General features: G+C 46.7%; 1 protein-coding gene and 1 non-coding gene across 5 annotated transcripts; both read left to right on the top strand.

Annotated features, from left to right (window-relative positions):
- Positions 1–19,613: 19,613 nt before the first annotated feature.
- Positions 19,614–19,737, top strand: LOC119446979 (U5 spliceosomal RNA). Its single transcript, XR_005190883.1, has one exon. It is a non-coding gene; the product is annotated as a U5 spliceosomal RNA (small nuclear RNA).
- An 11,898-nt stretch (positions 19,738–31,635) lies between these two features.
- On the top strand, positions 31,636–68,423 carry LOC119445463 (septin-2). Of its 4 annotated transcripts, XM_037709743.2 has the most exons (14): positions 31,636–31,981; positions 32,140–32,224; positions 32,367–32,453; positions 33,492–33,533; positions 35,261–35,384; positions 39,577–39,711; positions 40,280–40,397; positions 42,157–42,258; positions 50,116–50,212; positions 50,351–50,402; positions 51,378–51,398; positions 55,397–55,501; positions 60,052–60,133; positions 65,787–68,423. In XM_037709743.2, exons 1-14 carry the CDS (start codon positions 31,940–31,942, stop codon positions 65,916–65,918), a joined length of 1,224 nt encoding a protein of 407 aa, XP_037565671.1. In that variant the 5' UTR covers positions 31,636–31,939; the 3' UTR covers positions 65,919–68,423. The 4 variants fall into 4 exon arrangements, with proteins under 4 accessions (XP_037565671.1, XP_037565673.1, XP_037565672.1 ...); XM_037709745.2 differs by lacking the exon at positions 33,492–33,533 and having other exon boundaries at positions 31,638–31,981; XM_037709744.2 differs by lacking the exon at positions 51,378–51,398 and having other exon boundaries at positions 31,638–31,981.
- Positions 68,424–72,089: the final 3,666 nt, after the last annotated feature.

The raw sequence follows: 72,089 nt of genomic DNA, 5'->3' as shown, positions 1-72,089 counted from the left end.
AACTTGCGGGTGCAAAGAGACGATAGCACATCTTCTGTGTGATTGTCGTCGTTTTAGTGCACAAAGGAAAGTCCTTAGAACCACGCTCGACAAGATAGACAGCCGTCCCCTTACGGAAGCTAGAATTCTTGGTCCGTGGTCCCAGCCGACGTCGGAACGAACTGCTTTAAAAGCAGTTCGCTTTTAAAAACGCTTTTAAAAACGCTTTTTAAAAGAAACAGGACTTCATGAAAAACTATAGAATTGTGTGGACTGATGCGTTTTTTTTTTGTTTTTTTTCTGTTTTTTTTTTCTTCTTTTTAATCTTCTCTTGTTTTCTAATCTTTTCTGCCCTTACACCATTCCCCCGTGCAGAGTAGCCAACCGGACACTTAACCTGGTTAACCTCTCTGCCTTTCGGCTCTTATTTTCCTTCCTTCCTCCTTTCTTGACAATAGATCAATGTCAGTTGAAACGATTCTCACATGTCGTCGACTGAACAGCTGACATCGCAGCTGACATCGTCGACATCGCAGCTGAAGGCGACGAAGGGACTACTTAGGTTTTTGAAAGAAACGGGCTTGGGCAAGCGGCTGTGATCACGTACCACGCAAGAGTGACGGACCATGACTGACGATGTGTGTGCTGTGCTATGTGTTCTCTCTATCTCCTCCACATCTTTCATTCTCCCCCATCCCGCTCCCATGTGTTGGGTAGCAAACCGTTTGTGCTATACTGGTTAACCTCCCTGCCTTTCCTTCTGTACTCTTTCCTTCTTTCTCCGCAATGCCACTTCTGCGCAGAACTCGGGTCGTTCAGGCACATAGTAGGGGGTTGCAGACAAGCACCATTACACCCTCCGAACGTTTATCAAACCAACGAACTTTGGGATAGAGCCTTGGCCAGCTCCCACCTCGAGGATCAGCAACGGCTGATGGCGAGGGCCCAGGACGCGGCCCGAGCTCAAGGCATTCTGGAATGAGCACACGTCTCCAAAGCTTCATTTACCTAATAAAGATATTTATTCTCTCTCTCTCTCTCTCTCTCTCTCTCTCTCTCACGTGAGTCTGGACTCACTGCTTCTTACTGGTGAATTTTAGACAAACCGATACTGCAGGGAGATTTCAGGTAAATCAAGGGGCAGAAGTGTACTATTTGACCTGTATAAAGGTCATGTAATTGTCATTAGGCAGCAAGTTAGGCAAAGAGACAATCTTTCCAATGCTATTAACTGCATACATAGAATAAGTATTCAAGCTATTGGCTTAGGATTGAGTGATGATTTAGGAGTGACTGGATAAAGTGGTAAATATCTCAACAGCGTTCGGTTTCCAGATGACGCCGCCCTGTTCAGCAGCACTAGGGATGCATTGCAACAAATGACTGAAGACTTTAACCGAGAAAGTGTAAGAGTAGGGTTGAAGATTAATATGCAGAATACAAAGGTAATGTTCAATAGCCTGGCAAGAGAACTAGACTTCATGATCTCCAGTCAGCCTGGGCCGGCACGGTCAATGGGCCGGCACGGCCTTAATTATGGTCGGGGTCCCCGGCACGCCAGTTCGTCGTTGGGCACAACATGGAACGAATTTTTTTCACACGGGAAAGCAGTCGCCGCGGACCCTGGACGCTCGCTTGATCGCCTGCACATGTTTGCGGGGGCGAAAGCCATAATTGTTTCCCAGATGTCCCCAAACGCGACGAATCGCCGTCGGAAAGGCGGCTTGGTTGCCTTCACACGTTTTCAGGGCGGAAGGTTTCCTCGTGTCCCTGAAACCGCCTCGAAACGCAACCAGTCATTCTTGATGGTCCTCCCGGGTTGGTGGGCACAATGCCGGTCACCCGACGCATTCGTTCGCTACAGCGTTGGCGCCTGTCTGCTGCTGAAGCGGCGAGCATCGTGGTGGTTCGGTGCGCTACCTGACTGACATAACGCAGACTCGACTGCCTCACGCACTTGAATTCCTTCACTAATCTCGGCGTGCGTTTACCACGCCTACTATGTGCACATGTTCCGAAACCCCCGTAGCAGACGCAGCCAAAGCGAGCCGAGTAAATCTACCGCTTGTCTATCACGTGAGGGCCTATTTCCCATCATCCCATTCCTCTAAATTTTTTATGAGAAGGCTTCAAGGTTATCACGTGGCGCTCCCTCCTAGTCTTTTCCTTCCTCCTTGCGTATAATAGCTCCGCTGTAAAAAGTGGCCGCGGTGAGGATTCCATTTTATGCCCCACCGACACTGCTACCGCGCAGTAGCCGAGCGCGCGAACCACTGCGCCGGTGTTGCTTGGCGCCATCGATGCAACAGACGACAATGATGAATACGTTCGAGCCCGTGCACGTGGTTTGGCTCTGGCGGGCGATTCACTAGATGGCAGAGCGAGCAGCGAGCTGCAGAAGTTGCAGCTGCTCGCACTGCCTTTCGCGTTGTCGGGGACCCGCAGACGCCGTCGCCAGAGCCCATGGACGACTACGAATAAGATGCAACGCGCTTCAGGTACCCGTCGGACGAAGACTACGACATCCCTTCAGAGTATGAGGTGGAGATCGTCTGTACGAACCCGATTAAGAAAAGTAGTGTCAACACCATGGTGCCGCTTGGAAGAGTACTGTCGATCGTTGCTCGGCAAAGTGGTGTCATCGAGAAAGAACACTACACGCAATGTGCGTGAAGTGCACTACTTTAATGAGAACTCCGGAAATAAAACTTAGGTGATAGATCTCAATATGGCCGGTTTGTTGTCTTGCGTCGCGACCTCATAAGCAGTAACATTACACTAGGATACTAACGCAGGGGCGCTATAAGGTAAAATGATTCCAAACTGTTTTGATTCCAATTTCTGCAATCAGCCTCTACGATTGGTCAAAACATTTTCGGGCCACTCCAAACTTCGTCTGTCTGTCACGCGACGTCACGAAAACCGCGATAGCTCCCCATCTGATATAACGTGTACACACTGATTATGCATAATTAAACCACACAAAAGAAAAATAATCATTCCTGATTCGACGCCTTTTCACCATTAGCCCTCTGCTATTGGTCCAATGTTTTCTGGCTACGCCCACTTCGCCTGTCTGTCACGCAACCTCACAAAACCGTGAAAACTCACCACGTCAAAGTGAAGTGTACGCGAAAACAATGCATTAATATGCCGAACAAAACTGAAAATTTTTCTGATTAGCCACAGACCGCCCCGTTCCCAAAGGAATAGAAGATGGCTGCCCGCCGATCACTCTGGCCCTCGCTACTCACACCTGCCGGTGAGCATGTATTTATTTGCGCATGATAAACCTTTTTGCGTGGCAGTAAAATGTTATCGAGCCCTTTCGGCATGCATACGACATCGCTCTGCCAACTCTTCCTTGCTGAGGATCCGTTTTAGCGGCATTCTTATTCTTTCGTTGCACGCCGCCGCGATTTTCAACCAGCCACCGCAACCTAAGTAAGGCGGAGCGGACCAGACGGAGGAGCCGGCACCACCCTCTTCATGCAGTTATCTATTTTCACTGTGCTGGCTTGGCCCCATCGAAATCCTCTCCACTAGAGCGTGCTCCTCGCCTCTCGTCAGCCAATTAGATAAAAAAAACCGCTGAGTGTAGACAATCTTATTGGTTTTGAAAGCGAACAAAGGTGACCTCCTATAAACGAGGAGAGTGTTTGATTGGGTTGTTCAGACAACGCTGCGGGTCACCGCCCGATGCTTGCTTCGGTGGTTACGTAAATTTGACGTCAGGAGTTTGGAATCAAAACACTTTGGAATAATTTTACGTTATAGCGCCCCAGCAGCACTAAACTCAGCAACATTTCGCCGCATGCTACACTAAACTCAGCGACATAACTTAGCGACACTCAGCGACACACTCAGCGACAAGTAATGCTCCCGCATTTACGCATCATAATAATTGCTTGGGTGCCCCCATAGCTTTATTTTTCTATATATATATATATATATATATATATATATATATACCTGATCCAGACGCTCGCCTCTTCCGCCACTAATGGCGGCACAAGAATCGGCTATAGCTTGTTTCTGACATGAAATACCTTCTAGAATGAAGTGACCTCTAAAGTGTGCATGTTACAGAGCGATGAGAGTGAATCGTTGGCGTGATTTCGACTCGCAAGCGGTCAGCGCAGCCGTCGCAGCAATCGTCAATGCGAAGCGGCTCACCTCACTGGCGTGCATGCTTTCTCATCGTTACCAACGGCGTCGGGAAAAGTAATTGTATTTTCACTTAAGAGCGACATAAATGTGCAGACATTGATTGTGTTGGCGAATATAGGCGCCTTGTTACGAGCTGCGGAGGGATCGCAAGAGCCGTGGGTCACGGATCCGACGGCCAGCGAGCAAGGCGTATACCGTCTCCTAGCGATCGCCAGCTCGCCTGGCTTTCTCGTTCGCTACCGTCGGCGTCGACAAAATTAAATGTATTGCCATTTAAGCGCGGCATATTTGTGTACACGTTGTGATAACCAACATAGGCGCTTTATTACGAGCTAGGAAGGCGCCGCGGGAGAAATTTCGCGTCTCGCTTGCACGCCTTTTGTCCGCACAAGTGGTAGTGTAAAAGTGTCGAGGTCCTTGTCGTGTTGCATGTGGCGGTATATGCTGCGCAACTGTTGCGTGCCTCTGTGAGCTAGACTAACGCAAGAAAAGATCCATGAATTCGGCAATCATGGCTGAAAAACATTTCGTGACGGGGAACAAGTGGCAAAGGAAGCATTTGGGAGCCGAGTGACAGGTTTTTAATTGGTGCGTTCGCTTCACTTCACCGACGGCCACACCGAGGAACAGTGTAAGGCGCTTCTAAGCAAATATATTTGTTACAGCCACTACTGGCGAACTGGGCCGGGGACCTGAATGCAACTGTGGAGCGGTTAAAACTCGCCTGCAAGCTTTGTCACGGAAAGTAGTAAGGTTTTAAAGCTGTTGAACGAGGCCCTTTTTCGTGCCTTCACATCGTGTATGAAAATAATGAAAATAAAGATTCACACAACCTCAAATTCAACTACGGCCGAGACCGTGCAGCCCGCACCATTTTTTTTTTTATCTAGCCGCCGTGCAACCTCCCTCGATCTTGTTTTTTTTTTTCACCATTGCAATTGCTGTATTCACGCTGAACAACTTTCTTTTTTCAATGCATCGTCTTGACATACATATGCTACACGCCGGCAATGTGACTGAATGTACGATCCGTTATAAACTGCTACCAACCCAATTTTTCTAGAAAGGTCAAACTAAAGAAATCTCGCATAAAATAGTTATCTAAATCTATATCGATTGTTATGCAAGAAATGCCATTTACTTTTTTTCTTTTTTGTACCAGCAAACAAGCACATCAAGCGAGGCAAGTAAATCAGCACACTCAACAAAAGCGCCCGCTGTATCAGCAGTACTACCGCTCGATAATATCTAGCCAGTTCTCTTGAACTATGATCATATATGGCTCTAAATCAGCGGCAAAGGTCAACACCAGTTCTAGGTGGTGTTGCAAAGGTAAAGGTGCGCCTCTCGGGCCTATATGTGAGCCTATTAGCGGCCCAGTACCGACTTCTGGGTGTAAAGATATTCTTTCGGCAGCATTTAGATTTTATTTTATATTTTAGAAACAGAAAGCACAACTCTAGTGTCAGTAAAATGTAAACGCTAAGTGCGGCCGCTGCGCGAAGCATGTGGACGCAGCCAAAGGAACGCTCCCACCCGCGCGCTCCTGTACCGGAGCAGTGGCGCCGCTGCGGTGGCGCGGAGAACTAGGCGTATCACACCGGTTTCGGGCGACGTGGCAGGTCGCACCTCGTGCGTTTGATCGAGCGGCCGTGGTGGGTGCAATGATAAATGGCGAGCAGTGATGGCTGCTATAACTTCATGCGCGCTGCCTTCCTTGCCGGGCTGTCTTTCCGCGCCCCTAGTATTGCAGAGTTAAGAGACAGAGGTCATTGCACATCACTGACAGAGGCCATCTGTAGTGGACATAAATATATGCAGATAATGATGATGAATCTAATTTTCGGAGTTACGGTGAATCGCGCGGCTGTACGAACCGTTCACCTCCGCTGCCGGCGTTCTTCATAATGCTTGCGTTGTGAAAGCGAGTGCTCGAGGTCATCCAGTGAGGTATTTACAGGTTTACATGGTCCCTGCATTACACTATGCTTCCTATTTTAATTTTAGGTGAATGCATATTTACTACAATTTAGATGGTCACTATAACTAACGTATAGACTCGTATAAAGGCCGCACTTTTCTGTCGCGATTTTGACGGGCCTTTCATGGGACCGGGCCATTTGACCTCATTTTTCCTACTACGAGTATGAAATCCGCCGTAAACATCCGCGATCTCGACATCCAGTAGTGACGCGCGAAAGTACGCTTAGCGCGACAAGTCGCTGTTGAGCCCGATCAGAATCAACGCACGGAACGCGATTGCTTCTCGGTTGGATGTCTTTTTTTTTAATACTGGCTGTCAAGTTGGGGTGCGGCCCTTACACGGGTGCGATCTTTACATGGATGTACACAGTAAGAATCTTCCTTCGTGTAATTGTCACCTACTTTACTACCACTATACTGCTTCACCTTCCCGGCCAAACTGCATACTTCCTTTTTTTTTTAGTACTTTGAGTCACAGTATAAGCTGTGCTGTGGCATGACTTCTAGACTTCTATTTATTCTGATTTTGAGTAAATCCGGCTTCGCATCATTTCGGCTACTGAGTGAATTCTATATACAAGGTGTTTCAGCGAACACTTTCAAAAATGTTTAAAGGTTGCCTGTGGCAGATAGCACAATTCTAGTTCATGAGCTCGTCTACTCAAAGAGGCGGACATTACTTTCACAAAAAATTGAATTGCATAATCGACAAATTAACAAAATTAACCAATTAAGTTTTTAGCTAATTACTTTATGACCCATGTTGCAAATTACTAATTCTAGCCGTGGAGTTCAGATCCAGTTGGAACTAATTCTCAGGCTGACACCAGTGTCGATATAAATTCTCTAACTTTGCGGAGAAATGCATTGGCGTACCTTAGCAAAACGTCGTGTTAAGCATCGAAGCACAAAAGTATGAATAAATATATAAATTATGGGGTTTCACGTGCCAAAACCACGATCGGATTATGAGGCACGCCGTAGTGGAGGACTCTGGAATAATTTAGACCACCTGGGGATCTTTGAAGGGCAACTCCGGCGATTTTTTTACCATGTCAAGCTAATCAAATATTTAGGTTCCCGAGATCCTCCTGTGACGCACCTGATAGGAGAATTGTTCCGCAAATTCGGAAATAATTTTAAATAAGCAAAAAATGTCACAGTTTCACCCTAAGGGCGAAGCTATGAATGCGATAGCAACACAGCAATGTCATACGAAGTAAGGTGAGCGGCTTTGGTAGCAATATGAATTGTAGTAAACATGAGCTGATTAAGTAAGCAGGTGTGCTGCGGCGTAAGTAGACCGACATGAAGAGAGACTCGATGACCACGAGAAGACGCGTGTGAAACGGTGGTGTTGATGAGAAGCGCTTCCCGTGGGCAGCGCGTGCGAAGGGACACACCTGTAGCGCTGCACCGCCGATCCGGGCAGCATTGCATGTGTAGGGTGCGTTGAGCGTGGTGTGAGCGCGCACAAACATGAATAGATCACACTGAATGACTGCAGACGACTGTCAAAACGCTGGCAGCAAGCGCATACGCCGCAGCGGGCGAAGGTACGTGCGGTTTATCGCTTCAACGGAAACTGAGCGGCGAATGCACAGCGCATAGAAAGGTCAGAGCCCTGTGGAGATAAGAGACGGTGCGGGCGAGCGACGAGCGCGGTTGTTGGCAGAGTAAAAGTGCGCCCCCCCCCCCCCGCTCCCTCCTGCGCTCGCTTCCCGCCGCTTCATTGCTTGCGCGTGGGAGATTGAGTGCGTTCGCTCTCCGTGATAGCGTGCGTCCCCGCACGCTTCCGCTCGGGCATACGGCGCGCGGCGAAGATTTTTTCTATACATAGTTTGCACGTGACGTCATATCCGCCACCTGCCCCGACCGTCCGCCATCGCTAGACACCTCGATACTAGCCGCTGGCCCGCTGCGTTTGTGTTCGGCGTTCGTTTCTACGTGTTAGCGCCGCGCCGCGTGTTTGCTATCGTGAAAGATTTGCGATGGCAAAAGTCAGGAGCCCTGGCTTTTGCCCTTTCTACATGAACGAGCTTGTAGGGCCGACGCGGGCTCGCTACAAAGAAAAGGTCGGAATGTGCGACGGCGTGGACCCATACTAGCTGCACGTTGGCGTGGATACCACACCCGGCCACGACGTACGTGGATATTATTAATCATCTTGTCCCGTCCACGAGCTACGTCACGCTGAACGAAATAAAGGCTTACAAATCGCTGAAGGCGCACAATTCACGAGCGGTTGGGTGAGGAAGGTTGCAGCGAAGCGCCAGTCGTCGGGTTTACCATCGTCCTCGGCGAGGTGAGTCAATGAAAGCATATGTTCCTTGGCATGCGGCAGCGAAAAGTATCTCGGTATTTTTATTGCGATAGCAATTATATGGACACTTAAACTGGATTTCTGCCGTCGGCGTCGCCGTCGCCGTCGCCGTGAGGTTCCGTATAGACAACATCATCGCCGCGCGCCGTATGCCCGAGCGGTAGCGTGCGGGGGACGCGCGCTATCACGGAGAGCGAGCGCATGGCGGAAAGCAAACGCGACCGGCGCGCGTGGGGGCATGGGAGGGAGGGGAGGGAGGGAGGCGGGGTGACGCTGCGCTCCGCCACCAAAGGCATATCTTGCAACCGGGTGCAAGGGGAACTTCCCACTCAATATCCCACGCGCAAGCAAGGAAGCGCGACGGCAGCGCCGGAGGGAGCGGGGGGGGGGGGGGGGGGGGCGCACTTTTGCTCTGCCAACAACCGCGCTCGTCGCTCGCCGGCCGCACTGTCTCTTATCTCCACACGGCTCTGACCTTTTCTATGCGCTGTGCATTCGCCGCTCAGTTTCCGTTGAAGCGATAGACCGCGCGTACCTTCGCCCGCTGCGACGTATATGCGCTTGCTGCCAGCGTTTTGACAGTCGTTGTCTGCGGTCATTCAGTGTGATCCATTTATGTTTGCTTGTGCGCGCTCACACCACGCTTGTTCATTCAGTTAGTAATAGTCGGGCCACATTTTCCAACGCACGCTACACATGCAATGCTGCCCGGATCGGCAGTGCAGCGCTACAGGTGTGTCCCTTCGCACGCGCTGCCCACGGGAAGCGCTTCTCATCAACACCACCGTTTCACCCGCGCCTTCTCGTGGTCATCGAGTCTCTCTTCATGTCGGTCTACTTACGCCGCAGCACACCTGCTTACTTAATCAGCTCATGTTTACTACAATTCATATTGCTACCAAAGCCGCGCACCTTACTTCGTGTCACATTGCTGTGTTGCTATCGCATTCATTGCTTCGCCCTTAGGGCGAAACTGTGACATTTTTTGCTGCTTCATTCAGGGAAAGCTTTCTTGCCACAATGGTTCACCTATATGCACTTCTTCCCCAAGCTTCAAAACATGTGTTCGCTTCTTTCTGCGAGTTTTGGTTTAGAGTTAGGTGCATGTCCGTGCATGTGAATTTTGTTGCGTTAAATAGAAGTAGCCCACTATATTGAAAGCATGCAGACATTCAAATATTGCTTGGCATATCGCTAAGCGAAGCACACATACCAAGAAATGACGATGCGAAGCAGTTTGTAGGCCGTTAAAAAAACAAAATTGGGGTTTTCCGTGTTGAAACCACGATCTAATTGTGAAACACGCGGCAGTGGAGGGTTCCGGGATAATTTTGACCACCCAGAGTTCTTTAACGTGCACTACAACACAAGTACACGGGCATTTTTCAGAGCGGTAAAGGCGACTATGCGTGTGGGAGCGGGCGGTCACCAAGCAGTACGGGGCTTTCGCTGCCGCCCTTTTACGATCATGCATGATGCGCAGTGTTTCGGCGTGTTATATACTCGCCCGAAACAAAGTGACGACACGCACGTTGTTCAGGTCCTTCCGATTTATCCGGGAAAGCCACAGGCAGCGACGTTTCTCCGACAGCATTCTTGTGCGTTCGCACTGCCATGTGTTACGCCCGGTTCTGCGTAGCTCGGCTTCGCGGCAGTGGTACTTCTTGTGCGGCAACCGAAAATCGCGCAGATTGGCATGATCATGACGCGAGAAGGAACTTCGGATCAACAACGCGTCAGCGCGCGCAGCCTGCCCCAGCACGCTTCCGCAGGCCCGCAGGTGCATAAAGATGGCGGACAGGCTCGCGGACCGGTGCGGAAGTGACACACGTGCAAACTATGTATACGGAACCTCACGGCGACGCCGACGGCAGAAATCCGGTTGAAGTGTCCATATAATTGCTATCGCAATAAAAAGCGCAAAAACAAAACCGAAACCTGAGCAAGCAGCCGAGCGAACCTCTGCGTGGGACGTCACGAGTACTCACGAGTGTACCCCCGGCGGGGAAGGCGCGCAACGCATGCCGGTCTCGCCCGCGGGGCGAACGAATCCGGCGAAGAGCAGACGCTCAGCTTATTCGTGACCGCGCCGGACCTTTGGGTGACATTGTAAGCTGCACCACCTGTTCGGATCTGCCAAACAGTGACAGTTATGATTCAGACGAATTCAATAGCCACGAATCGCCGTCCGCCACCACTAGAGCCAGCGCCCATGCGCAACATATCGCGCTGCAACATGAAGACCAAGGGTAGCCCTAACCACTGATATACGTGCTGCTTGCTATTTTAGGTGTTTTACCCTTCTCAGGGAACCGCTTCGCATGCTCACTGTAAGATGTGGAGCACGCCTTTCCGCATTTGTATCCCGCAAGAACGCCGCTGACAGTCCAAAGCACCGACCGGTGCATTTGTTTACATCGGCAGGTACAGCGACCACTCGTAGTTCGCTTGAGATAGCCGCTCATCGGTGACATCAATTAATGTCAGAACATATCAAAACACGCAGATTTTGCGCATGTAAGCACCTTTACATCACTCTGAGTTGCGCTGATATGTGCTTCTACACACCTTCGGAAACAGCGAGCGGGAGACCGTAGTAGGGAAGCGTTGTGCAGCCTGCTTATCATTCTTCCTATTCTTTTCATGCACACAATTAGTGTTCCGTAAAGTAGACATAGATTAGGACATTGCGCGTGTGATCGTTCATTTAGAGAATGCATAGTTTTCTCGCGGAAACGCCGATGTCATGAAGTATGACATCGTTTGCAGCTGAACGAAACGGTTGCTTACGCATGCTGTATCGAAGGGCCCTCCGCTTGCTGCCCCTTTGGGATACGAGGCAAACAGTGCACCTCGTAAGCTAAATAATGAGTCCGCATAACAATAGGTAATAACACACCCATGGATGTGCGTAGTCACATTTCATTTAGGGAAGCGCAGGCGAGTGCGACTGGCCGCATTCGAGAACGGCAACGTATACGGATTGATTGCGCGTCGTGTTGTCACTTCTAGCTTTTTGCGTGTGCACTGTACGAAATGAGGAATAGTTTATTTCAAATCCGTATGGTGAAAACTGAACTACAGAAGCAGGTTTCCTCATCCTAATAGCTTAATTAGCTTCATATCAGTCGGTCTGGTCCGCCAGCAGCAGACGCACGAACTCGCCAACTGTGATAGGCTTAACCTCGGCTGAACGCGATCGGCATCGGCTCAAACTGTGTTTGCGGATGGCGAGGGCTGAAGTTCGTGCAGCCAACAACGCAACACCGCTTGCCACCCCGCATCACCTGCCCGTCCACAGGGAATGAAACTTCTCGCGACAGCAACATCTCACGCCAAGCACAAGCTCACGATCGTCGACTCCTGCACTACCTGCACGCTCTCGTCGCTGTCGTCTGTATGATCCCGGCATGCTCTGCGTGGAATAGTCCTGACATCATACTCAATGTGGCCTGTAACTGAGCAGGAGGTAAGGTAGGGTGCTTGAGGCAATAAATTAAATTCATTTGTAAAACATCTGTGCAACTCTCAAGTCAGCTTTTCTTAGGACATTACGGATGTATTCAGAGGAACAGACCCAGCGAATTTCATCGACATCCGTTGACATCGAAAAATCGCCGGAGTTGCCCTTTAACGTGTACCTAAACCTAAGTATACGGGTGTTCTAGCATTTCGCCCCCATCGAAATGCAGCCGCCGTGGCCGTGATTTGATCCCGCGACCTCATGCTTAGCAGTCCAACACCATAGTCACTAAGCAACCGCGGCGGGTAAGCACAACAGTAACAGGAACGCCAATGCATTTATTCGCAATGTTCGGGAATTAATATCTCGAAACTGGTGCCATCCTGAGAATTAGTTCCTAGTGCATCCGCCTTGCGAACTCCACGGCTAGAATTTGTAAATTGCAACATGGGTCATAAGTTAATATGTTAAAAACCTAATTGGTGAATTTTTGTTAATTAGCCGATTATGCATTTCAATTTTTTGCGCAAGTAATGTCCGCCTCTTCGAGTACACCAGTCATGAACTAGAATTGTGCTATCTGCCACAGGCAACCTTTAAAAAATTTCTGTAAAGGTTTGCTGAAACACCTCGTATTTATGGTCTCTGCATGCAAGAGGCGATGTTCCCATCCCTAATGCGTAAATGTTGTAAGTAATTAGAACTTCTTCCTTTTTTGTCGCCAGTCGTTAGCATTGCCTACTGGAAATAGAATCAATATTGAGACACATATCACTCGCGTGCTTTTCACACGCCGTCGATAGCAAACTTTTCCGAAGGGGTCATTGAAGTATGCAGGTTTTCTTTTTTTTTTCAGGGTCAAAAAAGAACGCAAAGTAATTTGAAGTGAGGTGACCATACATCAACATACTCATTCTCTAGGCATAGGCTAGCAATTTAGTTGGCTGCCGCCTTCTCTTTAAAAAATATTATAAACTCTGTCCTGGAATATGAAGCCTGTGCTTATCGCGCAGCACCGGAGAACACCTCGAAAGGAGTCATCCGAGGTATCTCTGCCGATGAAAGCCCGGAAGACATCGTTAGGAAGCTGGTCACTCGACGTAACCCAAGCGTCCTCTACGCCAAACATATGGGCAATACAAACAACGTAATCGTCATTTTTGATGGATATTACGTCCCTAGCTATGTGAACTACGGAGCTGCGCTTGTTCGATGCGCACTTTACAAGAAACAATTTGACATCTGCTACAAATGCGAAAGACTTGGACACCGAGCGGACGTATGCCCCAATCCTACTGACAAAATTTGCCGGAGTTGCGGCACCAAGAATCCAAAGCAAGACCACGAATGCAAAGCAGAATGCCAACTATGTGGAAATGACCACCCGACCGCGGATAAACGATGCCAAGAAAGGTACCGGATCCCATACCTCGTCAAAATACGAAGATGGGAACGTGCCCGGAGAGAGGAACAAGTGGAATACGAGAACTACGTCGACAACCAAAGAAGCCCAAGTACAGCCAGCAGGAACAGATCGGGTTCCCTCCCAAGAACCAGAAGCAGATCACACTCCGGCAACCGATCAAGGTCAAGGTGCAGACCCCGCAGTGGTAACCTCACCAAGTCACCTCAGGCCATTGGCAACAGCAAGGGCACTATCGGCAACCACACCACCGGACCGCCATCACAGGTCAGCTGGGCTGACGTGGCTTCCGGGGCGCGCGCGGAGGCAGAGGCTGCACTTAACACTAGAAATAGAGCGTTAGAAAAATAACTAGCACAGATGAAACAAATGACGCTAGAACATCATCAGCGGATTGTCGCTCTAGAAGAAGAAAACAGTAGACTGCGGAAAGAGAACATTAGTCTTAAAAACGGGCAAGGTGTCACACTAGTATTGAAAAAGAGGCAGATATGGAGGAAGAGGCTAACGTGCCAGCCAAACGCAAAGCCACAGACGATAACAAGACGATCGCAGTTAAAAAGATCAAATCCGTTAAACCTCTTTAGAAAAGACAGGATGAACTCGAAAGCAAAATTGACATTCTAGAAAACAAGTTAGATATCATAAGTAAACAGTTTACAGATCTGGGCACACAAATTACCCAGCAAGTTACACAGGCTATTATGACGCAAATACTACAACAATTTAATACATATAATACAACATTTGCCGACATTGAATCTCGTATGAAGACATGGGGACCGCAAACCAGTGGAGGTGGCCCCATCAAAACAACCAGTAAGCCATATAATAAACCCTCGACACCTACGGTGGAGGGAACCGGAAAATTGTAACTGCCACCATGGATCGACACGACCATTATATACTATCTGGCAATGGAATTGTCGTGGATACAGTAGAAAAAGATCCAACTTACATCAACACCTAATTAATAAGGAACATCCTGATGTCATAATGCTACAGGAGCCACACTGTAAGGCCAAATTATCTGGGTACAGATCATTCTGTAGTGCCGACGGGGAGACGAGAGCTGTCAGCACTCTAGTCAAACGTAGGTACACGGTCGTTCAGTATGATACAGGCATTGCGGATGTAGACAATATATTAATCGAGTTAATACCTGCTAGAAAAAACAATCAAAGCCTATTTGTCCTTAATGTTTATAGTAACCCAAGAAACCGACTTCCCAATTTCCGATCACTTCTCCGCAAGACCCTCACTATCGCAAAAGGCAGAGCCTTAGTGATTGGAGGGGATTTCAACGCACAACATACGGCATGGGGATACAGATTTAAAAACCCCAAAGGTAGACACTTATGGCTAGACGCACAACAAGAGGGCCTTACCCTCATCACAGACACGTCGACTCCTACGAGGAGAGGGTCTAGTGTTAGTGTGGATACTACTCCAGATCTCACCTTTACAAAGAACATTAGGGATGCGAATTGGCTTAACACCCAACAGGATCTCGGCAGCGATCACAATACCCTCGAAATCACTGTTAAAGCAGGACCAAGCAAATCCAAGGGCAAACAACTGAAAATTGTAGACTGGAACAAACTCAGACAAATTCGCGAGAAAAAGGATAGTACTATCACCGACATCGCGGACTGGAGCACGCAGCTGAAGCAGGATGTTAACTCAGCCACACAAATAATCCCCCAGGACGCGCAAATGGAACAGGTAGACAGTAAACTCCTACATATGTGGGAAGCTAAAGAAGGTCCCCTGAGGAGATGGAAAACTCACGAGACACAACAGGACGCTCCGACGCAGGCTAGCCCGACTTAACAGAGATATAGAAGCATACGCACAGCAGCTCTGTAACCAACAATGGGAAGCAACATGCACCAATATGGATAATCAGTTAGGATTATCCAGAACGTGGAACTTCCTCAGGCACCTTTTGAATCCTGAGGAAAGTAAAGCCACGTACAGACAAAACATAAACAAAATCTTGCATGCATATGACAAAACTGAGGAAGCTTTTATCGATGAGGTAGCCACAAGATATTTATCTCGGGCTAAGCCAACAACTCACCCAGATTACACAGGCACCAAAAACATACAATTAGACGAAGAGATTAGCGAAGCGGAATTGAGAGCAGCTCTACAAAAGTTTAATACTACATCTGCGCCAGGACTAGACGGAATAACTAACAAGACGATCCGAAATCTCGATGATGCCTCTCTAGAAGAACTTACCAAGTATATAAACGCATGCTGGCTATCCGGTACAATACCACTGCAATGGAAAACGGCCCAGATTATTCTAATACCTAAACCAGGCAAGCGGCTACAGTTGGAGAACTTGAGACCCATTTCACTCACGTCCTGTGTGGGCAAACTCATGGAGCACGTTGTCCTAGCGAGACTGACCAACTATCTCGAAGACAACGACGTTCTCCCGCCTACAATGTTGGGCTTCCGGAGAAATTTGTCTACACAGGATGCAATGCCCCAATTTAAGCATCAAATTATAGATAACATCAGTCGGAACACCAAAGCTATCTTAGGATTGGACCTAAAGAAGGCGTTTGACAGTGTTACCCACGAAACAATATTAAACAGAATAAATGAGCTAGGCCTAGGCCAGCGAGTATACAATTATATACGAGACTTCCTTACTAACAGAAAAGCACACATTAGGATAGGAGACCTTAACTCCGAAGAACTACAGATTGGAAGCGCAGGTACGCCCCAAGGTTCAGTAATATCACCGATGCTGTTTAACCTGGCTCTAATTGGATTACCAACAAAACTACAGGAAATCGATGGCCTCAATCATACCATTTACGCTGATGACATCACCCTCTGGGTGAGCGATGGCAACGATGGACAGGTTGAAAACACATTACAACGTGCAATAGAAGCAGTTGAACAATACCTAGCAGGAACCGGACTGCCGTGTTCGGCTGAGAAATCTGAGCTCCTCATTTATATACCATCGCGACGTGGCCGAAAACCACGCAACTACGAGGAACGAAACAATCCGGAAATTCGCCTAACTACCGCGAATGGTACGCCCATACCCAAGGTTGACAAGATCAGAGTATTGGGGCTCATCATTCAAAGTAACGGCTACAATGGAGAGACCATACGTAAATTAGACAATATAACATCTCAAATCATGCGACTACTGAAGCGAATAGCCAACAAACACAGTGGAATGAAAGAAGGCAATCTGCTTAGGCTAGTCCAAGCGTTTGTAATAAGCAGAATAGTATACGTCGCATCGTACCTACGATGGCACTCGTAAGAAAGATACAAATTAGACTGCTTAATCAGAAAAATCTACAAGCAAGCAATCAGACTCTCCATCACCACCAGCAACGATAAACTACTGCAGCTAGGTCTTCACAATACACTGCATGAGCTAATCGTGGCACAACGCATAGCACAATATGAACGCCTGTCCAAAACTAAAACAGGTAGGCAAATATTGGATCGCCTGGGTATAGGGTATCATGCCCAACATGGTGTCAAAGTAGTATGCCCAGACACATCAGAGGCATGATAACCGTCCCTCCAATGCCCAAGAATATGCATCCCACCCACCATCAGGGTAGGCGGGAAAGCAGAGCACGCGATATACAAAAGAAATTCGGTAACAGCAAGGACACCATATTTGTAGACGCAGCTAGGTACAGACACAAGCGCGCCTACACAGCAGTGGTGATAAATTACGAGGGAAAATGCACGACGAGCGCTACAGTCAACACGTACGCCACACGTAGAAACCGCAGAGGAAATAGCTATCGCGTTAGCCATAGCACAAACACAAGCAGATATAATCATCAGTGATTCCCAGACGGCAATACGAAACTTCACCAATGGTCGAATCTCCCCAGAGTCACTACGACTCCTAAAATTAGGTAACAACCACGACAGAAGTGTCCATCTCATCTGGACACCCGCTCACACACTACCAGACGGTAGCAATGAGGTGGCGCACCGCATGGCTCGAGAGCTTACGGACCGAGCCTCGGTTAGTCCCGCTTCAGCGACTACCGACGAGTGGGAGTGGGAAGATCGAATGACCAAATTTCATGAAATTACACAACACCATAGATTGCAGAGGCGCACATTCCCGCCGCCTCATCCAAAATTAAACAAAAAACAGTCTGTCGAATGGCGGCAGTTACAAACCAGTTCCTATCCGAGTCCAGCCATCATGCACATAATACACCCAGATTTATACACGAGTGACAAGTGCAGACATTGCGACTCTAGAGCCACCCTAGAGCATATCCTATGGGAATGTGCGGGTATAACACACGATAACAGTGATGCAGCCTCAAACAGCGACAGCCTCCACGCGCTCTGGGAGTCTGCGTTGCTCAGCTCGGACCTGCAGCACTAACTCTGGGCCGTCCAGCGAGCCGAGGAAGCCGCCAAGGGCCAACAACCCTTGGCCGAAGCCTAGGCTGGGTCTAGGCCCACCCCACCAAATCGCAGGGCACTCAATAAAGTTATTTGAATGAATGAATGAACTCTGTCCTGTGTATATATTAAAACATATTGTGTCTGTGCATGGTGTTCTCAGCGGAAATAAAGAAAAATAATGTTGAAGTGAGGAAACGCGGATGAGGTAACCGCCGCTGGTGCTTCTACTGCGCTTGTCCTCCTATTGTCAGGATTTGCCGAAATAAAGCGAAAGTATAAATTAAAAGCCGTGCGCACGTCCGCGCCAACAATGGTACGTTCCGTACGTAAGCTTTTAGCCGCAACAAAAGTGAAAATGTAGAGGCAACGCAAGAGAATCCTCAAATTATGTGGGTAACAGAACTCCGGTAATGACACTTTAAGGCCAGGGGGGGGGGGGGGAGCCCCCCCGGGAAAACTCCGGAGGGGGCTCGAGCCCCGGAGCCCCCCCCCCCCCCCCCCTGTAGTCGGCGCCTATGGCGCACACTGTCCTAGAACACTACAGTTTACATTCGCAGTTTGTACCGATAAGAACAATGGGAACTGCAACGCCACGCTACCCAGACGAACTGCGTGAAAGTGATCTAAAATAAAAGCTATGCAACTTAACGAAATGTGTCTTCATTCAATTCAACGTTCAAAAAATACAATCCGAAGAGCGAGTGAGTAAAAACTTTATTGCAAATAAATAAATAAAAGAAGGCACGCTGGTTGGGGCCCCTATTCCAGGGCTCCACTGGCACGAGCGGCTCGCTGGGCTTGGTCCAGAAGTGTACCAGAAGAGCTAATTGGCTCTCCCGGCCCTCGTCCGCAAGCCATGCCTCCCACTGCCTATTCCTCATGAGTGGATGTTTCAGTAGTATTGCATGCAGCTGTAGAGCTGCCACGCATGCCGAGGAGGTTGGATGCCGTTGTAACGTTGTTCTGACACGTAGAGACTACGGTGAACGTGTCGGAGCTGGTTCAACTAGCATCCGTGTAATACACTCCCGGCCCCATGCCGAAACGTTTGTGAAGAGTCTTTGCCCTTGCTCTGCGTCGTCCGGGATGGTACTTGGAGTGCATGTTCTTGGGAATTGGGGCCACCGCGATGTGAGATCGAACATTGCGGTCTATCTGTGCCATCTCCTCACCGCAATACTGGGGCCTCAGTGTAAAGCCTAACCTCGCCAATACTTCCCTGCCCCGAGTTGAAGAACAAAGTCGTTCTTTCTGAGCATACAATTAACGTAGACAAGCAAGCAAATCGCATCGGGTCGCTCAGCATTTGTTGGGTTCGTTGCGTGGTCGTTGGCTTTGTACTTTGATCCAGTTTGCATGGGCGAAAGCTTCGCGTTCAACAATCTTTCTTTAAGAAAGGGGCTTTGATTTTTTAAAGACCTCCTTGAGAATGCTTATAGCATTAATACAATGCAATGCCAGTGCAAAACGCAACCCCTCCGAGTTGTTTTGTTTTTTTCAACTAGTGGCGCCATCGCTCGGGGACGGGACGAACCACGCGCACTCTACCTCTGGCGCGTACTGTAGAGGGCAGGACCGTCGCGCTTCTAAACGGTGGCGGCTTTGGAACGCATATTGTGCCTGAATCGCACGCTATTTTTTATGTTTTGACCATAATTTAAAAACAATTAACAAACATCAATTAAAAGAACTGCCGACGTAATCACTATGTAGGTACTAAGCACTGTAAAATGGGTACAAATTGTTGAGTCAAAGTGAACTTTTGCGAACAGTACGCTCTGCAACTTGACTTCCCTGTAGGGTCAGCCGGAGTCCCGTTCATTGGCCGTGGCATTTTAGGGTATCTGCTCAGGTCTCTCCTCAAATCCACGCATTAATCTTTCGCCTTTTACTAAAGATTACCGTGGGGAGGGACACTCCAATGAGCCTATAGGCCAATTTTTGAAAGGCTCTGCCCGTTTGGGCGGGGCCTACTAACGAAATCCAAAGTAAGAATTCCACAATGTACCCCTGCTCGGCCTATGGAGGTGCCGATGTGCTGCGACGGCGTCCTATAATGGCTTGCATTCCCGTACCTTTATTACGTTTCCACATGCAGCGACAGTAAACAGCCTCACGTTTTCGCTTCCATTCCTGGAACAGGCGTATTTACCGAGAAGTGGTTACTTTCCAATATTTACACTGTCATAAGTGATGCTATTTGCGCCCCCCCCCCCCTTTTTTTTTATATTATAAGCGAAGCTTTACAGGCTCACAAGTGTAGGCGGTGGATGTCGTGTCACGCTAAAAAGAGCCGATCCTAGTGGTAGTGCAGCAAGGGTCGAAGCTCAATAGCACATACCAGGGACAAAAAGAGCGAGAGAGAAAGAAAAAAATCACCACGAAGGTCAGATACACACAGGACAAGCTTGGCTTACCCCCAATTTCTCGACAGAGGAAGGGCTGGTGATTTTCTTTTTTTTTTTTTTTAATTAGGACGTTCTGATCAGCTGCACTCTGGAAAGTCCAACAAAACTGCAGCTTAAGCTAAATTTTGTTTCGTAATAGAGCAACCACGTAACTAATGCTTTTCTTCGCTACATATCCCCTTGCTTGGGCAGCGAGTATTGTCTGTTGTGCCTACTCGGGACACGCGTATTCACCGTACACGCTCGTATTGCGGAGAAGGCTTGGCGCTGGGCAGTTCCCGCCCTAACCAATTTCAGCTTGCGCTACTTGCATCATGCCCAGTTTTTTGGGACCGCCTATCCGTAATTGAAAACACAATATTTCACCTACGGGCAAGGGGAATGGTCGCTCCCTATTTTCATGCGTCATAAGACGTTCCTAGTTGGTTTCAGCAACGTCCTATGTGAACTAAACAAGACACCTTGTTTATATTTCGCGGAAATAAAGGCAAAAAGCGCCACGTTCTTGCCGCCGGACAACACAATTCCAGTACACCATACTTGAGTTGTGTCAATTTGTTGTGTTGTCTGAAGGGTGCAGCAATCTATGTATATTGGAAAAGAGAACACATTCGGTTAGAATCAATTACAAACATTGCCACTATTAAGAGCTATCCAGCTGTATGCAACACTGCACCCCTTTCGAGTAGCCTGGCATTAGTTGCCACCACACATCCTTGAACAAAAAACGTCTCTTGCACAAATTAGTTTCCAATGAGGTACCAATTTTGGTATCAGTGATTTAAGTGGGCTGGGGCTATATTAACCACATAAAGAAATTCTATACAATTGTGTGCCTGTGCAATGGCCTGCTTTTGGTTTTGCATTCGTAGAGGCCATCTGAACCATATAACATTCACTGCAGCTTTTGAAAGGATAAAGAAGCACTCACGAAATTTTTACAATGCTATTGCAGCGTAAAAAGGAAAATAACAGTGTGTGCGAAAAATGAAATTCAGCAGTTAAAGTTTTCTTAGGCCTTATGCTTGTGTTCGCTTCTAGTTTTGTTTGTTCAGGTGTATGTAGAATAACTCTTATTGACTTTAAACATTTTTTTTTCTATGTGGTATACTGTATTATTAGGAACCATTTCATGTAGCCACTTTTGTCACTTGACCTTCATGGAATTAAACAAATAATCAGGGGTACGACAAGAAGCATGCAAACATGGTGGCAAACTGTAAGGCCAGTGGAATGCTTCCTTCGTGGCAGGACAGCAAGAAGGAAGGGGGGGGATGCGGCGAGGGTGGCTGTTAAAGTGCAAGCTGAAGAAAAAGTTAATTGAGCTCAATCTCCACAGAGGGCCCTAGTTTGGTGCTGTGGCAAGTCAGGTAACGAGGAGACATCTTGGTACAATTCGATCAGACAGACCTTGTTTTTTAAGGTTGAACAGCACCCTGGCATGGCCAAGATCTCCTTATTTGTCCTTATAGGACTAGTTCAGAGAATGACCTGAAGGGAAGAAGGGTATTAAGCTTCCTGGAATGCCCTGCATTTAGGATTGGTGGATGAAGGGGGTGGAACACTTTAATGGAGTTTTTCACTCCATAAAGGACAACGGGAAAACGAGCAGATGGCTACACAAAACCACCACTGTCCTCATAGTAGACTAGGCTGCTGGGGACAGCCATAGATAGTGGCCTAATAGTGACAGGCAGAGGCCACAGCCAGCTTTCTTTACATCGCGCAGGAGGTGGCCTCCCATGATAGCCAAAGTGGCGACGTGTGACGTGGGTAAAAGTGCTCTTGGGCTCAGCAGACTGCTTAAGCATTTGCCGGGTTTTTGTGGGAAATGCTGTATTTTAAGCTGCTTGTGTAAGTTGCTGCTTTCGGTTGACTGGCCCTGGAGCTACTCGCTTTTGTGCTCATCATGTTGCTGTTGGCAGACATCGTTCCTGTTTTCAAAGTTCTTTCTATCCCTGCAACGACTGTCTATTCACTCATGCAGTCATTGCTTTGAAAACATTCTTGCAACCATCTGAAGAACGGCCCAATGAGGGCTGATGACATTTTTCTTGTCAGATCAAACAAGAACTTCTCTGCATTAGACACCGGTGAGTGTTAGGAGGTTCATAAGTCTGCTTCCAATGAGTCACTCACCAACGAGATCAGGCACTTGACATCGAAAACCTGGTATTCTCTACAGCTAGGCTGATTTTGGTGGATGTGCTGCAAACAGCTGATGTCCATGAACAAGAAACCCTTGCTTAGTGGTTTCCTTGGAGGAGACTGTCGGCCCGAGTCCATGCTAGTGGTGCTTGCGTCACACATGTTTCTTGCTTGTTTTTTTAGATACCTCACAGCAGCAGATAGACCTTGTAATGCTGGGTTTACATTTTTTTCATCTATGTTAGGAACGTATGCATTCGTGTAAGGAACCTCACTGGTTTCATTCACAATGCTGTTTTCCTGCACCTTATACAAATTGTTGACATGTGAGGAAGATGCCTGTTCATTCTTTGCAAGTATGTGCACAAAGATCTGGAGCTGAACACTTCTCGATTATGTGACATTGGTGAAATGCGAGAAAGCGCTTTCTAGGCAAGTCTTCTGGGTGGTCAATGTAATGTAGCAGGCTTCCACAGCACACAACCTACAAGGCAGCGCTGTTGCTTTTGTGATTGTCCATCAGAAAAGAGAACTTTAAATCCATTTAGGGGCAACTATGCCTCACATCAAGTAAGAAGTTAACAAAAAAAACTATTCACCATGTACCCGAATAGCTGCTAAAGGTGGACACACCAAATATCCTTTTTTGTCATGCTGCTTATTATACAAACATTGATACTGTGCTTGCAATCATGTCGCTGCTTTTATTAGCAGTACAAATGGTACACAATAATAGTACACATGTCATGATGCATGCACTGGCTTTCCACAGTTGCACAAAGAAGATTGTGCCAAGGATGCTTTGGCATGTTTAGCCTGTCACGTGCACTGACCTGGTGTCACCAGACTGACGTAGAAACAATATCACGTAAGCTACCAATGGCCACTCATAGTGAAAATACTAGAGTTATTGCGAAGTTATTGGCGCTGTGATTGTGTACGTTGTGCATTCGCTTTGCTGAAAATGAGTTCTCCTGGCCTCTACATTAAAAAGAAGTGATGGCAGTTTTCGCTCAAAGAAAAACTGGACATTCTAATAGAGCTGAATGCTGTAAAAAAAGCAAGTCGACCTGTGCAGGGAGTGTGATATCACACCGTCAACAATGGCAACGATACTCAAGGACAAGGTCGTAAAATTACATTGAGAGACACAGCTGGCTCCCTCAAAAAAGCGCTTGCAGCTTGGCAACTCGTAGGTACTGAAGTGACCTTCGAAGATTATGTTGACAGCGACAGCATTATCTGCAGAGCTCACCAGTGAAGACATTGTGAATCAAGTACGTGAGCAGGTAGAATGTAGTAGTGACGAAGACGATGCCGACACTGGATCAACGCACGAAGAGGAAGAGACTGTTTCCAGCTCGGGTGTTCTTATTTTTCTCGATAAGACCCGGTCATTCCTCAGCTGCTGCAAAGATGTCCCCGGTGACGTTCTCAGGAACCTCGAGGGTGTGGAGGCGTTCATCCTGCAGCGCTTGTTGTCTACTTGCCAGAAGAAGATAAGACATCTTCAGTCAATAAATTGTAGTCAAACTGTGCCCAGTGTTTTCGTTTATTATTTACGTACCAACACGAGCATCTGCTACAAAGGTACATAATTTTCGCTGTGTTACATTACTGACATGAAAATAATGGTTTTTCAGTACTACTATATTTCAGGATATCGAATTAAATTTGGCCGTCCCACAAAGTTCGTTGTAATGAGATTCTACTGTATATATGTCTAGGTCATTGTTCCTCGTGCAGTACAGGTGATTTTCTCATGATAACGCTATTCATTGTTAATAGAATTCATCATAATGGCATTCAACTGAGGCAGCACATTCGGATGCTGATTTTCTCCTTCCGACAAAGTCCGCTACAATTATGGTCTATTGAATTGCATTGTAGAAAAATGTATAATGTACAGAGAAACAGGTGTATAAACAACATACTACAAGAGCACAACATATTAGCACCTAGAGAGAGAGAAACATTTATTTAATTTAAGCCCCCTCTCAGGGGCTAATCAGCGTTAGGGTGGTGGTGAGAGGCTGCGGGAAACGTGAGTGAAGGTGCGACGTCGGTGGTGTTGAGTCATGATTGGGCTTGGTCCGCTTCTTGGTGGTATAAGAATGCCCAAGTGCCGTTGTAAGCTCCATTAACGCGGCCACATTAGGTGGTGTTGGGTCAGCCAGCCACTCCTCAAGTGTGTGTGTGGTCTTTTTGGTAGTGTTCCAAGTATAGATTGAAGTGCGTGTTTATACTTACCGGGCAGTCCCAGAGGGTATGGAGTGTATTTGGGTATCCCCTGCACTATGTGCATTTCGGGGAGCTGTCTTTTTCCGCAATGTGGTGCAGAATGTTTGGTGTGGGTACACAGTGCGTTTGGGCTTGGCGCCAAGTGGCAGCGGTCTCGCGTGCTGTGGAGTAAGGTGGAGATGGGAAAGTAATTTCTGGTTCATGCCATTCCTGTATTTTTAGGCATCACATATTTGAGGATATTTGTTTTAATCCTGTAGGAGTGAGCGCGTCTGTCCACTGGAGAGGAGGTCCCGGAATGTTTGTGTGAGATAGAGCGTTTGCCTTTTCATTACTCTCGATTTTACAGTGGCTATAGGTACTCATTCAACAGTTATATGTTGTAGCGGGTTATTCGTCGTATACATTGATGTAGCGTTTCTTGGCCAGTTTGCTGTGAGGAGTGATTGGCATGCTGCTTGACTGTCTGAATGAGGATGCTGTTGTGTGTGTGTTGTGATACTGCGATTGCTTCAGTTATTGCCAATATTTCAGCTGTTTGCTTGGGTTGGCAGACTTGTGTGCATGCCTTGGGTATACGCACTGGTTGCGACATTGTATGTCGCCGTGCAGTGTGTTGTAGGGTCCATATACCTGGGGTTGCATCTGTGTAATACACAGTTGTGCCCGGGGGGTCATGTTGGGTGTGTTGTGCACGTGATTGTCTTCTTCCTCGATCTGTTTGTGGGTCCATGTTTTGGTGGATTGTCAGTATGTGAATGCTATGAAGCATTTGCCACGGTGGAGGTGGGAGTGCTATTTGAGGCATGTTGTCTTGAGGATGTCCAACATCTTTAAGCAGTGTTTGACCTTGGTGGGACCGTTTCAATCTATTTACTTGGGATCCTGTGTGGATGTCTGAGAGTTTGCTAAGATTTGAAAGTATGTCAATTTAGCTTACTTTAGTGATTTGGCGCATATCTTGCAAGCGCCCTAAAGTGATTTTGGCGAGTTGCCAGTACAGGTTGTCGAGTATCGTGCACTGCGTTTTTGTGAGGTGAAGGCATGATAGCTGGTATAATATGGTGGGTATTGCAAATGCTGTAACTATTCTGCATAGATGGTGTCCACAAATTTCTTTGTTTCGCTGTGTGAAGCGGTATAGCAGTCGTTTGAGTTGAAGTTTCTGTGTAGTTTTTTGCATCCAAGTGTCAGCATTGCCATCATTTAGGACGTGCAATCTAAGAATGCGAATTGTTTTCATCTTGGAATTGATTCATTTTCAATACGGAGATGGATGAGGTTACAATAGCGGTTTGCTGAGTGACCTCTTTGGGTCGTAACCCTGATATATTCTGATTTTTTTCAGAGAGATAGAAAGATCAATTTGTTTGAGAAGGGAATGCATGACGTTGATCGCTTGTTGTAGTGTGTATTTGATGTCACCTGGAGATCCTGTATGTGCCCAGAGTGTAATGTCGTCTGTGCAGATGCTGTATCCTTAGCAAGTAGGAACTCACTTGAGTTGGTGATCCCTGGGATGTTAGGCCTGAGGATAAGGTAGGTGCATATGCTGGCCAGGGAGATTTCAATGCACCCCTTGCTTTGAGCATTCTCCAACTCAAGAATGCTGCAAAGAGAGAACCAACAAGAACACCACAGACTGCTACGAAAGACATGCGAAATGTTTAGCAGCCATAAAGAGCCAGCTGGGCGAGATGTTAAACCTAACTCCCAGTACGTAGAACATTACTGAATGCACAAGTACTTTTGTCGCTCTGCTTGAGAATGTTTCTTGTAACAAAGTGGCACAAATAAATTAGGCAGAAGCAATCAAATATAGCAAGTGTAAGCTGTTACAGCAGTTAGAGAGAAAAAATTCTGCCCAAAAATAAATTGACTATAGTCTTCCAACAATTCCAACAGTATTCTACATATCTGCTGCCAAAAACATGCCAGTAGTGACAGGATCATCGAGAAAGTACTTTTCTGCATTCTAGAATAGAAAATTGACTGGTTCATAATTTGGAATGACGAGTATATTTATAAGTATTTTGAATGTCTGATTTTGCTGCAATCTAGTATTCATTTTGTTTTTTGGAAAGGCAAATTTCGGCAGAATTCGATGTTTAGAGGTCACAAAGTGTGTCATCCGAGTCCCATAATCAACTGCAATGTTTAGTTAACACCACAAGTGATAATTACAAAATGCTGACATCTTCATGCCTGATACGCTTGTTTTTAAAACTAGCATAGAATTACTCCTCCAAGTCATATACATTTTTTTTCTCATCCTTTTTTGTTTCTGCTGTTTTTATCCTTGTACACCAAACAAAAATACAAGTAGGCTGTTTTTGGCCACAATAAACAAACACTGAAATTTCATCCCAGTCAAACAGCAGTCGCAATATTTGGGAATCAAATTCACAGCTTTGTGTTCAGCAGCAAAATGCTACAGCCATGGAGTCGGCAAAGGTCAGCTGTGCTGACCACAGCTTTGCTGTTGTCAGCCACTTTCTGCAGTACTCCAGTATTTTACAAGCCTACACTAATCTAAGACACTATGTTAATGCACTGCTGCAGTCTTAAGAATCAGTCTGCCAATGCACTTTGTTAAAGGGGGATGCCTGACACTAAAGGGACAACTTTTGAACTGTTCAACTCATTTTCATAAAATCTTGTAGGATTTTTTTTTTTTTTTTCCTGGAGCAAACGGAAAAAAAAAGTTACGGTCACCAACTTGAGCACTTGAGCGTGTTACCTTGGGAGAACTATCTGCCTTCCGCAAACTAGGTTTTCTGCGACACAAACTTACAAATTCCCCTTCAAATGTTAAGCTACTCAGTGATGTAACCTCTACCCGGTCAAAATTAGAATATGCTTGAACTGCATGTGATCCATATACTAAACTCAACGTTAACGAACTTCAGAGAATCAAGAGAAAGGCTGTTTGCTTTATTTAAAGTTAAAATGTCCCGACTTAGCCCTCGACCCTTCAATATCTCTGTCCACAAGACATACACGGCACCAGTGGCCTGATTCAATAACACCTCATTATCCTCTTCCCGCGCACCATTTTCAAATGGAATTCCCAAACAGCACCCTATCTACCTCATGATTTGCGACTGTCCTTCTCAATATGTACATGTATGTATGTATGTACAACCTTTGTCTGTAAAGTTCTGAGACTGAGTCCATTAAAAAAAATGTGTTTAACATTGAAATCATTTGTGTAGCACCCCTTCGAAATAGTCTCCCTTGCAATCTATACACAGCTTCCAACGCTTCTTGAGGTCTTGGAAACAGTTGGAAAACGCTTCTTTTGGCAGGGCTGTCAGCTCCTTTGTCGTGGCATCTTGAATGGTCTCCACGCTCACCATCCAGTGACCTTTTAGGGCTCTCTTCACACGAGGAAACAGTAAAAAATTGCATGGGGAGATTTCAGGCGAGTATGGCGGATGGGCAAGTACAGTAATGCTGTGCTTGGCGAGAAATTTTGTCACGCCGAGAACAGTGTGCGGCCTTGCGTTATCGTGGAGAAGGCTCCATTGTCCAGAATGCCCATAAGTCAGGGCGATGGCGTCGCAGTTCATCCCGCATGTGTTGGAGCACGCGGATATAAAACTCCTGATTCACCATCTGCCCTTGTGGGACGAACTCGTGGTGTATGGCACCTCTGGCATCGAAAAAAACTATCAGCATCGTCTTTGTTTTGGTCTTCTGTCGCCGCACCTTTCTCGACGCCGGAAAGCTTGTGGACCGCCATTTGGCACTCTGCCTCTTTGTTTGAGGATCATATTGAAAACACCATGGTTCGTCTTCAGCAATGATGCTGTCGACAAATGCAGCATCCTTCTCTGCCTTGGAGAGCAAATCAGCGCTCACTGATGCCCGCGTGTCCTTCTGGTCCTGTGTGAGGGAGTGCGGCACAAGTCTGGCATTCAGCTTTCGTTTCCCCAAGTTCTCACGCAAGATTTGGTGGCATGTTGTCTTACTAATGTCAAGAGCATCCGATAGCATGCGGACTGTAATGGTGCGGTCTTGCTGCACAATCTCCCTGATCCGAGCCGCGTTGTTTTCATTCCGTGAGGTTGCAGGGCGCCCCTGCCTTGTGTCGTCTTCCACCAATGTGCATTGGCAAACTCATTCTTAAGACTGCAGCAGTGCGTTAACATAGTGTCTTAGATTAGTGTAGGCTTATAAAATACTGGAGTACTGCAGAAAGTGGCTGACAACAGCAAAGCTGTGGTCAGCACAGCTGACCTTTGCTGACTCCATGGCTGTAGCATTTTGCTGCTGAACACAAGGCTGTGAATTTGATTCATAAATATTGCGACTGCTGTTTGACTGGGATGAAATTTCAGTGTTTGTTTATTGTGGCCAAAAACAGCCTACTTGTATTTTTGTTTCGTGTACAAGGATAAAAACAGAAGAAACAAAAAAGAATGATAAAAAAAATGTATATGACTTGGAGGAGTAATTCTATGCGAGTTTCAAAAACAAACGTATCAGGCATGAAGATGTCAGCGTTTTGTAATTATCACTTGTGGTGTTAAGTAAACGTTGCAGTTGATTATGGGACTCGGATGACACACTTTGTGACCTCTAAACATGGAATTCTGCCGAAATTTGCCTTTCCAAAAAACAAAATGAATACTAGATTGAAGCAAAATCAGACATTCAAAATACTTATAAATATACTCGTCATTCCAAATTATGAACCAGTCAATTTTCTATTCTAGAATGCAGAAAAGTACTTTCTCGATGATCCTGTCACTACTGGCATGTTTTTGGCAGCAGATATGTAGAATACTGTTGGAATTGTTGGAAGACTATAGTCAATTTATTTTTGGGCAGAATTTTTTCTCTCTAACTGCTGTAACAGCTTACACTTGCTATATTTGATTGCTTCTGCCTAATTTATTTGTGCCACTTTGTTACAAAGAAACATTCTCAAGCAGAGCGACAAAAGTACTTGTGCATTCAATAATGTTCTACGTACTGGGAGTTAGGTTTAACATCTCACCCAGCTGGCTGCTTATGGCTGCTAAACATGTCGCATGTCTTTCGCAGCAGTCTTTGGCGTTCTTGTTGGTTCTCTCTTTGCAGCATTCTTGAGTTGGAGAATGCTCAGAGCAAGGGGTGCATTGAAATCTCCCTGGCCAGCATATGCACCTACCTTATCCTCAGGCCTAACATCCCAGGAATCACCAACTCAAGTGAGTTCCTACCTTTTGTTTACTTTAGTGGTGCTGAAAAAGCCCACTTCAAACAGTGTATTGAAGCTGACTTTCTCTTGAATTAACCAAATTTTTATGGGTGTTCTGCAAATGAATATATTATTCTGAGTGTATATGGGGCATTTATTTAATGTGCCGATTTAATCAAGCACTAGTAAGAAATCGGCATTTTGGAAACTTTTTTTTTAATGTAAACTCAAAGCAAATCAGTCAAGCTGCAACACAGACCATTAGTTGCTTTATTGACAACCTCATGCACTACAACAATATATTTTGTGGTTTCACACCTACTTACCTACAAAAGTGGACAAAGCGCATGCGTCTTTGGTGTAACACAGTACTCATATAATGCACAACTAAATGAATGAAAATTAACTGGTAACCTAAAGAAACCAAGGAGAGCATTCACTAATTCACGCTCAGGTGGCTCATGAAACAGTATGCTGTGCCAAGAATCTTACTCGAACAAGACTGGTGATCGTCACGTGCAGTGCCTCGGTGTAATGTATGCAGCGCAGTACAATACCTGCTTTTCTGTTTTTGCTAATAATCGTGATTAAATTATTAATCGAAAAATTGGAGTTGGAATCACCTGCAGTGCTTGTCGAATGGGTGCCACAATGCTACCGTTGACCTGCCGAAGGGGGGGCGAGTGAGTACCTCTTTAAAAAATGAAGGGAGGGCCGGGCACCCTCGATCAGGTCCCCCCAGACTTCAAAGGGGCACTACGGGGGGACAATATGTCCTTGTATCGGTAAATTCCCCTTTTACGATATCGAAAACACCGCTCTTACCACGATAAGACGCTTGGTAAGCCAGAAAAAGTGCAATAACAAAAAACGGGTGGCGTCGCCTCTCTGAAGTTCCCGCACCAGCTCGCTGTGACGTCACGGATTTTGAGAGCGTCCTTTATGGGGCCTAGTTAATTATTCAGCGGTAAAGATAGACTACATTGCATCCTACAGGGGCCCAAGGTTGAACAAGGCGAGTTTCCAGAACTTTTGGGGAACCATCGCGGCATAAATACAAAAAAGTACATTGAAATCCGTGACGTCACAGTGACCTACTAACGTTAGGGATTCCGCGCGAAATTCAAGAACTGAAACTTTGACTTCCATTTTCTCTTCTAATAATCAACCTATTACGAAATTATCCACAATAGAGTTTTCAAAGAACGCTTTAACCATCTAAACTAATTTAGTGTCTTGCATTGGTGATTAAGTACTGCAATAAACACGTACGCGACCTTCCCAACCTACGCCAGCAGCTGTCGATCGCGCAACACGCGCAGACAAGCTGCCAAAGGTGATCGATCAGGATTCGAAGCCACATGCGATCTACTCTTGTCTCGCGATCGGGCGTCCACGGCGGTTCATCCATATGGAAAGGACTCAGTTCCCCGATGCCCATGCACTGAGACGAACCGGAGTCACCAGCTTATTTCGCCCACTTGTCATGACGCGCCGAGGCCCGTGGGTGAACCACGCGCTCCACGTTCACTATCCAAAACACGCAAACAGCCTTCGCACGCGCTACACAACCCCCTTTTCCCCCGCTATGATCCCCCAAAACGGCACTTTCGTACTCATATGTCACTCTTGTCGCTTTTGCATGTTTTGTTATGCTTTTGGAGTCGCGAGTCGGTGGCGCGCCTGTCGCGTGCTGTTCAGAAAAATTAAGCACGCCGGGCGTGAACCACTGTTAAACAACTTGACGTATATAATAACACAACTTCATTACGTGTATATATAACGGTACCACTTTAAAAACCCGAATACAGCGTGCGCTACTGCAATGCGTCAAATCTCGGCGTCACATCAAGCAACAATGATCCTTAAAGGGCCCGCTTTTCTGTTTACATATTGCTTGTTTTTGTAGGTTTTGTTTTGGTTGCCATGACCGTGGCGGGACGCTGTTGCTGACTTCATTGGCTTCGCTCGCTGCACCGCTCGCTGGTCCGCTGGAGGAAGCGCGTAACAATGGCCTTTAAATGACCCAGCGCGGAACGTCCCGAGTCGGCTGAGATGCAAGCGTTAGGCCTGTACTGAGAGCACGGCGGAGGCAGGATAGCCAGACCGAACGTGCTACTACGACGCTTCAACCACTCATCTCGCTGCTCAAGGGAGGAGGGGGGCAGCCATCTGACCATCAACGATGCCGAGCACCGATCTGCGCCACTCCCCATGTCCATCTGAGGCAAGATTCACGCTCACTTTTCCTTTGGTCAATGCATTTAAGTTTTAGTGCAATACTTGGTGCAGAGAGTCGGGCGCTGTCTTCTTGTCAGCTTTGCCCGGTGAATGACGCTCGCGGTGAGCGTGTAAACAATCCGATGTTTGGCTTCGCCGGTGCAGGGAGAAATCGGCTTCGCGACGCTGCCGGAGCAAGTGCACAGGAAGTCCGTCAAGAGGGGATTTGATTTCACCCTGATGGTCGTAGGTACGAGCGTCCTTTCGCGCAGTCAAATTTCGGCGTACCTTTTTTATGTTTATTTTTTAGTCTCTCTCTTTCACCTTCTCTCCTTTCCGGAAAGCATTGTCTTACGTTTGACTTGCGCCGTCTGATCTTGTTTTTTCGCCAGGCGAATCCGGCCTGGGAAAGTCGACGCTCATAAACAGCCTGTTTCTCACGGACTTGTACGAAGAACGCAAGATCCCCAGTGCCGAAGGTATGACGTTTATTGTGCTTTTGCATCCCAAAACATACCCTCAACCGTTTCCCACATCTACGTCGCTTCCCCCCTCCCCCTTTTTTACTCGTCCGTGAACACGCTGCTTGTTTATTCAATATAGATATGGTGCTATTTTAATTTTTTTTAGAAATCCTTTATTTATCTCATTGCGATGATTTCAGCCTTCGTAGTCTTAGTTATGGTTCACAAACACTCTCATAACTAGCACGTTAAAATTCGTGAGTTTACTTAATCATAGCTCATAGTCCTCATTTCGGGCCCATAGGCCATGCAGCTATCACAAGTGCACAAACAAAAGAAAGAAAAACTTGTAAGTACAGACGTTAATAAAGTAAGCATCATGGCAGGATCGAACAAGAATATACACATACATAACTGGCCAGTAGTGCACCCAGGATCTCTGCCAGGGAGGGGTTGACAGTTTGTCAATACCCTCTAAACAGCACTAATTTCAATTTCTTCATGGGAAATTGTCAAAAAATTCACTTTTTGCGAGTGTGCAGACAATTGCATGAATTGCATCTTAGTTGCAGTACTCAAAGGCGCAAGGAAAGAAAAGGGGTTAACCAAAAGGGGGAGTTAACTCGGCCTCAGGGGGGGGGGGGGTTACAACCCCCCCCCCCCCCCCCCCCCGTTGGTGCGCCACTGTAACTGGCTAAGAAAAGCAGAGCATCAGAAAATCGCACAGACAACACCAATCCATGATAATAAAAACAGGACACCATACTAACCTAGCAGTGGTTTACTAAAGTGTGAAAGCAAGGAATAATCAAAATAAATGCAGCGCAACACCTCAAAGAACACCACTGGACTAAATGTGACACCTGCTGGTGAAGCATTTGCACCCGAACATACAGTTCTTATTCAAAGGATGTTAACACAAAGTCTTCCGTTTACCGCTACCATGTTATCACTCAAATTTCACAACAAGATTGCATTTTTTGATCCCCATTTGTTGGTAAAACACTTGATATCATTGCTTCCCCGGTTTGTCTGGACATTTCCAACACACAGTTGAACCAATCCACACCTCCGGGGCAGCTCACCTCTCCACTGGTAAGATGCACGTACTATGGTGTTCTTTTCTTTTTCTTTTGGGCAAGCTGAAGATGCTGTGTGTTTCTGAGTGACGCAGATCAATAAGTTCAGTCTGTTTCATACATAGCAGACAATGCTGCAGAAGCCCGGCAAGTCAGCTCCGTGTGTTTCGCAGTGCAGTTCTTTCTGATCTGTGACACCTTATATGGAATAACTACTTCATATATTACAGCTTTCTGCCATCCTCGACTGTGCTTCCCTTCTCTTGGTATTAATTCTGTAACTCTAATGGTCCACCGGTTATCCATCCTACGCATTACATGGTCTGCCCAGATGCATTTTTTTCCCTTTTAATGTCAACTAGAATATCGGCTATCCTTGTTTGCTCTCGGATCCACACCGCTTTCTTCCTGTCTCTTAATGTTAGGCCTAACATTTTTCGTTCTATCCCTCTGTGCGGTCCTTAACTTGTTCTCAAGCTTCTTTGTGAACCTCCAAGTTTCTGCCCCATACGTTAGCACCGGTAGAATGCAATGATCGTACACTTTGCTTTTCAACGACAGTGGTAATAAGCGCAGTCGAGGACGGCAGAGAACCAGGTGGGGTGATGAAGTTAGGAAATGTGCAGGCACAAGTATGAATCAGTTAGCGTAAGGCAGGGGTAATTAAAGCTCACAGAAAGAGGCCTTCGTAAATGTAGGCTGATGATGATGATGATATTGCAGCTACAATTTGTGGACGTAACTTTACGTCAAATGTATTATTTATGAAACTTGCGGTGTTTTGGCTGCAAGCGCTGCGCTGCTGCCACTGGCTGTCGAGAGGTATCACATTTCTCGTTCAGTGGCAGTTTCAGCTGTGATGCCTCTCATGTAGTTAATGCATCACAATTTGCTGTATAAGGGAATGAGACCTAATGTTACATTCAATAACATTATGCATGCCTTTATCATTCTCTCGTATGTGACACACCATTTTCTGGCTGCGAATGCAAGCAGTGAGACAAGCCTCTCTAGGCTTCGGAGTATTGCCTGCTGTCTAAGAAACGGTGTATACCGTATTTATTTGAATATAAGACGAGGTTTTTTTTCCTAGAATCATTAGCCTCAAAGTCACTCCCCCTCTTATATGCAAGGAACAGGAGGAAAGGCAGAGTGTGGGTTATACGCAAATTTTACCTTATAATGTGGCTTTATGGCAGCACGCGACAGAATGTCATGGAGTCACACTATTGGGTGAAATTTGCTCTGCCATGAAGCCACGCCTAAAGGCAAAATTCACATATAACTTGCACTCCGCTTGTTGAAGCTTGAAGTTCCATTCTCCCCTATTTCACGATTACCATATTGAGTTTTGGCTGTGCTGGTGCTTCAATATTTTGCGGAATCCCTGCAGAGTGTAAATAATCTGTCGGCTACTCAAGATCACCTCATGTTTGTGTGCATACTCATGTCTTTTGTCTTGGTTCGCCCAACTGCACCCTTGGCTTATTACCTTGACCACCTTATAATCATATAATTGTTGTAGTTCTGAAGTTTTAGCAAAAAACGAAGCAGGGGGTGGTAAGTGCAGAATCGCTTTGCTCTGACGATGTGAGGGTAAGAACACGGGTCACTGTATTGTGGGAATGCTGTCTCCTTGCAGTCCTCTGCACGCTTGTTGCTTGTTTGCCATATATGGTTTCGTTTTCTTGTTGTGTAAATTAGCGAAATGTGCTGTCCTTGTCCTTCCATTTCCGTCCACAGAAAAGATTGACAGAACAGTCCAGATCGAGCGAAAAACTATGGAGATAGAGGAGAAGGGGGTCCGGCTGCGGCTGACCGTGGTGGACACGCCGGGATTTGGCGATGCTGTAAACTGTGAGGAGAGGTACGCTACTGCTCTGGATGTCAGCGATTGACAAAAAGCTCATCCTTCAGGGGAGAAACTTGTTTCAAATTAAGCACGCAGTTGCCAGGTATGAAAAGAGTAAAAAAAGCCAAGTGTCGTTTCAAGGGCCGACATGAATCCATTGTTCACAGTGTCAGGGAAAAGCCATTGGCAGTACAGCTTTCACCGATGCTGTGAACCAGGGACCTATAGGGCACCAGAATCTTATTTGGTTTGGGTTCATTGAAGTAACCTGGGAGTGCTCAAATTTATGCAAAGCTATATATATATTGTAGTGACAAATACGGGCGCCAGCAGAAGACGCTTCTTGTTGTTAGTGCTCGCACTCGCTCCGCTTGGCCGTTGCCTGTTTCTGGCATTCATAAAAACGCCAAACGCATCTAACCTTGAACGCGTCCTATCAATTTGCTGGTCGAACAGGATTCGTGCTGAGTGGCATTGCTGGTGACTGGCAGCGTGCAACCTCAGCATAGGTCAGAGGAGCAGAAACAGGCGGATGCTGGTAGGTGGTTGGTAGAGCCTCAGAAATTTGCTCCTCTATAGCCTGTCGTAGCGTCGAAGCAAGCGCCTGCGCGGAGTCCGGGACGCAGGAAACAAGGGACAATTGTCGCGCCACTTCTTCTCGGTCAAACTGCTGTATCTGCCGCATGAGCATTGTGGTGTCAGTAGAAACGGAGCCTACAGTTAATGCTGACATGTTGGCTGTGTCAGAGCTCGGGAGGCGTGTAGAAATGCGCCGTTTCCGCAACTCGTCGTAGCTCTGACAGTACTGGACCACATCCGTGACAGTTAGGGGATTTTTGGCAATGAGCATGTGGAAGGTGTCATCCTCGATCCCCTTCGTGATGTGTCTGATTTTATCGGCTTCGGACATAGCAGGGTTGATGCGACGGCAGAGGTCCACAATATCCTCGATGTAGGACGTGAAGTTCTCGCCGGATTGCTGGGCGCGACCACGTAAGCGCTGTTCTGCGCGGAGCTTGCGAACAGCGGGTCGGCCGAAGACTTCCGCGAAGCTCGTTTTAACGGAGGACCAGTTGGCAATATCAGCTTCGTGGTTGTGGAACCACAGCTGTGCTACGCCCACCAGGTAGAAGTTGACGTTGCTGAGCTTGTCGCCGTCATCCCATTTATTGTGGGCGCTTACCCGCTCATACGAAGTGAGCCAGCCCTCGACGTCGTGCTCATCAGTTCCGTTGAAAATGACAGGGTCTCGCTGTCATGGTACGCCGGAGCAGGCGACCACCGGTGGTGCGGGAGCACCTTGCTGTGGCGCGTCGTCAGGCATTGCTGAGGCTGGGGGTAGAGTCCGGGTACGGAGTTCCAGGATGAAAAGGGAACCAGCACGCTCCACCAATTGATAGGACGCGTTCAAGGTTAGATGCGCTTGGCGTTTTTATGAAAGCCAGAAACAGGCAACGGTCAAGCGGAGCGAGTGCGAGCACCAACAACAAAAAGCGTCTTCTTCTTCGTCTTCTGCTGGTGCCCTTATTTGTCACTACAATATATATATATATATATGTGTGTGTGTGTGTGTGTGTGTGTGTGTGTGTGTGTGTGCGTGTGTGTGTCTTTCAGTATTTGTAAAATGTGGCCCTTGAAGTTATGAAATAGTGATCTAGCAATAGTAATAAATGAATACTGTCACCAAATTGCCCTAATACAATGACTAATAATGGTAATAATGGTTGTATAGCTTATTGTGACCAGACCTCGCTTTAATTTAAAATTAGCACTGCACACTTGCATGCAGTGCTAATTTAGATACATTGGCACAGTCGAAACCACTTATAACAATACCGGTTTTAGCAATATATCGGATATTGACCCTTTTCGCAGAGCAGTTTGTTCTAGAGAAACGAGATGGCGCTCACGGCGGCGCGCCATACCTCTCCTCAGCGACCATGCACTAATACGAAACCATTACCGCTTCTGCCTTGCTTCTGTGCGATCAGCTGTCAGAAATCCAACTGAGTTTTCGCTAACACACTGTGCTCCAATCATGCTAGATTGAATAATGTGTATTGAAGACGTGTGCAGTAGTTGGCTACAATGAGTCTGTGTGGCCAAGTTCGCGGACCGCTGTTGCAACTGTCCGAATGTGTTACCGGCACTTCGGGATGTACAGCTTTCCTCGAGGATACAGAAATTTGCTCATCCGCCAGCCTTGTATCGCTAACCTTCAAAGAAAGGGCTTCATCCCCAGAACGTCGGCAAGAGTGAGTACCACTCGTTAAACAATGACAAAGGGAGTAGCGCGCTTCCTATAATAGTAAGTTTCGCGCGCGTTATCTATACACATCTGTCCCAAATGGCAGGAAAACTTACGCCCACTGTATCGCCGACGCAACAAGAATAAGTGAATGGGCGCACACTTGAATATATGGGCACTGTATACGCACAATAAATGACGGACTACACCTATGGAGCACGAATGGTCGAAGCTGAATGTTTCGTGACGGTTCACAAGAGTAAGCGAGTTACTATAGCTGTAATATATATTTGCTACAAGGTATTACAATGTACAAAACAGCTACGTTTCAAGCCTTGTGCGCAGCAAGAACAAATCTATCGAAACTGAGCACACCCGCGAGCGATTAGGCAGAAAATAATCAGATAGTGGCCGCACCGAGGAACTTCACTGAGTCAGAAACTGACAAGCCACTGCTTCAAAATATTTGCCGAATAAAGAACAAAAAGCAAAACACACTAATCCTGACTGAATTCATAATCGGAAAGCTTGGATAGCTTGGAATACATATTTAACCCCGCTCTTAGAACAAGCACCATATACGCTGCTTGCGCCGTTTGGACATAGCTTAATCAGCTCTGAAATCGCTTTTACATGTTCTCTGAAGCTGTGATCAAAGCTTCGTGCCGTCCACCTAGTCACCGTCTACGATATCTCCGAAAACAGAGGTTTTGTAAGCCGCGCCGGCGTCATTCACTTCCATTGTAAACAAGGAGGCAACGGAGGCAGTTGAGGCAAGCAATGGACGCGTCACCACGTGATCAAACATGGCAGCGCCCACGGGATCGCCGCGAAAAGGGTCAATAAGAATGAGCAGTTAAGGCAGCGTGAGCTTTGTGTGTGTTCTATGGTAAAATAAACCGCTTAATACAGTGCTTCCATGCCACTTTATCGGTTACACACAATTGACCCTTTATTGACAAGTGTTGCCCATAGGAAACATACGAGAACACTTATTTTTCTTCCTGAGCTTCAGTATTGAGTACGAATTTTCTTGCTAATTGTCTTGGGCCAACATTGAATGACAGGCAGCAAGCATCATTCGTTGGTTTAGAGCAGCAACAGAAGAGAGGTACAAAAAGTTTGGCATGCGACTCACTTTTTCTGGAAAGCAAGGTCAGAGGAGACAGGCCGGTGCAAGATCTCCAGCTTCAATGGTGTCACACATTATGTAAAACACGTGCAACGCCTGTGGCTCACCTGTACATCTGTGTACACAATGTACACCTGTGGCTCACATATGACGAGAGCTGTCTGTACAAATTCCAAACAATGCTATAGGTGGCTTGGGGGGAAGCTCACTTGCAGTTTTCTGCCTGTGGTTCGCCCTATTGCTGAAAAAGTTTCTGCAGAATATTTTTTCTTTTCATTGATTATGCTTAGTCTCAATGTGTTCTCCACATTTAGATGGGAAATGAAATTTTTCTTTTTTTTTCAAGCATTAATATGTTCCGTCAATAAATTAGATCTGGCTACCGGGTGTGTATGCGCCGAAAGGAAAAAGAATGCAAAATCTCTGAAAAAGAGAAATGCAAGTCACCGCACCCACCCGTGTGCCATGTTCCTTATGAAAAATTATTTAAAATAGTTGCACAAAAATCCCTTTGTTTTCTACTTTTTTGGCAGCACTGAACAAAGATTTTCTGTAGCTTCAATAGTTCAATTAGTGTAATGGGATGGGCAGAAAATACCTTAAAAGCACACAAAATTTCATTGGTCTGTGACACCTATTGAAAAAAAGAGGGGGGGGGTCTTCGGGGGGACTAGCATCTCTACTTACCACTTGACTGCATTGCGCGTAGAGGAACGAAACACCAGAAACTTCTCTGGCTTGACATTTTTAGGTACTGCTGCTGCTTTAGGATGACCGCACGCAGCTGCCTATTATGGTAACCCGAACATATCTTTTCTTATGTGCAGTTGGAAGTCCATTGATCGGTACATCGACGAACAGTTCAACCAGTTCTTCAAGGATGAGAGTGGTCTCAATCGCAAGAACATTGTGGACAACAGGGTTCACTGCTGTTTGTACTTCATTCCACCGTGGGGACATGGGTGCGTTGTTCTTTTTTCCTGCTGCTTGTATTGCTCTTATGGCAGCTAACTTCCACGACGCACGTTAAAATGTTTCTTACTATTCACAAACTGCACATCGTAAAGAAAAGGGCACAGTACAAAAAATAAATAAGAGAGCAAACGAGAACATCAACTCTCGTTCACTGATTGTCTCCTTGAATGCATAAACTGCCATGTGACTTTTGAGGACTTGGCCACATATATTAATTTTTGATTCTTAAAAAATTTGCACCGCTAGAACTGTGTCAATCTTGTTTTTGTTGCCTGCATTGTGTGGTACGGCACCGCCGCCGCATCTTTGTGACATCACACTGTGCAGTTGCTTGGGGAAGCCATCATAGTGGAAGCTAAAACGGAAACATGGAACAGAAGACAGGACAGCAGCATGTAGTGCCCCGTGCTGTCCTGTCATCGTTTCTTTCTGTTGGCATTGTTTGCAATACAGTGACTTCCCCAAGTTTCTACCAACTTACCTAACTACAAGTTTTCTTTTTTTTTTTTGTACAAACAGCGTGTCTTACACATGTAGCCTCTTCACTTGGTTCAGGTTGAGGCAGCTGGACATTGAGTTCATGAAAAGGCTTCACCAGAAGGTCAACATCGTGCCCGTCATCGCCAAGGCTGACACACTGACCCCCATCGAAGTTCGACAGATGAAGGACCGAGTGAGTTGGCATGCCTCTGATTCTGTTTGCATATTCCAGTGGAGTGTGCGACTCAATAGAACAGAATTCACTGTGGAACGGCTGCCAGAGGTAGCCTGTGTAGCAGTTGTATCGCAAAGTTGCAACGTGTGCATACCTGTCTCCACCATAAAACTCCATATATCATCACATACCTTTGTTACAGCAATACGCCGCTGAATGTTTGTTTAGCATACAGAATTTCGTAATACCACTTTCAGGCACTTGTTGTACACCCGCTGTCAGACTTCAACAGAACAAGAAAGGCACGTCTATTGCAGCTTAACTAAACACAGGCTGTTAGGAACAAACATAAAATACTTTGGAAGGAATTCGTATTAACTTAAGCTAGTACAGTCAAGCTATTTCAAAGAGAAATCTCCAGCAGCCTCCACAGAAGATGTAAAAAGGTGCTCAAGGTGTGTTTGGCGTAACTGTGCCGTGCTAGTGACTGTACTGGGACAGCACCTCAAAATCAAGGGCTGCATTGAACTGCATTGAATGTAATGCTGTTCAAAATGTGTACGTATTCAGAAATAGTAGAATGACGGAAAGCTAAGTGATATAATAAAGATTTACAGTTTGAAAAGTCTAGCGGAGAAAACATGAACACCACAGGAGCATCTGTGTTGTCCTTTTCGCTCCTCTCGTGCATGTTTTCTACACTTAACTTTGCAAACCATAACTCTTTAGGCATTAGTTAGTGGGCCTGTGCTGCAGAACTGAATAAAGTGCATGTATTGTTCCAGAGAGTTAGAATTATAAGATAGTCATGTGTGTTTGCTGTCGGCACCACTATACGGCCATGCAGTGGGCAGCCTTATTTTGTCGCTTTTGACAGTGATGATTTATATCGCCCAAATTTCTGAAGTAAATGGGTGCTATTGAAGTACATTGCACATGAGATCTTGTTCCAATAGCTGAAGTTTTTTTTCAAGTTCAGGTGCAGTGTCTACATTTGGGAATGCAACAAATCTGATTGTGTATTAAGCAAATAGTATTCTGTGATATACTTTCAAGCACTAAATCTACAGCCACTGTAAGGCATTAAAGAGAACATGAAAGCACATCTATCACAGCTTAACTGCATGTGGGCCATTGAGAGCAAACATCAAATTCTTTGTTAGATTGAAAATTTGCGATTTGTTAGGCTGTTGGCATGTTTGAATTATGAGAGAGAGTGATTGTCGAGAGAAAGATGCACTATATTCTGCAGCCCTTTAGATGCAAGAAATGTGTCATAACAGTTTTCAGCAGGGAAAGTTATTTGATGCCTTAAAGGAGATATAGTTAACAGGATGATCCAAGATGGGGGTGCTTAGGAAGGAGCACATGCCTTTGTCATTCAGTGAAAGAACTAAAGAACTCAGTCTTCACCATGTAGATGTTGCAGAATGCATTATGGTAGCTTAGTGGCTATGACGTTTATCTGACAAACATGCGCTTCATGTTTGGTTCTCAGCTGCCACGGTGACGTTCTGATAGGAACAAAATGCAAAAACGCTTGTGCACTTATATATAGGTGCACATGAAAAAAATAACTGAAGACTCAGATATAATATGAAGCCTTCCACCAAGCTATCCCTCATAGGTTTCAGATCAACCAATAGCTGTGGCAGGCAGTGTTCTTACGCTCTGAATGTCATAAACATCAAGACGCATAGCAGATTGTGACAGCATAGGGTGAAATCGATCACATCAGTATTCTTTGTGGTGCCTGAATGTCTTGCACTGTACACAGGTCCTACGAGAACTTGAGGAGCATCAAGTGACTGTCTACCAGTTGCCAGAGTGTGACAGCGACGAGGACGACGATATCAAGCTGCAAGACAGAGAACTGAAGGTCTGTGCCTGTGACACCATGTTACACTGTGCCCTCGTGAACGCGTGCAGTGAATTCCACTTGTAACAGTGTTCATAGCAAAAAAATTATGTCATTATAACCAATACTCATTACATCTGTGCTGACTTCAGTAAAAAAATGTATTTGTTTTGATTTTAAATGATTAAATGAAGTTCTACATTCAGCATCAAGCAAGGAAAGTAGTTTCAGATCAGTACGTCATTCCATGGTAGGTGGCCCCCAATGGTCATGTTTTGTAGTATCGTAACTTTTCATGTAAGCCAACAGCAGTCTTTAGAACTGCATAAAATTGTGTGCTGAATTTCAGAGCATGCTCATGTGATCATCAAGCTTGTGCAGGGAAGGGGGATGACTGATGTACGTGCCTGCATTCACAAAACATTTGCTGAATCACCAAGCTTGAATGCAGTGCCCTGAAACAAAAATTTTACAACCCTTACCATCCGTCAAATTTGAATTCATGCAAATGTTCCTTCTGAGATTAATCACTTTGCGTGTCCTTGAAGAATAAACCTTTTCAACAACACTGTTCTTACTAGTGGACTGAGAGCGACAGCATCAGCTACACTGGATGCACGCTAACTGCACATTAGAAGGGTTTAATTGTTTGTTGAACATCTTTAATTGGCCAGATCTGGCTAACACCATCGATTGCCCCCATTACAAAGGGAATGGCTGAAAGCATTATCATCAACGTCACCTCCAATGCAGCTGACAAGTGCAGTGCAATGCCTCATCAACAGTGGTGCTGATGCAGGTATACAGTAAAACCTCATTAATTCTTTCACGGAACCGAAAGAAAAGTCCAAATTAGCTGAATGTCAAATTATTGAGGGCGTCAAGAAAACAATACTTCAACACGCTTTTATTCACAGAATAAATGAGCAAGCATTGTTTTTATTTTGCACGAAAACAGTGCAGAAGCTGCGATTCTTGTCATCTCATGACTGATTAGTGCTCCGAGTGGCAAACTCCTCGCGACCTCCTTTGCAGCACAGCCACAGCGCACATCTTCATCTGAGACACTTTTTTCACTACGGCACGCATGTCCTGAATATTTTTTCGCCAGTGAGCTGGTCACCAACAGATCGTCCGTTCGTGGTGATGTTGCCGGTGCTCTTCTTCCTCGACAACTTTGCACTGTGTCAAAATGAAACTACCGTTTGCCGCAACCCCTGCAGATGAAACTGCAGCCTTTATTGACGCGGTCATGGACGGCGACCTCGTGGTTCCGAAGATGTGCAATCCGACACATGCACCTGAGTCAAAGCTGAAACTACCATTTGCTGCAACTGATATTGCAATTGATAGCGACTGCACACAAAAGCGCAGTCGCTATCAATTGATCATGAATGACGATTACACAGTTTATAAGGAACGCGGCCGACGCACGTGTCGAGTCACAACAAAACCGTTTGCCCCAACTGCTGTGGACGAAACTGTGGTGGCTATCAACACGATCATGGTTTGGGAGTATGCAGTTACGAAGACGTGCAGGCCATCACGGTGCCGTGCACGGCGGTAAACGCAAGAATAAATAAAGAGTTTAAAGGCACAATTAGGCGCGCAGCATTCCGGCATTGCTGTCATTCATGTACAATTTCCGCTGATGACTATGGCGATGTGGACTCCTCCCCTTCGTTTCGGTTGGACGCTGACATCGTCTTTGCTATTTTGTGGCACTGTGCACTCCGATCCAAGCCGCGGCTGTCGGCGTATCAACCGTAGCGGGCGGATCAAACATCTTCCGTTCCGGCGGCAAGTCAGATGAGGCCGAGAACGAAAAAAACGAGTAAGAGCGCTGAACAATGGGATATGACTGAGACGGACAAAGCGCTGTCTCAGTCACGTCCCGTTGTTGAGCACTCTTACTCGTTTTCTTCAGGCCTGTACCAACCAACCCAAGTTAGCACGTTATTGGAGGCTGAGAAACCACGTGGCCCGGAATGACTTCGATGCAGCCAACAAAGATGAGCACACGCGACTCAATCTGTCGGCAGAATTGCACAGAATAAGGGGCCAGCGAGCAATCTGAAGCAGCGCTATCAGCGCAGTTGGTGCGGTCCATTCGTGTTTCGGAGAGTGGCGTGGCATAGAGCTATGGGTGCAGCCCATTCGTTCTTGGAGTGGTGGAAGGGCAACGGGGGAGAGGCGCACGAGGCTGACAATGTGGAGAAGGCGAGAAACAGCATGTGGTGGCTTGAATTTCTTTTTTGCTTTATTCAGGGGTGGGACTCCTGCGCCAATTGCACATTTTTCGTACAGACGCGAATTCCTGTGCCAAACTGCGCCAAACGCAGAAAATTGACCGAAATTGTGCCACGCTGCGCCAGAACGGCTTTGGAGGTGGCCGTGAACAGCGAGCGGATTCGTTCTCCGAAAGAGAGTGCAGTTAAGTGCAGTCATTCGCGTTACGCACACCGCGTGACGGCAACTCCCGCCGAGTTTCTCGTAATTTTCGCGCTTATAACACTGGACTTCTCGGGGCTTCCGGCAAGTGGCAGGCGCGCACGCCGCCACTGCCGGCTGTTGTCGCTGCTGTCGGAATGACTAGGGCGACTGTATTTAGAGTGTACAAGTATGCGGTTGAGTGGACCGAGCGGCACGGTGCTCCCTATATCTGAGGCGCAAAATAACGAACAGCAGGCTTAGGGCACTGCGAGCGAACTACATACAGTGTAGACCGCTTATAACGTAAGTCGTCGGAGGCGCGAATATCCGCACTATAAGCGGTACCGCACTATAACCAAAGCAACAATTTTCAAGGCCCGCACATATGCAAAACGTGCACCGAGCCGCCACGCGTATGCGACAGTCGAGGAATGAGGCTAGAACGTTTGCATTTAATTTACAGTCGAATCTCGTTAATTCGGACCAAATAACGCGGCGGCGCCTCCGACCGGCATTGCTCCGGCACCGCCATAGAGTAAAAGCTTAGGAGAGACCCCTCAATAGACAGTTTTAGTTTAGCGTGGTTACCGGAATAGTGGGCGAACTGGAATAGCGGGATCGAAATGCGCATGCGCAGAATGCTAAACGACCCATACAGTTTACCGTGCGCATGCTATTTCTCAGAGTTACGTTACCCTGTTAGCGTGGTTTACGTAGTTTACGTAAAACAAGGCGGCGGTCCCGGTCGCCTGCTTCGCATTGAATTTGGCGTTGTTTTTGAAGAATTCACTTCGTTCGTAGCAAATTACTGTGTAAACGGCTTTTGCTTAGTCTCATGCCGCTTCGACGAGAGAGTGTTATGGCTAATCTTGACGAATTTTCGAGATCGCTTCTCGTTTCGAACGCGCCTAAGCCTAACGAGAGAAATTTTCTCCGAGATGCGAGTGCCACCTGTCGGTAAAGTCGGGAGATAGGCGTGGCGACGGCCTCTGAGATCAGAACATTTCGGAGGCTATGGTAGACAGCTTGTACTGCTTGTCTGTTTCGCTGCAGATTGGCGGACATGGGAAGTAAAAATAGAACGCGCTCCTGGCTTCCATTGCGCCGCCTCTCGCACTTTCCGGACGCACGCAGAATGACTTAGTTACCCTATGTATGCGAAATTCAAAGCGTAATGGAATAGTGTCCTGCACGTTAACTACGCTATCACACTATACTAAAACTCTCTTTCTGCAAAGTTCGTTTGTGGAACGGTAACACTATTTCCCTTAACCCCGCTATTACGCTAACGTTAAACTAAAACTGTCTAATGTCGCGCGCGAACAAAACAAAAAAAAAGAAAGAAAAGAAAAAACGCGGCGGAAATTTCACCCTCTCAAATGGCAACGTCCCGGATTCTGCATTGCGCCAGAACATGCGTGTACGTGCCGACGTCTCAGCCACGTTACCGTAGCCACGCATAGAAAATGGCAGTGAACCCTTCTTTCTCCTTTATGCTTCCTCTACTTTCTAGTCACGTGTTGACCTTGCACGCTGCGGCTACGGTGCAGAGGGAAGCAGAGGCGCTGTCCCAGGTCGGCCAACGAAACTTCCCACGCCGACAAACACCCGCTTCCCGATAACGGCACAAAACAAAACTTCGGGGAGCTGGTGCCGGGCCAGCTGGAGCGGCGACGCCTGCACGGTGGCGGGCGCGCACGGTGACAGTCGAAAGTGAGGGAGCTACGAGGGAGGGCGAGGGGAGCCACCGAAGCGGCGGAGTTGCCGAGGCGAAATCCACTTCCCTGCCGCCCTCCTCCCTCACATTCGGCTGTCTCCGCGTGCGCCCTTCGCCGTGCTGTGCCGGCGCCGCCCGCTTCCTGAAGTTTCGTTTACAGCCGTTATCGTGAAGCGAGCGTTGGCCGGCGTTGGCAGTTTCGTGGCCCTCGCTCGCTATGTGCACCGTGATATTTCACGACTCGCACTCAAGATTCTGGTTTCAGCCTCACTGGCTGTTCGTTCGCATCACATGCCCTTCTCCTCCACTTTGTCTCTCTTTCTTCCTTGAGCACTCCTTGGGGCGCCCGTTTGAGGGGAGCATTCTCCGTCTCCGCTGACTTCCGTACTCCCAGGCAGCCGCACTGTAACCGGTATTTCGTTTCCCGCAACTGCACTATAAGCGATATGTGTTTACATGGAGTGCTATTGGAAAATTAACGGGAGTCTGAAAAGACTGCACTATATCCAGTCCTGCACTATAAGCGGTTACGTTATAAGTGGTCTATACTGTATTAGGGAGGTGCACGCTGCCGCGGGCTCAGCAAGCGGCCGTCTCTGTCACTGCAGGGCCAGTATACCGTAAAAATATTCCAATCTGTTTTTATGCCCACATCGGCGAGGCCTGAAACATTTTGACATATCGCGAATGGCTAATTGTAGATTTGGAATAAATAGACGCAGTTTCGCCCAAAAGGCGAAGCATCAGTTGCGATAGCAAATTAGTTTACAGCTATACAAAGTAAAGATAGTAGTTGTATCGGCCATATACACTTGTAAACATTCGCTTAATAACTAAATTAACAAGCATGGTGTCAGGCGAACACAAGCAAACATTAACACGTCTCACTCGATGACCGTGCAAACTGGCTGTCTAAACGCTGGAGTGAGGAAGCACAGCAGCAGCCGTGAAGCGAATTCACCTTCGTGCTGCCTCTCGCTTCAACTAGAGCTAAGCGGCGAAAACAGGGCGCGCACAAAGCTATGAGCGCTCGCACTCTGTCTCCATCGCAGATCGCTTCCAAGATAGGGCCCGCGCTGCCGCGCCATACGCAGCAGCCGCCGGAGAACGCCCCCCTCCCCCCACGGTGTCTTGCGCGCAACCGAAACAACGCGCTTCCTCCCTTGCGTGCGCTAGACTGAGCCGCCATCGTCAGCTCACCCTCGCACGCTTTCACTAGCACATACAGCATACGGCGCGCTGCGACGATTTTATCGCCCCTGGACTTAATACGGAACATCACAGTGACGACGACGGCAGAAATGCGCCTGGAGTGTCCGTAGAATTGATATCACAATAAAGACAGATTGGAATAGTTTTACATTTACCAACCCAGGGTTGACTGCGGATTTCTGGGTCTGCGGTGACATATTATGACCAAGAAATTATGTTAGCGCGTCGATTGGACAGCATAATGTCAGTACATTTTCTGCTATCATCATGAGCGTCAGCGCGGGAATATAGAGTTCGATTGTAGTTCCACCAATGTTTTCGGCTTTACAGGAAAATAAACACCGTGCCGCCGCTCGACCCACTCTTCCATATTCTAGTGCCCTATAGCTACAAAGTGTGCTTCTACTATGCGCGCTTTGTGTTGTTGTTTTTTCTCTGTTTCATCTTGGTTTCGAAGTGTGCTGCCATATTCCATTATTCCACCAAAATTCAGATTGGCCTGCTCCAAACTGCTCCAAAATGAAATTTACTCTGCTCCAAACTGCTCCAAAACGCAATTTTACTTGCTCCAAAATTGCTCTGAAATGCCTTTGGGCAGTCCCACCCCTAATTATTCTTTTCAAGAATTTCGCATTCCATTCCCTTTAGCCAGAGTTCATCGTTATAACTGATAATGCAGCATGTGGGCTGTCACATGTGAGAGGCAGCTCGTGGCGAGAGAAGAGGACGAAGAAGTTTGCCCAGCGTTCCAAACGGCGCGAGCGCTCGAGGCACGCGAACCGAGGCGTAATCCGCGAGGCAGAAGCATCGAAGCAGTATTATCGACGTGGCTCTTGAGCTGGGAGGTCGCCTCGTCAGGCATGCTCTGATGACAGGAGAGCGGAGAACCCGGCCACGAAGTCGTGAGACTGGCAAGGCCCAGGTGTAGCTGTAGTCCTCGGAGACGTCTGGACGAAGCTCCTGGGACCGGCCACTGCTGCTCACGGTGGTTCCGGTCTTCTTCTCGAGAATCCCTCTTCCTCGGCCAAGCCCGTTCAACCGATAATCACCGTGCTACCGGGCCGCCTCGCAGATCGTCGGAGGGCGAAGAACACTTCATTAGGCAAGTGACACATCAGCGGCGGCTACCGGAGCTCCAGCCACGCACTCGGCCAGGTCAACGGAACCGCGAGTCGTCGGCAATTTACGGCATCAGCGACAACCCAAACGAACAAGACGCGAGGCCTAACCCGGCAAGTGACACGTCAGCGGCGGCTACCGGAGCTCCAGCCACGTACTCAGCCAGGTCGACGGAGCCGCGAGGCGTCGGCACTTACGGCACCCACAAAGCTTCGGATGAAATCGACGTGGACTCAACAGGAACTTCGAACCGCCGGTCTGTAAGAACCCGCACTTCCATATTGAGACGCAATTAGGCCGGGGCCAGGGTGGTCAGACTTTGACAAGTCGGGGCTAGGACTGACTTAGAGACACTAAGGCAGAGTTAGGCTCCGAGACCGAGGTAGTGCTTTTGATAGCTTTGTATTTAGTCAGCTTTATGTTTTTTATTGAGTATTTTTGGTTGAGTTATGGTTTGAGTTTTGTGTGCCGCGTGCTTTTATCGTCCTTGTACATATTAAATCCTTGTTTGCTGTGCTGCCAGTCGTCTCTCCTCCATCGAGAGTAACGCATGTACGCAACTCTCCGGCTCCCAAGCGAGTAGAAGGTGACAAAATATTGGCGAGCTTGCCAGGATATTTTGAACTTGAAGTCCAGCTTGGTAGAAGCATCGAAGCAGTATTATCGACGTGGCTCTTGAGCTGGAAGCTCGCCTCGTCAGCCATGCTCTTCGAACTTCTTCGTCCTCTTCTCTTGCCACGAGCGGCCTCTTACATGTGACAGGGGCGTTGTAGTAAGTGGGTTATTTCACTGTAGAAAACATACAAAAGTTGACGGTGCAACAGCTTCTCATTGTTATAATGAATATATTGTCAAAACCAGTATCATTATACTAGTGGGTTCGCCTGTACACTGTTTCATCTTGCCGGCTCACCAATGCTTCGCTTACACCGATTCTCTCAGTTCGTGGGACCTGGATGATTTTACTAATGTGTCTCACTTCTCTGTGCATAGGGCTCTCATCGCCATTCTCCACTCGACATACATCATGCATCATTGCCTTAGTCCTCGTGTGACATCACTGAGTGGACTTCTCGCAATGTGCATCCGCCAGATTCGGTGCTTGTATTTTGTCGTAGCTTGTGATTGGTGTAGCAGAAAAACATTGCATGTGGTTATGTCTTGCATGAAATGAAAATAAACACATTATTAAGCATCACATTTAACTACCCACTTCACTAAAGCTTCACTTCACGTGAATGTGCATTGCATCTGCATATTTTTCATAACCTTTTTTTTCTTGCAATGGAAGGAGTATAGACAACGGCATCCACATGCATTTTCTGTGCTGGAAAGAAACAGCACAACAGTTCTTTGTCTTGTGTAACTCTCGCACTGTTTTTTCGTTTTATCTGCAGGAGAGCATCCCGTTTGCGGTAATCTCGAGCACCCAGGTGGTGGACATCAACGGTCGGCGAGTCCGCGGTCGACTCTACCCTTGGGGAATCGTCGAAGGTGATCACAATCACTGCACGTGGGGCACACCGCACCCGTCTTATCTTTGAATCCCTCTTCCTGCCTTGTGTCTGTTTGGCATGCCTCGCTTCGATTGTGTGGCAAGCACGTAACAAGGCACCACTGGTTCTGTTGCAGTGGAGAACCCGAAGCATAGCGACTTCCTCAAGTTGCGGACTTTCCTTATTAGGTTGGTGCTTTTACTTTTACTCCATATAGTACAGTACGTGTGATTTTGTTATGTCATGCCGCAGTGAAGCCTAGCTGTGGTCTGGCTGCACCAACAAAGCTCATTGCTGGTTCAGATTCAGCTACGGAAGCCGGTTTTGTGGGGTTTTTTCTCGGTGTAGTCGGTTCACCACTTAGAGCCCACGGATTGGATAAAGCTGTGAGAACAGTTTAATCGATTCATTTACGAGCTTGTTGAGCTGTAGGCATGCTGAATTAACTCTTTTGCATTTGTGGAACAATTGAATTATTTTGAAAGTTGCGTAAATAGTTGCATTGTTAGCACTGGGAATGCAGAAACTCTTATAGCCAGATAAACATGTAACTTACTCAGTCATGCTGTAATCCAGTTTCCTGCTTTAAAAGCCTAGCATTGGAGTAAAAAATTCATTTTTATGACTTGCCGTGAGTGTTGCTTTCGAAGTGTGCAGTCACTAAGCACCATAAAATAGAGTGATCGGCAGAGCGTACGCTAGTGTGAGACATAAGCATCTGTATGATGTAGTAGCAGACTCTGGGTGCAGTGATTTGTAACATGCGCCCAACCATGCCAGTAAATTCATTGATGGCATAGCAGTCACATAGGTGGCACAGCTATGGGCATAACATTGCACTTTTTGCCAACTGTGCAATAGGTGAAGCCCATTACGTACTTACTTGTGCATACAGCACCAGATTCCATATTTTTTTTCTTCATGTACAGCAAGTGAGCGCACTGTCTTCGTAATGCCCTTACTCTTGTGAGCCGGGACACATAGGCCCCGTTGCCACCAGAAATAAGGAAAAGCTGGTTGGTGCAGCTACGCCTCAGCGGCATGGTCATGCTAGCTGCGGGAGTATTTTGTGGCCGATGGCTGTCTGCCGCCAAGTGTGGACTGACTCGCGCCTTTTTTTGTTCTCTCTTTGCCTCATGCTGCCTGTTGGTCGGCAACGGCAGAATAATCCTTGGTCTCTTCAGGTAGATGGCTTTGTGTCTCTACAAGCCCTCCTCCTGAGAACCTCTTCGTGCCTACCATATTTATTTGAATCCTCCGCTTCATTGCTTGATCTCTGTGGCCCACAGTTTGGGCTGGCTGGTGCTCACCACGTAACTGCCTCAGGCCTGAAAGTGGCTTGAGTGAAAGCCCCGTCCCAAAACCAGCAATTTCAGACCGAGCGGAGGCCAATCCCTGGACTCCGTGCGCAGCTAGACCGAATGAGCAACTGTGTCCAATTCCGGCGGTTGCGTTCCGAGTCCAATTACTTTAGTTCTCTTTGTCTTGTCTTTCTTTGCCGGAACAGTGAGGCTCCTCGTCGACTTGCATTCCTGATCAAAGTGATGCCATAAAAATAGGCACTGGACTGTGTTCCTCTGGCTTATAGTTTCATAAATTATTTAAAAGGGCACTCTACCGACCACAGTACCCCAGCAGCTATGGCGTTCTGGAAATGAGTGGCAGGTCATGGGGTTCAGCTACCGGCTGCGACTGCTGCATTCCCAAAAGTGCAGAAAGGAAAGATGCTTGGGTGCTTTTGGGACCATGCTTCTAACTGACCATTTTAGGTGGCAGTAATTTATTGGGAAATCCCTCCACTATGGCGTCTTTCGTAACCCATGTGTTCCTGTGGAATGTTCAGCCCTCTGAGTCGACCTTAAAATTACTCTGGCATTGCAGCTGCTCTATCATCGTGAGACTGATGGGAAGTGCACTCTGAGCACAAAAGCTTTTTCGAATGCTGAGCTCAGATTTTCTCTCACTCTGGGCGTGTAGAGCCCAGTATTGAGCAAAAAACTGAGTTTTTCAGTCAGACTGGTGCACAGTGAATCGCTTGATTTTTGGCTGCATGCTTAGCACATGTCAGCTTTATTATGGCTTTCATTACCCAGAAAGATTTGTGGCAATGTGCTTATTGACCTGAATTGAGTTGCTTGGGAACATGATCATAGGTTTGCATGGATCATGAATCATCAGTTTTCTGAAGTATTTGTGAATGAGAATTAGATTAATTTCTTTCAGGTTCTCTAGCACATTGACCAAATGGTGATTGTTTTTTATGTGCATGGGGAAAAATGTGGGGGATACCTTGTCAGCAGCAGTCATGATTTCTTTCTGGTAGTCTTAATTATGTTTGTCAGGTCAGCCTCTATTGAATAGATGTTAGAGGCCCATTTTAGACCCACATGCACTTCCCACCATTGTCATGCTGACTGAACATGTTGCCATCTGCCATGTAGTCCTGTAGCGACGCTTGTGGGAAACCCTGTCACCTCCAGGAAGCACATTTTCTCTGCTCCATAACCTTAAAGATTGGTCTGCTTCTCCAAAAGCATGTACAGTCAACATCTGATTTTTCAGACTCTCAACGGCGGCAAAAACATCAGACAAATCGGGCAGTCGAAAAAAATGAATGCATGCCTTTTACTGCCCCCAATGGCTCAAATCACCACAGGTACATCCGAAATAGCCCTGAAGGCCGGCCAGTACAATTATTGGGCATACTGGTGCTCGTATTACGGTAAGAGATTGCAGGTGCACGCTTGCATATTTAAGGGAAACATATCGTGTCCTGTGAGAATTTCCCTTTCCCACTCATGGTATGCTTCACCGCAATACTTCCTTTATGCTTCACCGCATACACTGCTGCATTAAGGCGAAGCTGACTTTCGAGAACTGACATTTTGCAACTAGTTGTGCTTTCCGAGCTTCGAAGCCATTAACGAGGATTACAAAGGCGGAATCGATGTCATTGCTAACTGCGGCGAATTGTTTCACTGAAAAACATGGCACGGAACAGCAAGAAGCATGCAAGCGAACGTCGAAGTAGCTAGACCTAACGTTGCCGCGGTGGTGGCAACAGTTGCCAGCGGATCTGCGTGCGAGAACGCCTGTTCGAGGCGACGAGATAATAAAAAAATGGTGGCGGTGGCAGCTTCGATTAATGCTCTGTCGTACCTGCAGGCATGGCAAAAAGACCAGAAAATGAGACGGCGAAGGGATTCTGCGTCCGAAATTTCAGACATTCTTATACCCCTGTCACACAGGCACTTGCAAACTTAATTTAACTCCTTTGTCCTTATGTCAAGGGAGTTGCACTCCGTGTCACATGGTCTCCCTTGCGCCAAGGAATCTAAATGGAGATTGTGGCGAAGGGAGTTCGGCAATGGCCATTAAGGCTGGATAGAGTACTCTCGTTCCCAGATAGCTACAGCTGTGAAGAAACCCACGCTAATAAAGTCTACATAACTGGCTCACTTACATATTTTTGCATTATTATTATTTTATTTACCCTTGAGTATATGCCATGTAATGGGAGTTTTAATTTGTTTTTAAGGACATCAGCGCCTGTACGCTCTACACCACTGCTTGGTCAGTGCCGCGTGGGAATATGTCGTTCTGCCATTTCGTTTGTATATCCACACATGAGCCGCACGTGTCGTACAGATAACCTCTCCAGGCGACACACACCACAATGAGCGATCCCGGTGCCTCACCGCGAACACACGCACATGCACGATTACACAGCACAGAATCCCAACTCAAAGCACACCGGTCGAACAATGTGACTCATGCGCCCACACACAAAAGCAAGAGCACAGTGTGGCCAGCACCGCTTTCAACTTCGCTATGCTTGCAAAACAAAAGCCTTGCGGTAACATACAGCAGACTTTCTCACTGTGATTTTATTAAATTACATACTGCGTTACAAAAAAAAACTACCTATAGGTTACTTTAACGGCGACTGTATATGTGAACAGTGGCATGCACAAGTAAGTGCAGCAGCACCATTTCTCTCCCATGCGGCGCCCGTCGAAAGCTCACACTGTGCCATGTAGCACAGCTGCAACTGCATTGCCGTAAATCTTCATTAGGGAGTTTCATGCTCAACGGAGTTCGCGGTTGCCCGTGTGACAGGGGTATTATACATTGACTCTATGGGGTACGTGACGGTGCCGCGAAGGCGTCCAAATTATAGGGCATGTCGGAAAAATCGGCCATCCAGAAAATTCATCGTTGACTGTAGTATGCAAATGCAGCTCCCATAATCTGTCAGGCACTGCCAGCAAGTTACTGTTTGTGGATGGTGTGACTGGAATCGCCTTTGACTGCTGTACGTAGCCTTTTTGTGCTGCTGACAGCATCTGAATGTTGGAAATTATACTCACCGTTTCAATGCTTTTGAAATGGCTCGGTGGTTATAATAGTCTCGCACTATGCGCGAAGTCATCGTTTGGATCTTTTGCCTCATCAGCCACATTCCAACGCGGACACAAAGTACGTAATTTGTTGAGATTTCGGCACAATTAGGACAACCAGGCTGGTCAAAGCTAATTCAGAGCCCTTTAATGGTGTCCATCGCAGTCAAGGTGTAGCCTTGTCACTGCTCTAGAACCTCTACAGAACACTATATTTATGGAAACGGGGTTGCAACCCTCCTCTACTCCCTGATACTCCCTTTAGAGTGTTTCTTTCATGAAACAGTGGCTGTGACCTTCCTGTACTCTTTGAAGTGGGCTACCCCCTTTGAAGTTAACTTTCAGGAAGCAGGGGTTTCGCCTTCCTATGCTCCATTTGGAGCGTGCCTTTCAAGAACGTGTGGTTGTGAACCTCCTGTACTCCCTTTGAAGTGGGCCTTTCAGGAAGTTGCGGTTTCGACTCTTGTGTGCCTCCTTTGAAATTCCTTGCCTATGCCATACCCATTTAAAGCTGCAAAGTGACTTCATCCTTCAATGTCTTCTTCTCTGGCATCGTTCCCAGTAACAGCCCCCCCCCCCCCCCTTCTTTTCTTTTTTTTTTTCGTGAGCCTGGCCAATTCAAATAAATATGGTACTTAATGGACCCACTGTAGTAGACACCAGACATCAGATGTTTGGTTGTTTTCTTGGAGCTTCTTTCTCTGTGCAAAGCATGGTGCTCTGTGGTGTTTGTGAAATGTTGTTCTGGTTGCTCCCTGTTTTCTTCTTCATTCCCACTGCAGCACGCACATGCAAGACCTGAAGGAAGTGACCCGCGATGTACACTACGAGAACTATCGTGCCCAGTACATCCAGAAGATTTCTCAACAAGCGGCCCGCGAAAGGGGGTCAGTATGCCCTGTGCCACCTTTTTTTTTCTTTCTTTCTCCTCTGCATTCTTTAGCCAGGATAAAATGTGCAATTTTGCCCTAAGTAAACCTTGAATAGTCGCCCTTTACACATGCAGGCCTTTAGTAAAACATAGCATTGCCTGTTAGGGTGACATGTAGTGGTTAAGCCTTTCCGTGTCTAGGCTAAGCTCGTCCTTCCTATGGAAACTGCAAAACGAAGGTATAGCTTTATTTGCCGTCACTTCACCAGTCTGTTTCATGTCACATTAAGACTAAAATGTCACCGAATGAAAATACCCAATTTTCTGGGAGAAAAGTATTTGGACCAGCAGCTGGCTGGGCACTCAAAACACTCGTACTGCTTGCTTTTGGTCTTGGGCATAAAGTTACTTACAATAGAGTCAGACCTCAATATAGCGAGTTGCACTTGTAGCGAAAAACTTAGTTAAATTACGAATTTCGTTAAGTCAGCATGCTAAGTTTCAGTAGTAAAAGTAATTTCACAAATTCTGAAAACATTCCTAGTGGATAGTATCTTGTAAGTAGCCACATATAAACAATCACAAGAAGGTTGTGCCGTAATGACTGGATATAAGTGCTGGCACGTGCAGTGCAGACCACGCCAAGCACAAGGTATCGGCATGGCTCATGGCGTCCGAGATTTGCCTGTGGTGCTTCGCATGACGCTGTAAATCTTGGACACCACGCTTACTGCTAGCAAGCATCATCAAATGGCACCCACAAATAAAAAACTAAAGTGTAAAAAGATGCATACATTCGTCTTCCTTGAGAAAAAAAAGTCGCAGTTTTGCCCGAAAGGTCAAGCATTGATGGCAATAGCAAAGAGACAACTACACGAAGTATGGTTCGTAGTTTTACTGGCCATATAAATTGCAGTAAACATTCGCTCACTAATTAAATTAACAAGCAAAGTGTCGCACGAGCACGGGCAAGCATGAACAGATCTCACTCGATGACCACGGACACTTGCTGTCGCAGTGATAGCGTAAAGAACACTGGCCAGGGTGAGCAAACGCTTTGTGCTGCCTCTCGCTTCACCGTGTCTCAGAAACTTGAGGTTACGTAACGTCCAACACTAAATGCGTGGGAACACACATGATTCAAGGCACCAGCCATGTCAGCTCAACCTTCGCACTTGCCGCAGATTACCCCCAAGATGCAGCGCGTAGCCCACGTAAGCACTCAGCCACGTGGACAGCCATGTGTAGCGATGCCCAGGGTAGAAAAAGAGTGCCATAGGCTGGGGAGGGAGGGCCTATGGGCACACGGCTACTGCATCCCACACTCTACCCGTAGCGCGTGCTTAATCATGTTACCGCACGCTCACCGCCTTCCCACCCCCTTTATGCTGAAGGAATCATCAGCTTGTGTTTACTCCGAGATGCTGCGGCCTCCGCAGGTTCTTTACCAACATGACAGATGGCGCAGTGGTGTTTCCTGCATACTGCACACTGGTGTGTGCAACAGCGTTTTTGTTGCTAAAATTTTTCACACGGAAGGTTGCGAGCAAATAACTTGTGCCTTGGCTGATATTTTGGCAGTTTCCTTCTAGATTTACCAGCCCATAGGTTCCAGATACATGCTTTAAATGGTCAAAAACTTCATTAAATCGAAACTCTGTCACAAAATTATTCCGAATTTTCGTTAAATCCAGTTTCAACTGCAGTGGAATCTCGTTGATATGATTCTGCATAATACATTTTTCGGGATAATACGCTTTTTCTTTTTCTGATAATACGATTTGGTTGGATAATACATTGGATAATACAATTTTTGTATGATGCGCTTTATTTTTCGGTTCCCGTGAAGATCGTATCAATGAGATTCCACTTTATTACCTAGAGGAAAAACTGACTCTTTGACGCTTTTATATGCATTTGAAATGCTGGGATGTAGTGGCTTAAGATTAACTCGTTCTTGGAGAGCCAGGTCACCTTGAAGACATGGCTGGCTAGCACTGTTCCCTCTGAGAATGATTCATTTATACTTTAACAGCACGTAAAAAAAAAAGACCATTTTTATCTTTAGTGTTACACAAAAACATATTTTATTCAATCAAACTACTTATGCTTAGAGGTACAGTTATACGAAACATAGAAAATATCGGCAAGCCACTAATGTTGGAGGAGAGACGACTAAATCTGCGCTCGCATCAGTACAGTTTGTGGTCTGTTCTCGCTTTTCATCATTTCATTATGCACCGCAGGTGAGTCAACTTTATTAAAAGATTTAGTACAGACAAAGGATTTTTTATGAAGATTTTATTTTCAGACAGCTATATCTGTGCAGCCAAATCCACGTTTTAGGACAAGCCTCGCTCGACACCAGCCAACACAAGCCTCACACGCCTAAACACTGTCGTCCCCATGACGGCACAGCACCCATTAGGAATCTCGCATGCACAGTGATGCCGGATTTTCCTCTAGGTAATATTGTAAGAAATTTGTGACCTTAGGAAACACGCCCTCTACGCTCATTTTGGAAACAACCTTGGACTTCTGCAGTAGCAACTAGCGCAGGCCAGACTTTTCATTTGCCAAAATTATTTACTTGAGAGCCTTCGTATGAAATGAGTGCCTGTGAAACTTGTTCCTCGCTTTTCCATAGTTGACCACATCACATAGTTCATTAGACTGCAAAAATAGGCATTCATTTGGTTTGTTATACAAACTCAGACCAGTAGTGTGTTTGCTTCAGATGACCATGTATTTCCATGATGAAGGAAACTGCATACTGTTGTACTCAGAACCACCAAGGCACCATTTTAAATAGAGCAGCAGTTTTCAAGGAATACAGATGAGAAGTGAAAGACAGCACTATCACTAATTTTGGATAAAGAGGCTTCCTGCTGCAGCACAAATGACAGATCGTTAATCTGGTCGCTGCCTCTATTGTGGAGGAGAGCCCTTTTAGCATCAAGTCGAAAATTGCAAAACCTTTCAGCTGGTACAGAATTGTTTATTTGCAAATGACTTTGCTGTGTTAGAAAGGCAACACCATGCATTGAACTTGTAGGAAAATGTATGTTTTTTTTTTTTTTTTTGGCACCATGACTGAAGGTGGGTTCCACTTCACACATGTTCATTTTCTGGCATAGATCTACCAGTAAAGGGATGCATACATAATTATGTCTTAAAAAGCAAAAGAAGCCACAGGTTTGCAGCAGGGAATACAGTGCACATGGCATTTGCGAAGCCTTTAGCATTAATTTGCTGCCGACATTTGCCGTTTGAAACAAGCTGCGTTTACCAGGTGTGACTTTTTCATTGGCCCCTGGCTCGCTCATGTGTGGTGATATACAACAGCAGAACAACAAGTGGCCCTCATTGCCAGGTGGAACTGTGGTGCAACTGTTCATTCCAGCAAAGCTTGGAGAGACTGCTTGAAGCATGCAACAGTCAACACTGTCTTTCAAAGCACTTTACTGTGTAATTAATAATGGCAGTATCACAACATTTTCGGTGCGCATAAGTTGTGCAGGGACCTTAAATTAAAGCTAATAATTGTTTCAAGGCTAAAAAGAAAGTGTCACCGAAGTGTCGACGCTGGTAGTTCAATTGATTTGATGATTAAATGTTATTTCTCTATTCTGTCTCTTTAGGTCTCTTTTTCATGTTAAATATCCACTCATGTCATATTTTATTCGTATCATATTTCATGCACATATATTATTTACCGTAGTTGACACTTGGTGGACCCTTCCTTTTTTGTTTCTGGAAGTGGCTACAAGATAACCAGATCGCATAAATGTGAAACCCATGTGAAGGCGTAAAAGAAGACCTTGTCTTCAAAAGCACACAAACTCAATGCGTGGGGTGAAAGCGTTCAGCATGTGGAAATGTCCAGCTTACCCCACGCGCACCTGTAAGTTAGGGCATACTCAGCAGATGGTGTGCATTTTTTGATCTAGTAAATACTGTAGACTGAAGGGAGTACATGTATTTAACTGTGGCATAGGATCTTTGATACAATGAAACAGGTGCATACAACTGCATTTCATGGGGCACCCAGTGGTTTTGCAAGTATGTGCTGCAACCACACTTGTTGCCTGCTTCCAGGCGTGCAGAAAAGCAAGTAGTGTTGCGATATTCAAGCTCACTAATGTGAACTTCTGTGCCTGTGACCTCAGCTCTCTTATAACACAGCCAGCACACATACCCCGAGCAGTGCAGTTTATGGTCTGCATGACAATATTGCTAAGACGTTATGAATGGCAACGTAGCGAAAAGCCTGTGTTTCAGCTGAACAATAAAGCTCTTTAATGAGCTGGCTACATTAATGTGCAAGAGACAGCTGGGGAGTAGCAACAAAATTATAGAAGTAGTCGCACATAACAAGTATGGGTAGCACTGACTTGGCCCTTTGACAAAATAAGCGTGGTGCCAAGGCAGGAAAAGTTGGGTTGCTTGAACAATGTGCTTGGTTGTTGCGCCATTTTCATGAGTTTTTCTTCAAATCCTTATCAGCGAGTAACTACTTGTGTAAATACACCCCTCACTTGTGACCCGTATATCTGATGCATGCAGGAAGCAAGGCAGAGATTCGGTGACAACCACATACGACGGAATATCAGAAGCTGACCGCCTGCTCCAGATGAAAGATGAAGAGGTAAGCATTTTGCCCCACCAAGAGTTCACCGCTCGTTTTGCTTCCTGTGGCCCCACTTTCTTGCATCTGAAACAGTTGTTCCTACCCGAGCGCTGGGAAGGTCGATAAAATTTTACGGTGCCAGTGCATAGCAATGGTACGCATTCGTGATATTGCATAACACACTCCATTATGTAACAAGTTTATTCGAGTCAAGAATTGTTGGCAGAGAAGCAGAAAGGAGTGCACCGACAACAGAAACCTAGAACGGGGAAAAAAATTGCCTGCTCCCTTTTACTCCCTCTAAAATGAAACTCTGCACTTTGTGCACTCATACCATGTTTCGTATGAATCCGCATAAGCCACGTGTTTCTTGCAAAAAATGACTTGCTACTTGTGAATATAAAGTTGTGGGTGCAACTCGCGGTCGTAGCAGCGGCATTTCACAGAGGCTACCGTGCAATAATGCTCGTGTGCTGTGGATGCACCTTGAAAAAACCCCCGGTGGTCAAAACTGTATGTATGTATGTATGTATGTATGTATGTATGTATGTATGTATGTATGTGTATGTGTGTGTATGTATGTATGTATGCTGGAGCCTTCCACTGTGGCATCTCTCATAGCCTCCCTATTGCTTTGGGGAATGTAAACCCATCAGCACATAAATGCCTGTGTCCTAGCGGTTAGGAATCTGATGTTCCAGTTGACCATGCCATCATGGTGCTGGCAAACTTGGTGCAGCAAGAGGAATGAGCACCACATTGATCCTCCTGCATCTTGAACGTGACATCTATTTGGCTTTAGAGTAGAGTGAGGGGACATGCTAGAGCACATGATCTGGTGGAGTGCAATCATTGATGAGATAGCTAATTTAGAGGAGGCTCACATGTTCCACTGGTCATTTCAGATCCCACTCGCTTTGTGGTGAAATGCACTCTCTTGCTCCATCACAGGGGCACATCCTCGGCTGGAAATTCACTGGCATGCTGCACCAGTTTCACCTGCAGTGATGCTACCACTGCGCCAATTGCGCCGAGAGGCGAACCCTGCTGCATCCTGCTACATTTCAGCAAAATATGAGAAATCTGCGCCCACCCTGCGCTGAAAGGGTTGCTCTGGCTTTAGAAAACAGAATTAAGTCCTCAAGCCCTGTTTCTCCGCACCATCGAAAGCGGCATGGCATGGAATAGCGGCTGTGTTAGCTTCGCGATGGACTAAGTCCAGCCTCTCCAACTGGTGTTTCCTCCGTGGGCCATTGTCTGTTTTCAATATCTTCCACCCCACCAGGTGCGGGTTGCTTGGGCAGCGGTATAGTATCGCTTTTCAGGCTGCAGCGAGCGATTGCAGAGGAGCGACCTCGCGCTGCTCTGCTGTATGTTAAATGGCGAGCAACGTTTCGGACGCTGAATAGTGTCTCGCCTGATTTTTCGAACATAACGCGCACAGTGTCAGAGATGTGGCAGTCGTTAAAAATTTTTCTGTTATTCAATTTGTCATATATCCCCCACTTCTGTTGGCAAGGTGATGTCACTGTATTAAGAATGGCATACGGCCGCTACTAAGATTTTGGTCGGCTCCACACGAAACTTTTGCCGCTAGATACTGACGAAGCGCCGCTGTTTAGGTCTAGCTGCATCGTACGGCTGTGACAAAAATTCGCTGCCAACCGACATGCGGCAGGCAGCAGGTCGTCACGGCAAGATGGACTCTAAAATGTTCGGACCAGTAAACTGCATATAATGATTAGGCGTGAAATCATGGGCTAGATTTGGTGGCCAGAAGCCAAGGTTGGGTCTGTGGGTGACATGCTGGCAACTACCGTGAGCGCTTTCACGAAGTTTGTTTTTACACTTACTAAACGGAATGGTGAAAGTTCGCGTGTACACAGAAAGCTCCAAACTGAACTCATGCCTCACAGCCTAATCTGATTGCGTTGCATGAAAGGTCGAGCGTGTATTTGCGACGGCATACGACGCACGTTGACCATCGCGGCATTTAGATAGTATATCAGTGAAGCACAGCATAGGGCCGAATTGAACAAATTTTTCCTACCACTGGCTTTGCAAATACAGTAAAAGCTCGATGATACGAATCTCACGGGGTCACGAAAAATATTCGTATTAGCCGAAATTCGTATCATCGAACCACAATTAAAACTACTGTCGAATCTCGTTAATTCGAACTCGAAGGGGCCCGAAAATTTGTTCGAATTAAAAGGACGTATTTTTGAAGTATTCGTGCACCATAGCACGATGCACGAACGGTGCGAGTCGTGAAATATCGCGGCGCACAAGCGCATAGCAAGCGTGGGCCACGAAACTGCCCACGCCGGCTAACGGTCGCTTCCCGATAACGACAGAAAACAAAGCTTCAGGGAGCGAGCGGGCGGCGCCGGCACACGGGTGCGCGCGCCGCGCGGAGACTGTCGAAGTGAGGGAGGAGGGCGGCAGGGAAGCGGATTTCGGTGGCTCCCCTCGCCCTCCCTCGTAGCTCTCTCACCTTCGACTCCGTGCGCACATCTCCGTGCGCGCCCGCCGCCGTGCTGGCGCCAGCTTATTTTAGCTGCCCCCTGAAGTTTCGTTTTCTGCCGTTATCGGGAAGCGAGCGTTTGCGGGCGTGGCAGTTTCGTTGGTTCGACTGTGCCTCCGCCGCTGCTTCCCTCTGCGCTGCTGCCGCAGCGTGCAAGGTCAACATGTGACTAGAAAATAGAGGAGAAGGGTTCACTGCCATTTTATCCGCGTGGCTGAGACGTCGGCACTAGTGTGTGCTAGAATACGGTTGTCTAGAATACTCTAGTCGGCACGTACACGCTTGTTCCGGCGCGATGCAGAAACGGCGACCTTGCAATTTGAGAGAGAAGGAAATTTCCGCCACGGGTTCTTTTTTTTTTTTCCCCGTTCCTTCACGCGCGGCATTGAGGGGTCTCCTGAGCTTTCGCTCTATGGCGGTGTCGGAGCAATGCCGGTCGGAGGCACCGCCGCGTGATTTGGCGCGCTGCTAAGAGCATTGTCGGTGCGCGGTATGTTCGAAATAAGCGTGTTCGAATTCGCTTGCTTCGCGTTGACGTTGAGCGAAAGCACGTTTTTCATGATAGTCTCGCTGTGCAACAATTGTGCTCAGTGCTGACGTTGCGAGGCCTAGCTCCTTAGCCAACTCCGTCCGCTTCCTCTTGGGATCCTCATCGACCTTTCGAAGAATGCCTAATTTCTTTTTTAAGGAGAGTGCTTTCCGCTTGCGAGACATAGCTCGCTGCGACTAGGCAAATAGGCGCAAACACGAAGAACGCGGCCCGAAGCGCAGCAGCCACTCCATCTGACGGCTCGCAGAAAAGGAGGAAAAGTACAAAAGCACCTAAAGCGCCACCGCTTCAAACTCTTCGCGCCCAGTCGCGGAGTCCGCGCTATCCGGCGCCGCGCCTCCGCACCAAAAGAGAAGGAGAGAAAGCGCGTGACGGCGCGCTGTTCTCTTTCGCGGCCGTCGGTGAGGCGGCGTTTATTCGTATCAACCAACGCAGACTGAAAATCGATTCGTAACAACCGTTCTCTAGCACGTTGCAAAGTAATGGGGCTCGGCCGGGACCACAGAAAAATTCGTATCACCCGGAAATTCGTATTAGCCGTGATCGTATCATCGAGCTTTTACTGTAGCGATGTCATTAATTTTACTGCTGAAGTTTGCGTTTTTAGACTGCCCTCACAATTATTTGAACGTTTTGCAAAAAATTTGAAAAATCGGTCAGCGACTGTTTCATCAACAAGTTTGACCCTCGGTATGCTAATTTCACATTCAGAGGCAAAAGTATTTTAGTGTTTGGATTGAGTTTATGCACAGGGCGGTCACTTAAAGCTTTCACATGGCTTGTCCACTGTAATATCTCCATATAAAATAGTTTGCAATCGCTTTCATATACCTACTCCAAAAGTCCATCTTGCTGTTACAAAATGCGTAAGTGGCTGCTCCAAAGGCTGCCTCAAAATGGCATGGGCCAATAGCATCACTGCACCTGCTATGGGGATGCACCTGTCTGCTTTTGGCACTTTGTGCAAGCATCGACCCACAACACTGAGCTCGTCGCCTGATTAGTGCATTTCTTGCCTATGTGAGGCATCTCTACAACTGTAGATGGCAAAAGGAGTGACACTTAAATCATGCCTTCATAATGCTAAAAACACATCCATGCAGGTATTGGAGCACGTATTGGTGCACATATTGCAGCCATCATTACAGCAGTACCACCTCTTTCACAGGCTGCCATGAGATGTGAAGCGACTTGCCTTCCAGTGCAAAGGGCGTACACTGCAAAAAGCTGCAGTTATAAATAAAGGCTATTCTTTCATGCTACAGTAAGACCTCGTTAATTCATATTTCATGGGACCCAAAATAAAAGGCCGAATTAACTGAATATTAAATTGTCTAGGGTATCAAGAAAACAATATAAATGCTTGCTACACCAATCTGCCTTTATTTACTGAATAAATTCACAATCTTTGGTTCTGTTTCACACAAAATCATTGCAGAAGCGGCAATTGTCGCCATCTCGTGACTGATTAGCACTTGCAGCGGAGAGGCTCTGGCGACTTCCTTTGTAGTGCAACCCATTTCGCACAAGACCTGCATCTTCGTCCGAGTAGACATGCCTTTCACTACCGCGCACGGACCTGATTAATTTTTCATCAGTGACCTGGTCGGCAACAGATCTGTCCATCGCGATGCAGCTGCGGGGTTGATGCTCGTGTGGGGGCCGCGGTAGAATCGGTATTCATCTTGATGGCTGCCGCCGCGTTCTGACCTTGCACTGAGTCAAAATGGTACTGCATGTCGTAGTCGCTGCGGACGAAACTGCAATCACTACCGATGCAATCATATGTGGTGACTCTGCAGTTCTGAAGGCATGTGGCCAATGCAGTGTCGTGTATGGCGGTAAACGGGTAAGAGCACAAATAGACACGAAGTGCTCGGCCTTTCTGTCATTCCCGTATGTGGTATGGTTTCCGCTGATGACTAGCACCGCTCTTGCTCTTTTGCGTCGCACATTTACGATGCTCGCCGTGGTTTGAAGGTTGTCTGCATTAATTGGTTTGCGGTCAAATAAGTCCGAGTTAAACATGTGTTTGACGCCATTAAATAATACATACACCTGCCAGGACAAAAGGACGAGTCCAAATTATCTGATTTTCTGAATTAATCAGGGTCGAATTAACATTTTACCGTAGACGCCTATTTCAATTCGTATGCCTACAATTTCCCTGGGGTTGCAAATAATTTCAAACTAATTTTTTACTTTCTAACCTTTCACACAGGCAATGACCAAGTGCAATTCAGCATCTTCCTTGGGTGAAATAATTGCCGCGGTGAGGTGTTAACATCTCATTTGTCCAGCATCACACTTCTGTCCACCTGGGCTTTGCCTTCACGTTAAACTATGTGGTTTACCATTCCAAAGCAGCTCATAGGTTATGAGAGATGCTGTACTGTTGAAGAAGCACCTGCAGTTCTTCAGCATGCACCCAAAGCACCACAGATGACGTGTTTGCATTCAGTCCTCTTGGTCGGGAGTCGAACCCCTGAACAACACAATGCCGCAGCCACTTATCCACCATGGCAAGGCCGACTTCATTCGTGTCCATTGTTACGTGTGCAGCTGAGAAACGTTTGCTTCTTTCTCCCACGCAGATCCGGCGCATGCAGGAGATGCTGTCGCAGATGCAGGAGAAGCTCCGCCAGACGAGCAGGGACACCACGCCCGAAGCGTCGACTCCGGACTTGGATGCCCGGAGGGATGGCGACAGTGTCGTGAACCTCTGAGGGGCAAGCAAATGCATTGCAGGAAGGATGCCGCTGACTCGCCAACGTCTCCCCTTTTCCAGCTGTAACACGCGCACCACCTGGTGCTGCGCAGTGCAGGTTGTGCGATTGGGAGGTCCAGTCACTTGGATTCATGAGAAGAACACACACCTCTCCTTTCCCACGGCATCTAAGCGTTGCTCTCACAGTGTCCTTTGCAGTACCAGCATTTTCCTGCAGGGCTATGCTTTTTGCCGGTTCGGGAACACTCGGACGTTTTTTAGTCTCGTGCCACACTTGGTTTGGTCAGTCACACGCACCTAAAAAGACCAGAGGTGCTCGTTTATATTGTTGACCCTTGGGCATTGTTCTAAAATCACGGGGCCTTCATTCTTGCAGCTTTATTTTCGGCGGACAACTTTCAAGGATTGAGCAACCAGTCAAATTCGATTATGCGAGCAAGTCCAGAAAGTTGGAGACCACGAAAATTGTGTGGCTACTATATCACCCAGTGCACATTCGCTGGCTGAGCGCTTACATCAAGGAGATTCCTATTGTACTGGTGAGGTGCTACGCTGGGCATTTGTAGCAGGAAATTGAATGTACCACTTAAAATAATAGAAAACACACCCACCCTGCATGTTCACCTACAGTCAAGTTTTGTCTGTTCGGTGAATTCAGTGCACTTGTATGGATCTGGAACACTTGTTTATAAGTTGTCCCACATCAAGGCTTTCTTCGACACCCTTGAATGGTAGTATGCCTTAATCTGTCAAATTATGGAGAGATATGGGCTTACAGTAAGCATTTCATAAGCGTAGATTTTTTGAAGGTCATGGTGTTTTGTTGTTTTATCTCTAGGCATCATGCGCACGTCCTTTGCAGTTTACAACTTAGCTCCTTTTCTTGTTTTGCTATCTTGAGTCACATCCGACAGCTCTTGAAAGAGCGCTTAGTTTTATGTAATGTGTTTCGAAAGTGGGTAGACCACCTGCAAGGATGGCTACTCGGTGCAAAGCATCTCACGAGAAAAGTTCTGCGTGGCTTTAATGACGATCAAGCTTTTAAAATGGTTGGAAGATATATTGATAGCAAAATTAGCGTCTTCAGCACTTGAGTACTTGTTGTAATTTAATCATAGTGCTAGGCACTGAACATTTTTTGCTTGTCATGCATGTGAGGGTGACTTCATTTTTTTTTCTCCTGTCACCTTGCAAGTGCGTTCAAGTAGAAATATTACTATTTGTTCTATTATTTTGTACTTGAATAACGCTCACCCTCACAGACACTGTGAGAGCAACACATGGGAGAGAAGCTTCCTAGCTTTACTTGGAGATTATACTAGAGGGTCACCCCCAGCTATATATATATATATATATATATATACACACACATAATATATGTATACACCCACAGAAATGTATTAATTCACAGATACATGCCCAGCCTAATTGCACATGTGCATATTCCTGCTTATCCATTGTCAATGTTTTATTTTTTTTTCCTGAAAGTACCAGTGATATCATTGTCATCTTCCTCCAAAATAATGAGCTTTAATTTTTGGCAGCTGCTTCTAAAGGTCTTTTTGTGCGGATTACGTATAGAATTACTCGAAGAGGATCGGGGGCCACATTTTGCAGCATTCCATTTCATTTTCTACTCTTCTTGCTCTTTCTCATTGCCTCTGATGCCATCATTATGGCCACGATCAGCCATTTGGCACAACGAATTATAAGAAAAGAAAAAGGAATGGTAAACGGAATGCATCGTTAGAAAGTACAGGGCCCTGGCTTCGAATTATGTTGCTGCAAGAGTTGCAGGCAAATGGTCTGTTATGTGTCTACTTCTATGCGAGGACAAAGGCGTAATTAAAGGCCAGTCTGTTTTGCTTCGTCACAATACTCGCGAGAGAACGCACGCGTTAAGATGGGAATGTGATAACCAAAGGTTGACGTCTGCTTTTTTTGCACACTCGTACTAAACCAAAGAAGTGCATTATGTGCTGTCTTCTCTCTCAGTCCCGAGAATGCACATTTGTTGTTCTCAGCAAGCTTTGATTGCAGCTGGTAATATATATGCTTAGTTACAGTCCAGCTAGTCATCAGACTGGGCAGTCTTTTTTTTTTTTTATGTCGTCACTTCCAAAGAAACAGCAGCAATGAAATGCCGCTTATTGTTTAGCTGGTGCTTAATTTATTTACACCTATTTATGATATCTATATTTATATACAAACACCTGTGCGTGGGTGAACATTCCAGAATTGTGGACCCTATTTATTTGGCCACCACTTCCTATCGCCCGTAACTGCACTGTCATGTTGTGAAAGTGCGAAATCTTGTATTCCAGTGAAATTGCATTTTTTGTTTCGTTCTGTTTTCTCAAAATTTTTTACCTCTCTCAGGGTTTTTGTCAATGATCTGTGTTCAATCATGAATGTGTTATGTGTCACTCTGTCTAAACAAATAAAAAAGAGGGGGAGGGAGAGATTCATTGCAAGTCACAATAAACACTGAATGACTACGGAATCATTCTTTTTTTGTTAGTTTGGCCCTCAGCTTCAAAAACATTGCTGTGCACAATTGTGAAGCCCTGTCTTCCACATAAAGTTCAAGAAGGAACGGAAAGGTGATCCATGAGTCAAATTGAGCAAGTTCTGGTAGCCAGTCGGGATGAAGACCCACATGGCACAGGTGGCGTTGACGGACAGCTTGCAGCCCTGGTCATGTCCACAGAATGGAAAAGGACTGCCTCCCATGCTGGCGCAGGACAGAACAGGCAGCTCGAAGAGGTGTAGGTATATGGTCACTGTGCGCAAGAGGCCTACGTGGTGGTAGAGCTACACTCACGTGAACTCTTTGGAGCAATACCTCCTCTTGGCAACACCATCTACTGAATCGAAGTCTTAGTTCTGCTGTCTTTAACTCATTTAAAACTTTAAAACTTGACAGCATTTTAGTGCAGATTTATATTGTCACCATACCGTGTGGGTGAAACAGCGCACTGACCAAGACGAAGCAGTAAATCAAGAATGCGCGACACTCCATCGCTTCACTCGCAAATACCTATTGGGCGCGAGCCCCACCACGAGAAAGGCGAGCGCCATTGTCGGCGTGACGTGGCATGAGGGATCACGTGAACACAGCGGCCGCGTCATCTGCTTCGGAAGCGCCGAAGCGAGCTGAAAACGAAAGTTTAGTTTCACCTGCGCTACGGTTCTGATTAAGTGGGGGATGTTTTCCCGTTTCGGGTGTGTGCTTGGCAACACTTGAGAGCACTATAATAGGTAGTGAGTAACACAAGAACAAGGTGAGAGCAGGAGCCAACGTTTCGACAAGTGGACAAGTTCTTGGTAGTGGCCGATTTTGAAGGCGTCCGACGTGGTAGGCTATTGCTAGTGCCGGGCGCTTACGCAACGGAGCCCGGTGTCACCCTTCACACGTAGTCGCAGTAATATGACCTAAGGAGCTCTTCACTGCGAGCCTAGAAATCGCTGCAGCTTTTTTTACCCACATCACTAGCATAATGTTCTTCGCATTAGCTGAAATAATTCTTTTTTTCACTCCCGATTATTCAGGAAAGCACGTAGAACGCGTGTGACTGAGACGAGCGAAACATATTTGTGCCGGCCGTGACGTGCCCGAATCTAATGCATTTTAACATTTAACCGCTCATCAGAGGATAGCTGCTATTCATTTACTGTCTCCTCTACTAACAAAGAGCGAACAAACGGAAACACTGCAGAAGGCGCCCGGACGCAGCCCAAACTGCAGCAGACAGGCCCGAATTCTTGCCACGACGTCATGCGAGCGACGCTCGCAGCGCCCCTATTGGTTGTTCTCGGGAAGGCACGATATGCATTAGCTTAACGCTAGTTATGTCAAATATGCGACCGCTAATTGCGAACAGAAACGCCCGCTTCGAAACCCGCGACACCAACCGCCGTGCTTCCGCGCCCGGGGAGCGATCTTGCTGTAGGGCCGCCGCTGGCCATCGAGGCACCCTATCTTGCTGTCGACTCCAGCGCCGCCGCTGCTGTCATGATTGCTTGCAGCACTCCGCCGCCGCCGTTGCTCTCACCTCCCCCTTCTAGACACCGTACGCCAGGACTCAACCACTCCTGGCCGTCACCTAGGCGGGACTATTTTATTTGCCCGTTCCACAACCTCGCAGGACCTTTCAATAAAGTTCTTTGACTGACTGACTGATAAATTGAAAATCTGGGGCCCTATAACGTAAAAGTATTCCAATCTCTATTATTTCTATTTCCTAACGTCAGATTTACGTAACCGCCGACGTGAGCATAGGGCGGTGACCCAACGCATTGTTTGGACAACCCAATCAAACGCTCTCCTCGAAGTCATCTACAGCTCTGTCTGATTTCAAAACGAATAGCATTGCCTACTTTGACAGGATTTACTTATCTAATTGGCTGACAAGAAGCGAGGAGCACGCAGAAAGGGAGAGGGATTCGGCGGGGCCGAGCGAGAGCACTAAAAGTAGATAACCGGATGAGGAGGGTGGTGGCGTGGTGCCGGCGTCTGGGATTGACTCGCTCACCCTTGCTTAGCTTGCGGTGGCTACACGAAAATCGCGGCGGCGTGCAACGGAAGGGCAAAGATGTCGCTAAAACGGTTTCTCAGCGAAGAAGCGTTGGCAGAGTGATGTATACGTGCCGAAAGGGCTCGACAACGTTATACTGACATGTAATATTCTTTAATATACTCAAATGAATCCGTTTTCCCCACCAGCTCCGGGCAGCCAGTGCCAGAGCGATCGGTAGGCAGACGCATAGGCGCCGACTACGGGGGAGCTGTGGGGCTCGAGTCCCCTCCAGAATCTGAAATGTCATTACCGGAGTTCTGTTACCCACATAATGTGAGGATTCTTTTGCGGCGCCTCCACATTTTCACTTTTGTTGCGGCTAAAAGCGTACGGCACCATGTTCGCACGGACGTGCACGGCTTCTAATTTATACTTTCGCTTTATTTCGGCAAATCCTGACAATATAAGGAAAAGCGCATTAGAAGCACCAGTGGCGGCTACCTCATCCGTGTTTCCTCACTTTAACATTTAAAAAAAATTTCCACTGAGGAAGACACAATATATTTAAATATATACAAAGGACAAAGTTTATTATATATTTTAAAGAGAACGAGGTAGCCAACAAAATGGATAGCCCATACCTAGAGAATGAATATGTTGATGTATGTTCACTTCACTTCAAATTACTTTGCGTGCTTTTTTGACCATGAAAAAAAACATGCAGGCTTTAGTGACCCCTTCGGCAGAGTCTTCTATCAACGGCGTGTGAAAAGCACGTGAGTGATATGTGTCTCAATATTGATTCTCTTTCCAGTAGGCAATGCTAACGACTGGCGACAAAATAAAATTAAAAAAGCTCTTCTAATTATTTACAAGATTTACGCATTAGGGATGGTAACATCGCCTCTTGCATGCAGCGGCCATGCAGCGGCATGCAGCGGCCATTGAAGGTGTTTCAGCAAACACCTTCAAAAATTTTTTAAAGGTTGCGTGTGGCAGATAGCACAATTCTAGTTCATGAACTGGTCTACTCGAAGAGGTGGACATTACTTGCACAAAAACTTGAAATGCATAATCGACTAATTAAAAATCACAAATTAGGTTTTTAACATATTAACTTAATGCCCGTGTTGCAATTTACAAATTCTAGCCGTGAAATTCGCAAGGCGGATGCACTAGGAACTAATTCTCAGGATGGCACCAGTTTCGAGATATTAATTCCCGAACATTGCGGAGAAAGCATTGGCATTCCAGTTACTTTTGCGCTTACCCGCCGTGGTTGTTTAGTGGCTATGGTGTTGGACTGCTAAGCATGAGGTCGCGGGATCAAATCACGGTCACGGCGGCAGTATTTCGATGGGGCGAAATGCTAGAACACCCGTATACTTAGATTTATGTACACGTTAACGAACCCCAGGTGGTCTAACTTATTCCAGAGTCCTCCACTACGGCGTGCCTCATAATCAGATCGTGGTTTAATTTGGCACGTAAAATCCCATAATTTGTTCTTTTCATACTTTTGTGCTTCGATGCATAAAACGACGTTTTGTTGAGAAAGTGACTGGCACGCCAATGTATTTCTCCGCAAAGTTAGAGAATTAATATCTCGACACTGGTGTCAGCCTTAGAATTAGTTCAAAGTGGATCCG

This window comes from Dermacentor silvarum, chromosome 3 (assembly GCF_013339745.2).
Source record: "Dermacentor silvarum isolate Dsil-2018 chromosome 3, BIME_Dsil_1.4, whole genome shotgun sequence".
Lineage (NCBI taxonomy): Eukaryota > Metazoa > Arthropoda > Arachnida > Ixodida > Ixodidae > Dermacentor > Dermacentor silvarum.
Note: the sequence above shows the minus strand (reverse complement) of the source record. Positions and strands in the feature narration are given on the sequence as shown.

What these genes read in the sequence shown, in the direction of transcription:
- LOC119445463 (XM_037709743.2), top strand. Translation starts at nt 31,940, where the DNA reads ATGCCGAGCACCGATCTGCGCCACTCCCCATGTCCATCTGAG. An exon ending in CAAGCGGCCCGCGAAAGGGG is followed by an intron (nt 55,502 to 60,051) that starts GTCAGTATGCCC and finishes TGATGCATGCAG; the next exon opens with GAAGCAAGGCAGAGATTCGG. An exon ending in TCCAGATGAAAGATGAAGAG is followed by an intron (nt 60,134 to 65,786) that starts GTAAGCATTTTG and finishes TCTCCCACGCAG; the next exon opens with ATCCGGCGCATGCAGGAGAT.